Raw genomic sequence first — 71,465 nt, forward strand, 5'->3', positions numbered from 1 at the left:
TTCGTGACTCTGTATTACCTAGTCTTGGGAGGTTGTTGTGATTATTGCCGCGTATGCTTGTTTTATCTTTATTTCGATAATTATATTAAACTCTACTTTTAAAATATCTTTGTTAAACCAGCTTAACTGTTGTTAGTAATCGACTTACTTAGTCTTAGAGACTAGGTGCCATCACGACACCTAAGACATGATTTTGAGTCGCGACAATACTAAGCATGTGGAGCTTAGGCCCTTTGGCCAAATTTTTAATTTATGTTTTAGGGACTAGACCTGAGCAGCTCGAGCCCCTCCAAATGACAAACTCCACATCTCTTGTTGCTACTTTTTGGTAGGTTCTACACTACTTATGAATGGCTTTATTACTAATCTTTTGAGTCATTTGGGTATACCTTGATGGACTATTTCACTCATAGAGATGCCATAGATAGTGATAGTATTTATTTTGGGTTGTAATTCTATGGCTACTCATATGACATGTATGAATGAAACTCTTTACCTTTTTGTTCTTTCATTTAAATGAAAAGGTAATTTTAAAGATTGTATTTATGATTTATTTTATTTATTAAGACGATTGTACTTTGGAAAAGCTTCTTCATGCATCTATTATGCATATAAATGGTATTATTATATGGGTTGGTTCACTCGGGTCGGTAGGGTGCCGGATGCCGATCACATAGATTTAGGACATGACAGTATGTACCCAAGCTCAAAGTATTATATGATGTTATTGTTATCGGGTGCATCTCACATCTCTCTAAGTGAGGTTGGAAGTTCAAATCTTATATTTATCTTGTCGTTTTTCTTTTTATTTTGCTAGAATTGAACCCAGTCACGAGGATGTGCATGTTCAGTGTCACTTTTTGTGTTTTAATTAAGTGATTTAAATATTTTTTCTTTTGTTGTTTGATTTATTCTTCCAAAATTTTCAAGTGCAACACTTAGGGCTTAATGCATCCGTTATTTTTTATACGGAGTATTGATATATACATAAAAGTTATTATTTTAAAAAATTATTAATTTTGAACCTATAATTTTCAAAAGTATGATGGTTACAATAGTAAAAACCTAAAATTAAATATGTCAAATTTATTTCATGAATCCATTTCTTCGTATTAGTGCATCCATTCTCTTAAAATTTTGAAGCTGCCTTTGCCTCCAACCATATTGCAAGTTGGTCTTAGTGGCTGTACTATCTGTGCATATATAGAGAATGCATATTTATGACCCCGTTTTTTTTGTTTGGCTACGATTAGAAAATAATTTTCTTGTTTTATAGAACAATTAGTCATTTTTTGAAGTTCAATCATTATTTCACGTGTTACTCTTTTGGTATATTTAATCTCGTTATTGATTAAGTCCGTTTTATTCTTATGCCTTTTTTGATTGTCGAAGTTTGATACTTTTAACCTTTCGGTAACTAATAATCAGGTAGCACATAAATTATAAAATATATTTTTTTTTCCATTCTAAAGGTTTCTGTTTCTAAGAAGTAGCCAAATATAATCTAATGACACAATCTTATTCCAATATAATATTTGTTTGAAAGAAACTGATTATAACACGAGAGACATTTACTATACTTGAATATTTGTATCAAATAAATTAATGTAAAAATATCTTATATTTATAACTTTTATCACTTAATCATAATTAAATAATTTATATTCTAACTTTAATTTATAACACTATAATAAGCTTATTAATTTAGTATAAATATCAATTGCATAAATTTTTTCTAATACATAGTACTATAGTAGTATCACGAGTTGTAATTCCAACTCATAAAATATCCTCTTTGGTACATTCTCTTCATAGAATCCGAGTCCTATCCATCCAATTCAAAGAAGAAGCCCGAACACCGAACCAATCAAACCGGTCCGAAACCTAAAAAAAAAAACCCTAATCTGTGAGATATCACCTCTCACAGTAACCTCATTACTCATCTTACAGGTACGCAGCTTTTATCTCCCCCCCACCCCAACCCCCCAATCCCGTTCTCGTTTCTGTCTGACCTATACCTAAAATTCTATATACACTTGAATCATATCAACATTTAGGGTTTTTGCTACAAGCCAATAACTCTTTTCTTCGTTAACCCAATTTAGGTACATATTCTTTATGACCCTTATACACTAATTTTGTCTACTTTCTTTTTAATTTGTAGATTATGGTGTTTTTCTCTTTTGGATCTTTTTATTAGCTAGGGTTTTTGTATCTGCTATGTTGCTTTGCTCCTTAATTTCTTTAATTCTTCAAGATTAGTTCCAATTTATTTATTTATTTATTTTGATGGGACCGATTTTTATCTAATTCGATGTGTTTTTTCCCCTATTACAAAGGATTCATATAGGTGACTTGACTAGTTTAGTATTGAGGCATAGTTGATGAGCAATTTATTTTTGTAATTTTTAATATTTGTTATCACGTGCTTAATTACTAAGGGGGAATATGGAAGATGGAAAAAATTGTGAAAATTTAATTTTGCTATTAGGGGTTTTTCACTATTGATCTATTTCCTCTTCAAGATGTGTGGAAGTGGCCTAGTAATCAATGAAGTGAGAAGAGAACCATGAGTTTTCAGGTTCAAATCTAGCGGAGTCAAAACAAAAAATAGGTGATTTCTTCGCACCTGCCTAAACCTTGGTGGTTAGAGTTGCCCGGTATCTATGCTGGTGGGGAGTAGCAGGTACCTGGTGGAATAGTCAGGTCTGAAAATCATATTTTTTGGAATGTGTAATACTTAAATAGTTTGTGTTAGTTTCATTTTTCTGTTTATCAAGACTGTGCATAACTGGTTAATTAGGTTTATTAACTTTTATGGTGGATTTTGGGCTAATTCTGGTAGTAAATTATGGGCGAGACTGGAAAACGATCGCGTAGGGATGACGGGGATAGCAAGAACCAGAAGAGGAGGACAGAGAGAGATGAGAAAGGCGATGATGAACTAGTGGTGTACAGAATTCTATGCCCAGATAATGTGATTGGTAGTGTTATTGGAAAGAGTGGGAAAGTCATAAATTCGATTAGAGCCGAGACCAAGGCGAAGGTCAAGGTGGTGGACCCATTTCCAGGTGCTAAGGATAGAGTTATAACCATTTATTGCTATGTAAAAGAAAAGGAAGATGTTGAGGTTGACGAGGAGTTCAATGAGAAAAAACCTCTTTGCTCTGCTCAGGATGCTCTTCTAAGGGTTTATACGGCAATTGCAAATGCCTTGGCAGCTGTTGGAGATTCTGATAAGAAGCGCAAGGAAAAAGAGGAGTGTCAGCTTCTTGTTCCATCGAGCCAGTCTGCAAATATCATTGGTAAATCTGGTACCACCATAAAGAAGTTGAGAAGCAAGATGAGGGCTAATATTAAAGTTATTGCTAAAGATGCTAGCGATCCAACACATTCCTGTGCTCTCGAGTTTGATAACTTTGTTCTGGTTAGTTGTTTTATTGTTCGTTGATAGTTAACTATTGTTAGTGCATTAGGCAAAGCTTATAGATTTACATTTGCTCCTATCATGAAAATATTCCTTTTTTTTAAAAATTTCGGTGTTTAAGTGTTGTAGTTGATACATGAATTGACAGCTTTTTACTTTAACTCAGATAACTGGTGACTCAGAATCAGTAAAGAGATCGCTCTTTGCTGTTTCTGCAATCATGTACAAGTTCACACCTAAGGAAGATATTCCTCTTAATACTAATGTTCCTGAAGTTCGTCCAAGCATTATTATTCCTTCAGATGTTCCCATATATCCAGCAGCTGGGATTTATCAAAATGTGGATCCTATTATCCCATCTAGATCTGTTCCATCTGTTTTAGGCACCACACACATACCAGAGCTTCCAGGTTATGTAGATGCAGGAAGCACATGGCCGGTTTATTCTTCTGCTCTTCCCATGGTTTCTGGTTACGGTGGTGGTGCCTCTCAAACTGAGGAATTGACTATTAGAGTGTTGTGTCCAACTAACAATATTGGGCGTGTTATTGGAAAAGGAGGAGCTTCTATTAAAAGTGTACGGCAAGCAAGTGGTGCTCGTATTGAGGTTGGTGATGCCAAAGCCGATCGTGATCAGTGCATCATCACAGTCATTTCCACTGAGGTATTGCTTTTTTCTCCAGACTTCTTTGGTGCTTGTGTTGGTGACATTTTGACCTTTTAGTAGTCTGATTTCTTTTTTTAGGTACAATGCATTGCTTACCTCTCCTGCTAATATGGGGTTCTATCTTTGCATGTGCTTTTCTTCTCCTAGATCATTGTGAAACAAACTTTCACAGAGTAACCATTGCTGATAGGTTTTCATTTTTTCTTGTGTTTATCCTTACTAGAAGGAAACAAAATACTAGGCACATTTACTCCCTCCTAAACTTTGAGGTCTTTCATGGTAAGCCTGTAACGGCTCTTCCAATTGGTAAATGTGTAGGCTCTTCCAATTGGTAAATGTGTAGATTGCTGAGGAGGTGGATAGTATCTATTTTTTTTGTTTTTGATATAGTAACTGTATTTAGTAGGTTGTTTATGTAGCTTTTGCAATTAGCTTTATATCAAAGTAGTTTGTTTCATCTCGGGCATCTTGTATTCCATGTATTAACCTTATTCAGCTTTTGGTTTTCTGTAGTCAGTGGATGATCTTAAATCCATGGCAGTTGAAGCTGTCTTGCTGCTGCAAGGGAAAATAAATGATGAAGATGAGGATAGTGTAACTTTTCGTCTACTTGTTCCATCAAAGATCATTGGATGTATCATTGGGAAAGGTGGTTCAATCGTTAATGAAATCCGGAAGAGAACTAGAGCTGATGTACGTATCTCGAAAGGCCAGAAGCCCAAATGTGCAGATTCAAATGATGAACTTGTTGAGGTCTGTCTTTCATATTAGTTGCAATCAATTGAGTTTTATTTTAATTGCTTATCTGTATATTTCCTCGAGTTACTGACATCATTATAAAAATGTAGGTGGCTGGGGAAATTAGTAGTGTGAGGGATGCCCTTATCCAGATTGTACTGAGGCTCAGAGATGATGTTCTGAAAGGCCGAGAAGGTAATTTTAATCCATCTGCCGGTGTTGATTCTTTACGCACTGGTGGTACTGGTCATTCACTGGCTTCAGTTTTGCCCAATGTTCCTCCAACTGCTTCTTTGAGCTATGAACAGAGGGTTGAGTCTGGGAATGGCATTGGAATGCGTTCTTCGGGAAGCCTCTATGGTCATGAGTCATTCTCGGTATATTTCTGCATTACCTGCCTTCCACAAAGTTTAATTTCATGCTATGGTGCATCTGGGCATTTCAAACTCCATTCTTAATCAAGTTGCGGCCTTATAAAGTGCATCTTCAGTTGCTTTTCTCTCTCTTCATTTTTTTTAAATTTTCTGAAATAGCTGCTACAAGGTGATTCAGAAATGAAGCATTTGGAACTGGTGAATGTCTGAATGGTACTTGATGAAATTATGTAGACTAAAGTTATCTTGCTTTGGCAAAGGAGAGAAACCATTTAATATGTTAATATCATTAAAGTTGTGCCGTAAAGAGTCATTTAAATGATAAGCATTGAGGTCGCGATGGTCATTTTAGTAGAAGAATTGGCTTGATAGATAATTGAGAATTCTGTTGCCCCCCACACCACCCCCAAGAAAAAAAAGAAATAGCTTGAGAGTTCTTATGGTTAATATGGAAAGAGTAAGGAAGTTAAGCAGGGTAATTAGGCTTTCAGTTTGAATCTGATTTTTGAGGATACCGCTAGTTTTGTGTGAGCATGTTAGCATCAACAGTTGAGCTGGTCAGCTGGATGGGAAGATCTACAACTGATTTGCTTCATGGCCCATGTTTGAGAATTGACTGTCGGCGAACTCTTGCCGTCAAGGGAAAATGTTTTCCAAAACAAACAAAAAGAAGAATAAACTCCTTCCCAAAGGAAAGTAAGGCGTGAAAGAAATACAAAAAAGTAGAAGGTTCATTTTCATTCATGAGTTCATCATGCAGTGAATGGGGTGTAGTGTACTCATTTTTATTGGAATAGCCCTGATTCTATTGATAATAAATCTTTCTTCTACACTCATATGAATAAATGGAAATGCTAATCTATTACTGACAAGATGTAATGAGAATATGACGAAGTCACATACATGCTCAGATGTGGCATTTACACCCCCAATTTTGCTGCATTTTCCTGTTCAATGTAATATAAGTTCCAATCACTATCTCAATGGTTTTCTTGCATCTTCATGGATTTATTAGTTGTGAGGTTCTTTTGTTTTTGTACTTTTTTTGGCTTTGTGGTTCCATGGATTCTGCTTCTTGCTAAATACTGTTCAGCATCATTTATTCTCTGAACTTTCATTATTCCTGGATGTTTATTTACACTGCCTTTTCTGTTGGAAGAGGGGGGATGATGGCTATGGAGCGTACTCTTCATATTCCTCAAAGATATATGGCGGGTTAGTACTTTATGATGATCAATTAATTTATCTTTCTTTTTTCTGAAGCATTATGTCATTTTATTCTGAGCTATATCATGTCTTTGGGCAGACCGCCTCCGCCCACAGCTCTAGAGATGGTTATCCCTGGACATGCAGTTGGTAAAGTTATTGGTAAAGGTGGCTCAAACATAGATAATATTCGCAAGGTCAGTAATTTTTTGGGCCCTGTTTGAAACTTGATTTTATGACCGTCACTTATTTTCTTTGACTGTCAAGTTTACATGGTTGTTGAAACGGTCTGGCCTTTGAATTGTGAAAACTAACCTCATATACCTCATCCTGCATTTCTACTACTCTTGATATGTCAATTGCATTATTGTTGTCAAGGCTGTTTATTATTGTCACAGACACTTTCCTGTAACAACCTTTTTGGCATGCGCAGCCTCCTCAACCCGAAGAAAAATAACAAAGGAACTTTTTCGTTTTTTTTTTGTGTGTGTTGCATGAATGCCTTCATATCTGGGTTTTATATACTAGTTGTTTTATCTTGAATCCTTAGGTACTACTTACATTCAAAGTTCTGTATCTTACTATTCTGATATGGTTGGCTTGCTTTCTTAAAGTCATGGGTCCTCTTGCAGATATCCGGAGCAGCTGTGGACATAATTGATTCCAAATCCTCTCGAGGTGATCAAATTGCTATAATATCTGGTACACAGGAACAGAAGCGTGCTGCAGAAAACTTGATTCAGGCATTCATAATGGCCACTTGAGCAATAAGGACACATCTCTTTTTGGAGGTGTGACCTTGACTAAATGTCGAGGTTCCTTCTTCAGAAGTTCCTCTCTAGGATATGGTAGGTTCTCGTGCTGGAGAGAGTGTGTCATTGCGTAGGTTTGATACATTTCTTCTCTGTAGGAACGCTTGCAAAGATTGATCATAAAGTTGGACACTTGTTCTGTTTTCTGCCTATTTAGGTTCAGCCATGTTGCCTGACAGGCTCTTTTCAATCTGCTCTGGGTTAGAACTTCATAGGGCATTGTCTTTCCTTTGATGGTCTTTCATCAGTTCTTATCTTTTGGTGAATATGGCTTCCGAATTTCTCCTACTCTCCCATGCTCTTTTAACTTTACACGGTACTTTAGCTATTATCAGTTGTCAAGCTCATATTGCATGGAATTTCAGTATCTTCTTGCTGATTCCTCTTTGCTCTCAGCTTCTTCAGTAAGATCCTGTCTTGCTGATACGATGACATGTGGTTTATATGCTCTTCCTACGAGTTCAGGTGAATCCTCTGCTGTGTGCATGAGCACTATTAGGCATTTCCTAATTACCAGGGAGCATTTCTGAATTTACGATTCTTTCTCAAGACCTTCTAAAGAAAGAAATCTCTTGTGCTTAACTTGGGCTTGAAGTTATTGCTGCTGCTTATAATCATAGATCTACAGTTTCCATTGCCAGTTGCTTCCATGATTTCTAATTGAATATATGTTTTAATCTAATCTGATGCGATCCCCTTCATATCTTCGCTATCTTGTATCTGTTTTCAGAATCTTTCAGGTCATCTATTCTCTTTACAGAATAAAAACTAGGGAAGACATCTATCTTACACTAACAGCCTAGATCTTCAATTAGGAAGGAAGACTAGACCAGACATTAAATTTAGGAGCCAAAGGAATTACAAACAAAAAAGTTGTGATATATATATATATATATACATATATATACATATATACATATGCCACCTATTTTGTTCTTTTATTTAATTGTTAACAAAATTATCTTGGTACTAGCAAAGGAAATTTCTTAGAGATTTTACTTCCTTTTCTTTCTAAAAAAAGTGAACTTCTTAGAGATTAATTCCCAAGTCTTTGGTCTTTTTCCTGTCTAAAGCTTTCATCCAAAGGTCTATTTAGTCTCAATGGGGAAAGCAGAGTCACTTCTGCACACCTTTTTTTCTTTGTGTTCTGTTCATCTCATTTTTTTGGGGATAAGGTTTGTTCATTTTGTCTTTTCTTGGTGAAAGCTCGTTGAGCACTCAGTAACATGTCTCAGTGTAAGACACGAATTTTTTAGCAACTTGCTTGCATCAATATTTTCAATCTATCAATCAATATGCATCAATTTTAAACTAGTAAGCGTCAGCTATACAAATCCTCTGCATCTTGTCCGTTCTATTCGGGCCTATTTCATTCCCTTACTAGTAAAATTGTGTTTCAAAACATTTTAAAGGTTATATGAATCTTCACACTTATCATTCACTGACTAGTCTCTAATGATTCTAAAAAGATTCTTAGCAAACATCGGACCTGCCGTAAGGTGCAACAATAACTAAGAATTAACTCTAGTTAACTGAAATCTCTTGAATAAATTCATTGCGCCATTATGTTTTCTCTTACCTAAGTTCTTATATATTTCGGGAGATTCTTGTTCTTTTGAGATCAATCTTAGGTCTACCTTTCTCCTTTTTAGCACCTTTAATCACCATAATGTTATACTTACTGACCAGTACATTGGAGGTTTCTGTGGGACATGGCTAAACTATCTCATGCGTCTTTTTATTTCGATCTCTTTGTGTGATTCTTGCACACTTTGTATGATGGTGATTATTTCTAATATTGTCCAATCATTTATACACATCAATCTTAACGTCGATTTCTTTGACTCATCTTGTATATAGGCGAGAACATAGATGCCCACCTTCACTCCCATATAACATTACCGGTTTTACAATTTTCATATAGAACTTGTGAGTCACTGTGTAGCATTGCTCTATCTCAGCCATCCTATTTTAGTTTAATGTTTGACATCTTCATCTATCATCTCACTTGCATTGTAAACTGCGCCTAGATATTCGACCTATTTGCATTTGGGCATCAATCATCCAATTCACTTCTCCTTCATTCTTCTTATGAGTGTTGAGCTTACAGTGCATATAGTTTGTCTTGCTTATCCTAAATTCTCTACTCTCTGGATTGTTTTTCTATAGTTTCAGCTTTTGGTTGATTCCATCAAGTCCGGTGAACTAACATAATAACGTTCAAATATCATGTACAATGGAACATTATCTAGTATATTATTGCCAATTAGTTAGCTGTTCCATCACCAGGGCAAACAAAAACCAATTTCAAGGTGATTTTTAATTGAAACCTACTCCTCTCGTGTTTCTCGTAGTTATGACCAACTGACCGTTCCTGGTACATAACTGAATTTATCTTTTCAAGTAGCCAGTACAATATTTCTGTTGATATTCTATTCTATGTTTCTCTTGGTCAGTAAAGATCACCTGGAGATTATTTTTCTGCTCCTTATAAGTTTCTATCAATCTTTTAAGTAGAAAAATATAAACTCTGTTGTAGATCTACCAGACAATTTCAAACCGGTTCCCATCACTCTCTAATGTCCCTAGGTCTACTATATTACTATTTTCCAATGGTTCATAGAGGACTCATAAGTGTAATACCACTAGTTCATACAATTTTTTTTATCTCTTTTGTTATCAAACAATGTACCCTCTCCGCTCGTTTCACATGCTTCTTGCTCCTTGATGCGACATTGAATGGCTGGGTTGGCCAAACTACTTTTACGATTTCCAAGGCTCTGCTGGAATATACTGTCTAGACTGCAGATTTTTCTAACCTCATATTCTTCATATGGCATCCTTTACTTCGACAGATATAATTCTACAAATGTAGCTAAGGTTTCTCACTGTCGTGAAAGTATGAAGATTTGTAATACTTTTCTCTTGATTGTCAAAGCTTAGAACACATTTGTCAGCAAACATCTTTTCATTTCTTTTTATCTTTCATAGCTAACCTCAATATTTCCACTGACATCAATTCTAAAGTTATTTTTTGCTTTGTGTTGCTGTATCTCTGTTCTTTCTGCCAAATCAGTGACCATTGGTGTTGTGTTCTATCATCTTCTAGACTCTTCGGCTTCCTTGTTTTCCTTCTCATTCCGTTCCTGTTCTCTTAAGCTAGTTTGTGTTTGGACATAATTGGTGCTTCTGTTTGTGTTAAGGATTATCCTTGTGTTTGAACTCTTTCTTCTTGATAGATTGTGTACTAGGAATCAATTTCTTTTTTCTGTTATGATGCTTGTCAGGATTCAGTTCAGCTCCTTTTTTGAGTCATCAATCCTTGGACTGAAGGTCTCTAGGTTCACACTACGGATGACACTCTGAGTAGTAGACAAGAGCTCTGGCTTTCAACTCTTTGTTACAGTCTAGGCCATTGCTTTCTCATTTCATTACTAGGAATAAATTTCTGTTTTCACTATGAAGCTTGTTGTGCTCGGTTTAGCTCCAAACTTTTTGTTATCCTGTTTGGACCTTGGGTCTCTAGGTTAGCAATTAGAAGACGTCTGAGTAGTAGAGAAGAGCTCTGGCTTCCATCTCTAGTTTCCGGTCTGGTGATAGAGATGATATCGAGGCTTCTAGTGAGATGATACTGCTAGGGATAGAAATCTGTGTAGGAAGAAATTGGTCCTGACCTCTTGTAGTTTTTATCTCATTCTAGCAGAGGTCTGCCCCAGGTGTCGGGGCAAATTTAGTACTTGAAGTATGTAATTTTCGGTAGCTTTGTGGATTGAGACACCTATTCACAAGCCATTTTGTGATTAGATTAGTGATTGTAATTTACTCATATCTGGTTTGAGACATTACCAAGCTAACACTGGTCTTTGTCTCAAGAATGGACAAGTAGGTTATGACTTGGGTGTGGTCTCTTTTCTTGCATTTACTACTTTTTATGCCCATTTATTTATTTATTTGTTTGTTTGTGATAAGCAAGGCTTGGTATTATGTATTTGTTTAATTCAACTTTTTGATACAAAATGGTATAAGTATGGCATGTCTTCGACTATTTTCCTTAAAATCTGATTTATTCATTTGTGTCGATGCGCTAGGGGTTGGCTGTTACAAATTTGAGTTCTCTGTGTTTTAAATCTAAGAGCTGCTTGATGAAATCATTTATCTTTATGATGATTCTTTTGGCTGTTTGGACTATGTCTTCTGTGTGTTTTGTTCTTCAAATGCAAAGCTCTTTGGACTATGCATCCTGTCGTTTGTTTAGTCATATATTTATTGTACAGTACTCTATTTTTTCTAGTTGAAAAATTAATATATTTGGTTTTGCATGTCTGAATGTTTGACAAGGGAAACTTTGGACAACATCCTCTGTTGTACCTCTAAAAATCAGCTGCCGTCTTACTCTTGTTTTCCTTTTCTTATTTCTACGGCGAAAGTACTGAAAAGCAAAATAGTTGATGTTAGATTTATATGATAGCATATTCATTTGCTGTCAAATTTACATTTGAGCTTAAATGTACCATTTTGATAATGTCGTAAGTAATTAAATGTTTGCCAGTTCGAAAAATCATATGATTGTAAAAGCTAATGTACTGAAGGGTCTTTTGGTAGGATGCATTAGCTTTGTGTATTAACAATACTTTGTTTGGTACACTTTTTGAACCTATGAGTTATGCAAGCATTAGTTATATACCCTATTTGGTAATTTCTTATGCATAACTAATGCATAGGAAATTATGGTATTAACAATGTAATGGGTTTTACTGTATGCATTAGTTTAGTTAATGACAAAATTGTCCTTCAAAATTTATGCTTGACTAAAATATTCTATTATTCGTTTAAAGTTTGATTCTGAAATTGCTCTTTCTTTATTGTAAATTTATAAATATGTACTCTATTACTGTGTTTTGGAATGCATTTATAACCAACTCATTTCTTTTAATTTTTTTTAATTCAAACTTTCAATGCCTAATAATCAAAGTAGATTTTTTTTTAAATAAATATATTCGGTTCTATACAATAATATAGGTAGACAAATCAAATAATATTTTAAAACTTTTTTCATATAAAAACATTCCTCTAACATATGTTTATTTTAATAAGATAAAGCGATTATGAGGGTATTTTTGTAAATAAATATTTATTTTTACCAATTGTGTAATGCTTTGATATATCAAACCAAACAATTGATAAGAAATATGTATGCATTATTTTCTTTGAGGGGTCAAGGTCATAGTGGTATTCCGATGGCATGATATTTTTGCTTATTTTAGTTTGCATTTTATTGCTGTATTTTTTTGTTACAAAATTCAGTTTTACGACTTTGCTGGAATTAGTTCGATGATTATTGTATATGATTCAAACCTTTATCTGTCGAACATGATTTTCCGATGAACTTTGGTTTAAAGGGGAACTCTTCGACTTTAAAAAAAAATCTTCGACACTCGACTTTGATAACAGATTTTCTTCCATTGGGACTAATTAATTACCCAAATAATTAACGAAGACTATTCTTCCATCTTATCATTTGACGCTATCCAGAGATCAATTTTCCCTAACTTCTACTTAGAATTAGAATGCTCATTTGATTATAAACAATTGTGTTAACTTGATTACTTTCCTTACTGTTTCAACTAAATAGCCTAAGTTGTGCACCAAATTATTACTATATCGATCTTATTGTCACATACTATAAGAACAACTGAACTATGATTTTAAATTTCCTATAGCCTAGAACCCAAAAAAAGAAAAGAAAAAAGAAACTTAACAAAGAATTCTATACATCATATGCAAAAAATTGGGATATTTAGGTTTCTCTTTAGGCATAAAAAATGTTTCCTTCCATTTTTATATACGACCGCCTAATAGGTAAACACTTATTAGCCAAACAAAAGGTAACTTATTTTTTGTCCTGTTTGTGCTCTAAAATATACATTTTAAATATGTGTTCAGTGCACAAATTTTAAAAAATAAATAGATGGACCAATATATATTCCCAGCAGGGTCATCAGTTCCAAATTGCAGAAAACTGTACAAGTCATGCCGCATTAGTCTAATTAGGATTATCGCTGTCTAACAAGGTATAAATATAATTTAGTCATACTGATAAATCCTCCCGATTTCTAAGTTGGAGAACTTATGAACTGGTATAGAATGAATATTGACGTGTTCAGCTAATTAAAAGTTTCTAACAGTTTGGCCTTAACTACCACTTCACTTCCACCACGCACCCCCCTTTTAACCCCCACCCCCTCTCTCTTTCTCTTTTGTGAAACTTTTACTTAGACGATCCGTTTCCTCCTGCCGTTACAGCTACTTTTTAAAATCTTCTTGTTCTGTAAAGAAAACTGGTACCGTTTTCTTTTATCATATTGATTCTTGTTTTATAATTTTTTTATAATGATTTTCCATTTTTCATCGCTACTCAGTGCAGTTTGCAGTTTAACCACCGTATGGGGGCGGCCTGAAGTGAAGACATTCAAATCTAATTAGGACTGAAGTGGGGTTTCAAATTTTCACGTTTTTGTTCTCTTTACTAATTAAGGGAAAAAAAGAGTTATGTCAGTTAGTTAGCATTTTTTGAGGTTTTGGATATTTGTGAATATGAGTTTTACTTTAACAAAATGAGTATTTTATTTTCACGTTGTAGAAATAGTACTTTTTTTAATCCAAAAAAGAGTATTTTTTTAGTTATGGAGCACAAATTTTAACGTTGTTTTAGCGTAAAAAAATAAATCAACACATTAGTTCCTTTGGGTTTGTATGAAATTTTAGAAGAATAATTAAATTCTTGAAGAAAATAGAGTCATGAAAATGTTGGGTATTTCGGGGAGGGGAGAGCACATAAAACATAGGGACTTGGGGGTAAGCATAAAAAAATATCTCTAACCAAACACTACATTTTTTTTTCGGAAAAATGTTTTCACTCACTAACTAAACAAGAAAAAATAAGTGATAAAACCAGTCATTTTCCATGAAAAATATTTTTCTTCTTACCAAACACACCCTTAGAACAAATAAGTTTTAAAGAAAATAACTTTGTACTTGCACGGGTGAGAAATTGCAAAAGATTATGTAATACTTTAAGTTTTAGTAGTTAACACAAGTGAAAGAGAAAAACAAGAACAAGAACAACCCCGATTCCAACCAAGTTAATTGGGGGAAAGATTGGTTCGAGGGCAGGGGTGAGGTGCGGGCACTGACGCACCCCAGGTGAGGAGGTTAAACGGGCAAAACACGACACGGAAATGAGTGGATTGAGCTTCTTGACAATGTAGGAAGAGATGGTACAAGGAAAAGGGGTGGCTCAAGATCGAAGGATGGTGCTGTCAAGTGAAGAGGAGCTCGATTATTGTACAAACTCCATTATTAGAGAAGGAGAAGAGAGGCGAAGAGAGAGAAAATATCGGATCTATTGAAATGAAAATGTCTCACTTGTTTTATTCCAGAACCATCTATTTGTTTATATACAAGTGGAAGTGGCTATCAAGTAAATGCAAAATGTAGCTAGCTACTACAAAATATGTCTATTACATATAAGAGTATAACATGTACAAAGGGGCTGCTTCAACTATAATTAGGCCAATGGTTTATTGGGCCTGTGCTGTCCAACACCCCCCTCAAGCTTGAGGGTGAGAGCACACCAAGCTTGCCAAACAAATAATGATGGAGGTGTCCTGGAAGAGATTTGGTTAATATATCAGCCACTTGTTCAGAACTGGAAACAAAATGAAATGAAACCAAGCCAGAATGCAGACTGTCGTGCACATAATGACAATCAATCTCGATGTGTTTTGTACGCTCATGAAAAATAGGATTTCAAGCAATATGAAGTGCTGACTGCTGTCACAATAAACATGGACAGGAGAGGATATCAACAGCCTAAAATCAGCTAGAATCCTAATCAGCCAAGAAATTTCAGCCACAACCATGCGCAAAGCTCGGCATTCTGCCTTAATAGAAGATAAGAAAATGGTGGGATGCTTCTTACTCTTCCAAGATATAGGACAACCACCAAGTGTGATGTAATAACTAGTGACAGACTCCGAGATTGGGCACAAGCACCCCAATCAGAATCAGCATAGGCCATAAGAGAACAATCGGAAGAATTAGAAAGCAAGATCCCAAGATCAGGAGCAGCAAACATCTACCTAAGGACATGTATCATATGAGGAATTTGAGGATCCTGCAAGAACTGGCTAAGGTGTTGCACAGAAAAGGAAATATCAGGCCGGGTATGTTGAAGAAAATTCAACTTCCCAATGATCCTCCTATAAGTACTGGGATTAGATAGTGGCTCTCCCATGTCAGCAATCAATTTGATGGAAGAATCAAGAAGTGTCAACACTCAGGAGAAATTTTGACAATGAAATTTAGCTAGCAAATCAGAAGTAAACTTCTGTTGGCTCATGACAAAACCCTAAGAAGTGTGAGTGACCTCCAAACCCAATCATTTTATATGGATTGGGCTGCACGTCGTAGCGATATAGCACTTGGGCTGAAAGGAGCCCCTCCGGAGTCTGCACACCCCTAGTGAGAGCAGTCGACTATATATATATGGATCGGGTTGCACATCGTAACAGGCCATATGATCATATATGGTTCGGGCTATACGCCGCATCGGGTATTGTACAACGATGAGTGATTGAGTGTGCTGAGCATAGTGAGAGCAAATGCGAGACAGTGAGATTGAGTACTCTGAGAGTGTGAGTACATGAGCTCATCATCGAGATGTATTGCATTTGACATGCGTACTTGAGATACATGCATAGAGGTGCATTTCCTTCTGCTACCCGATTTTGGGGACATTTATGATTTTACCTGTATCTTGACATGTAGGCATAGAGAAGTACTTTCCTCATGCTATTTGAAAATAAAACATCTTACTATTTGTTGAAAGGAGATTTTGAAAAAATCACAATTTTCAAACTTACTTGTACTTTGGCTTTTTCGGTAAAAGATTTGGGTTTTCACTGAGATACTTGAAAAGAAATGTTTATTTTTCTGGAACTGTGAACGAACTGAGCCTTTTATTTCCGAGATACTCTTTTGTTATTGTACTATGCTGTTATGAACTATTGTGGAATATTGGTGTTGTACCCGACCTTTTTGTTAGCTCGTCACTACTTTCAACCTAAGGTTAGGTTTGTTACATATTGAGTACATGTTGTCGGTAGTACTCATACTACACTTTTGCACCTTGCATGCAGATATTGACTGTTGATATTGTTGTGTTCAATGTGAGCTGGATTTGAAGATGTGCCTGTGTCCCGGTTATAGCTGCCTCTTGTTCGTGGTAGCCTTAGATCTATAAAACTCGGTTAATGTACTTTTCAAACAGACGATGTAGTTACTTCATTTCGGCTTTGTAAATTCTATTCTTTGAAGCCATGATTTGTACTACCAGTTCTTGGGGAATGTATCAGATTCAGATTTTTTTTTATTTAATTACTTTATTGATTGTTATTGGAATTGGTTAGTAGTTAACTGGCTTATCTAACGGGTTGAATTAGGTGCCATCACGACTAATTAGATTTTGGGTCGTGACATAAAGTTATATTTTTAGAAAAAAATTAAAATTTTAAACAATGATAATCAACTTGCAACTCTAAGCTCCTTTAAAAAATTGAGTCTTTTTCATTTTAATATGCACAAATAGATTTAGTCTTTATTTTTTGTGTAGAAAGATTTTAGTCTTTCTCTATGATTCAAGTGTGTATATTTCATAATACTTATTTTAAAACTTATAAACTTCATATTCTAGCTCCGTTTTTTATACGAAGGCAGATATCATGCTTGAATCTTCAAACTTTGTTCGTATTAATTTCTATGTATTCTTATGTGAAAGCAAATAGGAGAAAAACTCATTGCCTAATTGATTAAAGAGACAATATAAAATTGAAACCAATCAAGCCCTTAATCTTCAAGAGTTATCTACATACAAAAGAATATAGGATCCAAAATCTAGCATGTTATCTTATACTTCAACAATATTCGATTAGATTATTATTATGACTTTTAGAGTGGAAGTCCTTTAAATCTAACGGCTAATTACTTTAATATTTTCCTTTAAACAATGTATTAAAGTAGAGGTATAAATAAAGAGATTTTATGTCCAATTTGAAAATAAAATAAAAAACTTGATTTCTTGAGTAGAGTATTCCTGCAATTTTAAAAAGATAAAACTAAGAATGCATTGGTCCTTCAAAAAGTTGAATTATGGAGATTGGGAGAAAGAAAAAACTAAGAATGCATTGGTCCTTTAAAAAGTTGAATTATGGAGATTGGGAGAAAGAAAGAAAATATGTAGTCAAGTGTCTCTCACGTCTGTTGCTTTTCGGGCTGTAAAGGTATGCTCAAACTTTGCCAAAATTATCAAAATGCACACAGACAACTTTCCAATAAAGGATGAAAACAGGGACAAAAAACTTCAAAAAGTGGTACAAGAGATGTGAAGATGGTTGATGAGATAAGCAAGGATAGTTTCGTCAAGGAACCGAAGTTTTATGTTATAGTTTTCGGACAATCATGTTGCTCATTTTTCAAGAAATTACTAAAATACCCTCAACTATGTCAAGCAGGCATGTTGACCTCGTGTGTGCTTATTAATAGGTAGATGTTATAAGAAAAATCAAATTATGGTAGATGTCTACTCTTAATCCATGATCTTCTCAAATGCTTAATGACATATTCAATGGCATATTTCTATGCTTAATGACATATTCAATGACATATGTTTCTTCACTTTTCATGCCTATATAAAGATCTTGTAATAGATAGGAAAACACACATAATTGAAGAAGAAAAAAGAATTTCTCCTATCTTTCTCTCTATATCTCTTAACTTATTTTTTCTTGTTCTATATTGTTACTTTGAGCTATATTTTATAACACGTTATCAGCACGAAGTCTCTAACATCAAGGTTGAATTTCACATATGGTAAGGTATGTCTCGATGATCTATTATCAAAATTATTCAGAGAGGTATGTAGTGTTACAGACACGTCTTTCTGCTACAACAACAAGTCCGACCTTTAAACTAGATAAATTTATACCACTATTTAGAATAAGTAATGGTCTGGTTATTAGAAAATTAGTATTTATGTGGCTGCTAAGGATGTCACCTTGCTAAATTTTCATGAACTAAATAATAGGTGGCATGCGGTATACTAAATAATCTACAAAATTAAAATTATACTGTATTATATATGCTTATGGTTTTACCTTATAATACGATTTTAGTATGCCTAGTATAATGATTATATAATAGTTTACTGTCAAATATAATAATAATAATAATAATAATATTTGTAACTATTTTATTTTGATAAGATAAACTATTAGTACAAGAAGCATATACTACACTAAATTTTTCATTGATGATAGTTCTTATCAAATTAACATGTTGAATCATTTCTATATGGAAAGCATATAGTAGTAGATAGTAGACAGAGATTTGTCCACTATTTTTTTGATTCCATGATTGACTTAAAGGTTCTGCTATATCTTTTTATTTTTCTAGAGAGCATAATACTCAGTTTCCACAAAAGTGCATGGTAACTAGTAGTACTGTTATTCTGTTTGATGCATAATTTTTTCTTAATGTTCTAGTCATATCACTTTTATCTTGAAGTAAGCTTATTGCAGCAAAGACCACATGTGAATTTTCAATATTATTTTGTATTTTCATATATCTGTTTGACACTAATTACTTAACTGATTTGAGTAAACGAAAATCTATTGTTGAGAATTATATCCAAATGACATTATGAAGAGTTTAAATCAAGAGGTAAGCATTTCTTTCGTATTTGAAATTATTTTTGTCCTTTGCTATTAATGATATCAACTTCAATGAGTTCAAGTCGCAATACACTATGAGGGTAAGACATCAGGATCAAGTCATGATGCTCCATGATGATAATAGTTGGGTTTGAGTCCCAATTCATTATGGTCTAACATACTTTTATATTGGTAAGACATTGGGTTTGAGTCCCACTATACCATATTGATGATATAATGATAACTAAAGAAAAATAATATATTTTTCATGAAAAGACACGAATATTGTCCCACTTGATTTGCTCCATTCTTGAAGTGAATGTGGTAGTGGCGCATAATAAGTCTAAATGAAGACAAATGGTTGAACAATGAATGCGGGCGTTCTAAAGATCAAAATAATAATAATCATCACTATGATTATAAAAGGAGAACAATAAGGGTTCTCAAAATAGTCCTTCAAAATGTGAAGGCAATGTTTACCATCAAATTGGTATGAAAAATAGTAAAGCACGCCACTGATTATGATCCATTCCTTGAAGAGAATGCGACTTGTGATAAGCATTGATAATGCAGACCCATTCCTAAAGGAGATTGTGGCAATATGTGATAAAAGTAATGAATAAAGACATGCAATGCATGATTAAATGAATACCACACAACTCACCTCTAAGGGAGGTTTGAGTGAAATAAAGACAATAAATATTATTGTGTGGTTACATGAATATGTCATTAGTCGCGTACATGTGATACGTAAATATATATATATATATATATATATATATATATATATATATATATATATATATATATATATATATATATATTATTTGTGCCTTATAAAAGGTTATTAAAGGTAAAATTAAAGCAAGAAATGATTTTGCTTATGATGATTTTGACCATGACAATTTATTATGATATAATTTTCTCCGTGAAGGAGACATTTACCATATTAATGGTGTGGCAAAAGATCTTGTATTACAAAAGTTGTTAAGAGCTACGAAAAAATTAACTTGTTACTATCCGAATGAATAAAATTATTCACGATATTGATATTATAAAGTCTCAAAAGAAACTTTTTGAGTTTTAAATGTATAAGTCAAAGTGGTTGACATATTTAGACTATAAATGAAAGGAATATTGAATATCTTCATATTTCTATAATCATAACAAGTAAATATAAAAGGTTACCCGATTCTCTTTCTATTTGTACTACACAAATATAAGCATGATGATGGAATCATATGTCACAAGTAAACTGGAGGTTTACTGAAATAAATATTAGTTGGCATGACCGATTGACCATTCCGGTTCAATTAAGATGCAAAAAATTAATTGAGAATTACATTGGCATATATTAAAGAAATAGAAGATTCTTGAAGAATTCTCTTGTGTTGCTTATTCTCATGATATACCAATTAAGGTTGGGATTGAATCCCTTGATTTCTAGAACAAATAAAAGGTAATAAATATATGGGCACAGTCACCTGCCATGTGGACCGTTTACTATTATATGATTTTAATAGATGCATCTATTTTATGGTCACATGTGCATTTGTTATCAACTTGCAGTTTGGCTTTTGCAAGATTGATTGTTCAAATTATTAGAGCACAGTTTCAGAATATAAATTACGATGACTTATCTTGATAATACTGGTTTAAATCCAAGTTGGTTTAGCAGAAATTGTATACTTCCAATTATAGCTAAACCATTGGTTATGAGAACAAAACTGCCAAAATAAAATTTGGTATATAATGTATTATTTAATATACAACAACACTTGTACACATCTAGCCAAGTTATGATAAGTTCTCCCTATCATAATCGGTTCAGGGTCATGAACCAAATAATTTCCATCTAGAAATATGAATGTGCTATATGATTTAATTGTTCCACTACAATACACAAAGATGGATCCCCAAATAAGGCTAGGGATATGTGTTGGTGCTATAGTGGCTGGACTGGTAGCGCCCCTGCCATCTGTAGTCCTTGTACTACCTGGTCTGGAGTAAGGGCAACAGGGGTATGAGTACCTCCCCCAGCCCGAGAAGTGGAAGGTGTGGCCTGAGCCGAAACCACCTAAGCAAGACCAGTGCAAGCTGCCAATATCTGGGCCAAAGTCTCCTAAAGGCCTGGAATCTCAATGGGCACAACTGGTGCCTGAGCTGGTTCTGTCGGCTCAGCTATATCTGGAATCTGCTCCTAACCTGGAGCAATTGGTGGTACTACAGGTGCGTGTCCAACTGTGGTACGAGCTACACCTCGACCTCAACCTCGGCCCCGACCTCTACCACGACCCCGACCTCTCGTGGCCCTAACTGGTGGCTGACCATCCGATCCGGTAGTACGTGTTCTCACCATATGTGAGAGAATAGAATAACAGAAATTTAGTTTCCGGAATCAACAATTTCGCACGACAGAATACAAGAAAGTGAAATTTTCCTAAGGATTTTGCAGCCTCTCGAAGATAAGTACAGACGTCTCCGTACCGATCCACAAGACTCTACTAAACCTGCTCATGACTCGTGAGACCTATGTAACCTAGGATCTGATACCAACTTGTCACGGCCCAAAATCTAACCTGTCGTGATGGCGCCTATCTCGAATCTAGGCAAGCCGATAATATCAATAACCCCCAATTTCCTTTAAGTTTGAAAAACATAATAATTTGAGTCTAATAAAAGGCCTCACAATTTCCGATATAAACACTCCTAAAACCTGGTGTCATTGAGTACGTGAGCATCTAATTATGAATATAAGTATGAAAAGTATGGTCCGTAACAGTCTGAGACCAAATACAATAAATAAGGAGATAGGGAAGGAGAGGCAAGGTCTGCGAAACACGGCAGCTACCTCAGAATCTCCGAAAAATCAGTTGTGTGAAAGAATCAACACCCTCTATGTCCGGGAACACCTGGATCTGCACACGAAGTGCAGGGTGTAGTATGAGTACAACCAACTCAGCAAGTAACAATAATACATAAGGAACTGAAGATAGTAATGAGCTACACAGTTATGGTTCATTTCCAGTAATTCCAGCAAAGAATAGACCTGCTATCAAATCTGGCAGTTTAATGTCAAATCAATTTTTATACAGTTCCTGTTCATGTATTCCGTATATAAAAATCTTTCAGATATTTCACAATAATGACAGATAACAATTAAGTGCAACAACAAATGAAAATCAAGTACAACCTCTCAGGACAACAATCACTCACTGGGCTCCCAGCCTTCATCACTCACTCTCAATGGGTACACGCGCTCATTGGGGGTGTACAAACTCCGGAGGGGCTCCTACAGCCCAAGCGCTATAATCTGCATGGCCAACTCACGTGCCATAGTATCCATATCTAGATCCGCACGGCCAACTCACATGCTGCATAGACAACTCACATGCTATAGTATCAATATCTGGATCCGCACGGCCAACTCACGTGCTATAGTATCAATATCTCACAATCAGGCCCTCAGCCTCACTCAGTCAGAAATCTCTCCAGTCTCTCGGGCTCTCAATAATCATGAAATCATCTCAAACAACAATGATATGATGCATCAATAATGGACAATAGAGACTGAGATAAAATAAATAAGTAAACTGTGACTGTGTACCAAACAACAATTTAGCAGATAATTTAACATGTACACGACCTCTGTGGATCCCAGCAGTACCAACATATAGCCTAAATATGGTTTCTAACATTCCTTACAACCAAATTTCCACAACACATAGAGAGCATATAGCTAACAACAAGTTATTCAACTTTACAGTCTCACGGGACGGACCAAGTCACGATCCCCTCGGTGCAGGCCCACACGCCCATCACCTAGCATGTGCGTCACCTCCAAAGTAATCACATGATACAAAAATTCGGGGTTTCATACACTCAGGACCAGATTTAAAACTGTTACTTACCTCAGCTCGTGTAATTCTTTATTTCGCTATGCCCTTGCCACGAGAATTGGTCTCTGAAATTCTCGTATCTCTTTGAAGCCCTAGCAAGATGCTTGTGAAATCTTCAAACCTTGAACAAGAATTGATGGATAAATGACTAAGTCTTCACTTTCTCTCTCTAAAATGCTCTCACCTCTCTCTAAAATATGAGATGAAACCCTTCAAAATGACCCCCAATAGTGTTTTATAAGAATGGGGTCGGGTTTATAAAACCAAAAAAATGAAGCTCCGGAACAGGTTCTACGGTCGCATATGCGACCGCTTAATGGTTATGCGGACCGCATATTGGTCGTATAATCGGTGTCCAATACTGTCAAACATCTGTCTGTGTATGCGATCACTATGCGGCCCGCATACCTGTTCTACGGTTGCATAGTGACCGCAGAACAATTATGCGGTCGCATAGTCGACCACAGATTTCATCCAAGCTGGCCCTCTTCTGCCTCACTTATGCGGCCATTATGCGACCCGCAGAGTGATTATGCAGTCGCATAATGGATCGCATAAACGTATTTTTCCGCCAAAAAAGTTCTTTTACTTCCTGGTGCATTGTTCAACCCAAAAGGTCCTGCAAGAAATTTCTATAACCTTTGTACTAATTGATCTACCTCGACACCACAAAACCTTAATTTCCTTATCAGAAATTCTCCGGGTCACTACACATACATCAATATCTGGCCAACCTTTTCAACTAAATTTCGAAACCTTGAAACTAGGTATTCTAAATCATTCAAAAACCTCACCGAACCCAAAATAATTACCCCCGACAAGTCATATAACAAATGTAAAACATAAATTGAGCAGTAAATGGGGAAACGAGGTTATAATACTCAAAATGACCGGTCGGGTCATTACATACGATAAAGAGATCTCAATAAGTTATGTCTTTATTGAGTAATAGTAGAACCGATATAAAATGATGATCGACGATATTGTTAATATAATGTAGCGCCCAATATTATTAATATTGACGAAGATCTTGAGCTCAAATCTGTCATGAAATTTGGACAGATAAATGATTGGCCAAATGAAAAATATGCAATGAAAATTGATTTCACCTGAAAAATATGAAGTTGGACGGATAGTCTCGACACCTGAAAGTATAAAGTCAGTGGAGGTATAAATGTGTTCTTGTGCGAAAAAAAGGTCAAGTCAATAGACATAAAGACGACTTGTGTCACAAGAAGATTCGTAAATATCTTGGCATTGATTATAGAGAGACATGTTCTCCTGTGGTGGATGTCGTCATTTCAAGTTTTAATCTGGCAATACAAGAAAAACGTGATATGCGTATAATGAAAATCATTGAAGGATTTAAATTATTTCGAAGCATATTAAGGTTTCCAAGAAATTTATTAAATAAAGCTTCAAAAATCCTTATACGGATTAAAACAATCAGGGCGCATGTGGTATAATCGCCTGAGTGAGTAACTGTTGAAAAAATGGTAGAAGAATGATTCAATTTATCCTTGTATCTTTATAAAAAGATTTGGATCTAAATTTGTTATAATCGTCGTGTATGTTGATGATTTAAATATCATTGGAACTCCTAGGGAGCTTCATAAAGCAATAGACTATTTAAAGAAATAATTTGAAATAAAAGATCTCGAAAAGACAAAATTTTATCTTGGTCTACAAATTGAGTGTATGAAAGACGGAATTTTTGTCCATCAATCAACATACACTAAAAAGATTTTAAAGCGATTATATATGGATAAAGCACATCCATTGAGTACCCTGATGGTTGTGAGATCACTCGATATAAATAAAGATCAATTCCGGCTGCATGAAAATAATGAAGAGCTTCTTGGTCCCGAAGTACCATATCTTAGTGCAATTGGTGCACTAACGTATCTTTCTAACATTACAAGGCCTGGCATAACTTTTTTAGTTAATGTCTTGACAAGATATAGCTTTGCTCCTACAAGGAGACATTGGAATATAATCAAACATATATTGCGGTATCTAAAAGGGACTACCGATATGGGATTATTTTATTGCAATGATTGCAGTCCCGATCTTGTTGGTTATGCCGATGGTGAGTATTTATCTGACTCACACAAGGCTCGATCTCAAACAGACTATGTGTTTACATATGGAGGCACTGCTATATCTTGGCGATCGACTAAGCAATCAATCGTGGCTACTTCATCTAATCATGCTGAGATAATTGATATTCATGAAGCAAATCGAGAATGTATATGGTTGAGGTCTATAATACACCTTATTCGAGACAAATGTGGTTTGAAGTGTGACAAACTACCTATAATTTTGTATGAAGACAATGCAGCATGCATAGCCCAATTGAAGGGAGGATTCATAAAAGGGGATAAGACAAAACACATTTCACCAAAGTTATTTTTCACGCATGATCTTCAAAAGAACGATGATATCAATGTGCAACAGATCCGTTCAAGTGATAATATGATTGATCCGTTCAAGTGATAATATGGATGATTTGTTCATCAAATCTCTACCGACGTCAACCTTCAAGAAACTAGTGTACAAGATTGGGATGCGAAGGCTCAAGGATGTGAATTGATGATCTCATCAAGGGGAGTTAATACGTGTTGTACTCTTTAACCCTTACAAAATTTTGTCCACCGGATTTTCCTTGCAAGGTTTTTAACGAGGCAACCAAAAGGCGTATTTCTAAACATGTGTACTCTTTTTCCTTCATTGAGATTTTTTCCCATAGGGTTTTTTCCTAATAAGGTTTTAACGAGCTACATTATTTATGGACATCTAAGGGGAGTGTTATAAGAAAAATCAAATTATAGTGGATGTCTACTCTTCCTCCACGATCTTCTTAAATGTTTAATAATATATTTTTCTTTACTTTTCATGCCTATATAAAGGCCTTGTAATAGATAACAAAACATGTATAATTGAAGAAGAAAAAAGAATATATCCTGTTTTTCTCTCTATATCTCTTAGCTTGTTTTTCCTTGTTCTATATTGTTACTTTAAGTTATATTTAAGTTATATTTTTTATAACAGTAGAATATTAATTGGTAGAAAGTAATAATTTTCCGTGATAAAATTTTAATAATGGATTTGGTCCTTAGTGCGGTTTTCCATTAAAAGGTCAAGACTCAAACATTATCTCGTTTAAACTCAAAAACTGTCTGAAAGTAATTATTTGTTGAAGCAGCTATGGTGGTTTTGGGAGTTGTTTCTCCACAGCATATCCTCCCTTTAGTTCCCATCTGTAAAACCCAAATTCCCCCGAATTCTGCTGTTTCTTCAGAAACCCAATATTTGACGAAGCGTAAAGCTTTGATATTTACTTCTTCTTCTCTGATTTCCTCTTTCATATATACACCTCATCACTACTCTGCCACTGCTTTCCAAATCGATCAATTTCAGCAAGATGAAGATAGAATTGTTCAGCTTTTTGAGGTAAATGTCATTTTCCTCATTGTGTTTGTATGTTACTCCTTTTGTCCGAATTATGTATCATGCTTTCCTTTTTAGTTTGTCCCACAAACAATTTTTTTCTTAGTTATTTATTTAGAACTAATTTAACTTTAAACTTCTCATTTTACCCTTAATGAGATTTTATATCCACACAAATATTTATGGCTTGTTTTAGATTACAAGTTTTAAAAGTTTTTTTTTTTTTTTGTTAAATTCTGTGCCGAATCAAACACCGCCACATAAATTGAGAAGAAGGGAGTAGTAGTAATAGACTTAAGCATGACGGAAAATTCAATGATGAATTGTGTTGCCAATTTGGTGCTTTTTGTGTTTTATTCAGTATTGTTAAAAATTGAACATTGAGTTTAGCTCAACTTCAAAAGCTAGTTTAGAGGAGTGTGGATAACATAACATGGGTGCCCAACATTGAGATAGGTTTGGCACTGATACAATGATCAAAGATGGACTTTGAGGCTAACTCAAATGAAAAAAAAAAACTAGCTCAAGACGTTTGGATTACTCAAGATTGTATAAGGAGACAAACAACTCATTCCTCAATCATACATTACCAATTTCGTACGTCTTACATAAAGATCTCATGTGATATGGATCATATAACTAAAAGAACATTTATCGTTTGAACTAGAATTCAGTTGTGTAATGTGAACAGTGAAGAATACTTTTATATCCCTATATCGAGTAAATACTGCTCCCATTGTCCCAATTTATATAGTACTCTTTTATTTTCGAACTACCCAAAATTGTTTGAACTAGATCTATTTTTATACAGCTTTCAAGAATAATTAGAGGTAAAGTTAACCATTTGTTACGGTATGGAAAGTGAAGATTGAAAATTGGATGTCTTGAAGTAAGAACTCGTTATATACTGGCTGAACTTTGTGAGTCGTGTATATTTATTAGTATAATATAATGTTGGACTTGAGTCTTAGTGGTATTGAACTCTTGACAATTGTGAGTCTTGTGACTTGTATACTTACATTGCAGCCGTTGTTAAACTTGTCAAATTGCTTAACTGAGCTAAGGTTTCTCATCTTTGCTAACCGTACTACAAAGTTGAAAAGCAATAACCTTGTTAACACTTGCTGCATTTCAACACAAATTAATGGTATTGGACATCTAAGTCAACGGAGAGTTTGAAGAGTAAGATCCGCCTAAGCCATTTGCAGTTGGTCTACACAAAGCTAATATGGTTACTATCAGTAAGAAGGCCACAAATCAGATCTAAGAGAAATTTAAATGTTTCTTGATCAGGTCATGAATAAATCGTTCAAAATCTTCGTAACAACAACAAGACGAAAGCATCAAAACATCGTCTTTGTATTATCATGTTTATTAATTCCTCAGATTATCAGTTTGAAATGTAGTAACAGAACTAATTATGCAAATGCAGGAAACATCCCCTTCTGTTGTTTTCATTAAGAACCTTGAGTTGGCTAAAGGCTCCAATGATTCTACTAAGGTGCTAGCCAACGACGAGAATGCAAAAGTTGAAGGGACAGGTTCGGGCTTCATTTGGGATAAGTTTGGTCACATTGTATGATGTTTCAACTTTAAACATTACAAATATGGAACGAATATCTAGAACTTTCCATGTTAGTCGGATGAATTCTCTTGCTGCTTATCTCAAGAAATTTAAATGCCTCATCTCAAGAAAGTCAAATGCTTGATGTCAGACTTGTATTTAAGATTCCAATGGTTTTTACTTTCTTACGTCCACCAAAAATTTCACACACTTGAAATTCAGTTTCTCTCGTCTAAATTTCTGACCCTGCTTCGAATCTTGCTTTGGAGTTTGCTGTAAATTTGTTTCAGTACTAACCAAAATATAATGTACCTATAATTCTGAAATCAGACAGTTCTCTGAGCATGGGGCATGATTATTTTGAGTTTATTGCAGGTTACCAATTACCATGTCGTTGGTAAATTAGCTACTGATCAAAGTGGACTGCAGCGTTGTAAGGTTTCTGCATTCCTGGTGTTTTATCCCTTTGTTTTCTGTTCCTATCTGGATATTGAACCGCACTGCTCCATTTCAAGTCATTCTAATTTTAAAGGTTTCTATTCAGGTTTCTTTAGTGAATGCTAAAGGAGAAAGCATAGCTAAGGAAGCGAAGATCGTAGGTGTTGATCCAGCATTTGATCTAGCTGTTCTCAAGGTGTTAAATCAATCTATTACTTATTGTTGTTGCCAATTGTCATTTTGTTACTAATTTATTCTCTGTACTGGTCAACTTTATACTGACGATTCTAATTTTCCGAATTTCTCCATCAAAAAGATTTTATATATTGGTTAGTTGAAGTAAACTATGACAAATATGATATTAACTAATCCTTCCATTCTATATTATATGACACTTTTTGAGTGGGAATGGAAGTTAAGATATTAATTTGGTTTATATATTGTATTAGTGATTTTGGAAGAAAATATTAAAGTAATGATCAAAAAGTTTGATGGAAAAAATATAAAGCATGTCGCTAAATAAGTAAGGCAGTCCAATTCCCCTCTGGCTCAGAAAAATATATTCAAGGTCTTACAATTCCAACACCCCTCCCTCTCTAACTTCTCAATACTTATCTGTCTCCTTTAGCAAAAAAGCAATTTTACAGGGACAAGTGAGAACACTTCTCTTAGATTAGATCTAGTGAAAATGAAATGGTAAAAAGAGAATGGTTACTACTTACTAAACATGAACAATTTAGTGCCAATTAAAGTTGTCAAACAACTCTCGATATCTATACAAGCTGATTGGTTGAAGAGTTCCCTCGGTTTAATTAGTTTTTCTGTTATTCAACTGCAGGTTGATGTTGAAGGTGATGAAGTAAAACCAATCTCTGTTGGTACCTCCCGTGGCTTACGTGTAGGTCAAAGTTGCTTTGCCATTGGAAATCCCTATGGATTTGAAAACACACTGACAACTGGGGTAATACTTATCTACAGTTTATTCATAGTTCAGAAATATTTCCATAAAGAAACTCATTTTTATGGTTTTATTCCCAGAGGAAAACCCTTCTAGCATTTACTTTTCATGCATTTCTGCTAAACCTACTCAGCATAGAACTTATAATCTTGATTTCCTCTGAGGATGCAAAATGTTTCCATTTCCATAAAAGGTCAGCTCTTTGCTTTTGCTTTATGCTACGTCATCTGATATAAAGAAGGGAAATATTTTGTTCAATTCATAATATTATGTACTATCAACTCTCAAGAATGTCAGTTTACGGCTAGCCAAAAGGGAAGCAAAATCTTGAAACTGATTTGCTCCTGTTTCTCCGTGCAAAGGGAAAGGGAAAAAAGAAGAAGAAACTTAATCATGGGGGAAACGGATATTATTGTAGTTTGTCTGATTGTTTCAAATATTACAGGTAGTTAGTGGATTAGGCAGGGAAATACCTGCACCAAATGGAGCCGCCATTAAAGGAGCTATTCAAACAGATGCTGCTATTAATGCTGGTAACCATTTTTCCTATATAAGACATTTACTGGTTGCGAGAAAAGTTTGGCGAATAGCACTATAGTCACCTCTGCACACTGCACTGTTTGAATAGGGCGTAAGACATTGTTTAGAGGGCAAAAAGAGCAGAGCCATTTAAATGGCTGTTAATCTGGTTTACTTGAGCATGAGGCCGGGGCAGAATGCTGGTTTGATTTAGCGGATGAAGTTCAATTTCTAACCGCTGAAGATGTCAAAATAGATTACTTTTCTTTGTCTAAAACTCATCATTCATCTGGTTATGCATCTATGGGAAGCTTTAGTTTTGACCTATAGTTACTAACTTATGCAGGGAATTCAGGTGGCCCATTGATTGATTCATCTGGTCATGTAATTGGTGTAAATACTGCAACCTTCACTCGCAGAGGTAAGAAATTCATTACTTTCATTATTTTTAATAACATTAGTTAATGAAAAACCTGAATAAAACCTCCCAAGTCCCTTTTCATATTGAGTGAGACTATTGACATTGAAGCTCAATAACTTAGCTAAATGTGGAATCCTACTTAGTACATATTTCTAGAATATCATTAATATATTTGCTATTGAATCTTGATTACCCTAGAGGTTACATCATCTTGTGATTTTACTAAAGAACCTTTTGTCATATACAGAATACTGCAAAATCGCGTTATCTGAAAGAATTTATAGTTCAAACTTTCTTGATACTTAGAGTTGGACAGGTGAATCTGTAAAACTATAACATATATTTGATCATCTTATAGTCATTTCAGTTAAGGGGAGCTTTGGTGTAACTGGTAAAGTTGCTGCCATGTGACCACCATGTGACCAGGAGGTCACGGGTTCAAGCCGTGGAAACAGCCTCTTGCAAAAAATGCAAGGTAAGGCTGCGTACAATAGACCCTTGTGGTCCGGCCCTTCCCTGGACCCCACGCATAGCGGGAGCTTAGTGCACCGGGCTGCCCTTTTATAGTCATTTCAGTTACTTGGTGTTAAACTGAACTGCTACTTTTCTTGCTACCTCGTTGGGGTTTAACACCCTCTGATCCTCATGAATATCTTATATATGCAGAAACTTAGTGATCAGAAAAAGATGAAATCTGAGTGAATGTCTTAACTGCTTTTCGTTTTCAATCATGATGCAGGCTCGGGTATGTCATCAGGGGTTAATTTTGCCATACCAATTGACACAGTTGTACGAACAATACCTTACCTGATCGTTTATGGAACAGCATACAAAGACAGATATTGAACATTATGTAGTAAGAAAGTTACTTATGCATGATCTGGGTAGCCTTTGTTGTCTTCACTGGACGGTATTGAACTTGACAGAAAAGGCTTTTGTTTGAAGCTGGAAGAATAATCATGTTCTTAACTGCAGCTCCTTGTGGTGCTTAGTCAATACGTGTTATTTTATTTTCGAAAGGACCAGATTTGTCCCTCTATTTTAAAAAAATGTATACATTCTGTTATACTATTAGACCGAAAATGCCCAAGGCATTAGCAAAGTTGTTTAAGAAACCCCTAACCCTAAAGGAGGTCTATGACCCAGCTTTGCACTTTTTTGCCTCTTCCAGCAAAACCATTTCCTTAATCTTCAATGGCATGAATAACTTACTCTTTCCTAATACTATCCAATGGCTTCTGTAGTTGTATTCAGAGGCGGAGCCATAATTTAAAACTTATGGGTTCAGAATTTTAAAATTTTTAAGCTAGTGGGTTCTAAATTAACAATTTATACATGTTCAATAAATTTCTCAAGAAAAACACAGTTGAACGGAAAAAGAAAAGCAATTGTAAAGAAGTGTTGTAACCAAAACCCGAGGGGATTTCCTCAAGCCGCTTACATTTTTGCAGCAACAGACACTCGGCCTTGGGAAGGCATTCCATTTGTGCAATATACAGAAAGTCTAGTTTCAACAACTTAAGTCTCTTGAACTCCACATCCTACTGATCCCCTCAAACGCTCTGAATACTATCTTTAGAACCTCACGATTTTGCAATGCACTAATTGCAGAAATTTCACTCCAGGGGGGGCGAATTTTGGATAGTGTCAAGCTAAATGATAGAGGCAAATGCTTGCAGCTCAGTTATAGTATGTCCATCAAGTTGTGCTCTCCATCACAAACCAACTTAGAACTTAAACCGTATGACATTTCCTTCTCTTTAACTGAGGCTTGTCTCTGGGAGGGGATGGTGAGAGCAATTGGTTTTGTACTATGCCAATTCACGTTGAACCAATTGAGAGTCGAACGTTGTTTCTACAATATTTATTTTCCGCCTCTTTTGGTTGAATTTTAAAAAGGATGCTTTGCTTTTTCCTGGGGTGCCGTGGTGCATACTATTTGTAGATGATATTGTATTGATTGACGAGACGTGATGCGGTGTGAACACGCAGTTAGAGGTATGGAGGCAGACCCTGGAGCCTAAAGGTTTCAAGTTGAGGAGGACCAAGATAGAATACTTGGAGTGTAAGTTTAGTGGCGAGACTCAAGGAGGGGAAACGGAGGTGAGGCTGGACTCGCAGGTCATCCCTAGGAGAGGAAGTTTTAAGTATCTTGGGTCTATTATTCATGGGATGGGGAGATTGATGAAGATGTCACACATCGTATTGGGGTAGCATGGATAAAATGAAGACTCGCTTCCGGTGTTTTGTGTGACAAGAAGGTGCCATCGAAACTTAAAGGTAAGTTCTACAGAGTGGTGGTCAGACCGACGATGTTGTATGGGGTTGAGTGTTGGCCAGTCAAGATCGCTCATGTCCAGAAGATGAAGGTAGTAGAGATGAGGACGTTGAGATGGATGTGCGGGCGCACCAGATTAGATATAATTAGAAATGAGGTTATTCGTGACAAGGTGGGTGTGACCCCTATTGAGGACAAGATGTGGAAAGCGCGACTTAGGTGGTTTGGTCATATGAGGAGGAGGAGCACAAACGCCCCGGTGAGGAGGTGTGAGAGGTTGACATTGGAGGGTCTACGCAGAGGTAGAGGTAGGCCAAAGAAAAGGTGGGGAGAGGTGATTAGGCAAGACATGTCGCAGTTTCAGCTGACCGAGGACATGACCCTTGATAGGAATGTATGAAGGTCGATGATTAGGGTAGTAGAGTAGGTAGTCTAGAGTCTTCATAACAGTAGTATTGGCACGCAGTCTCACTTTCTGTTGGTAGTATGTTTTTATGACTAACCGTTGTTTTCTTTCATTGTTGATCACCTTACTATCTTGTTGTTTTTATTCTGCTTTTATATGGCTTTTTGGTGTTTTATCTTCTTGTCTATATTTTTATTAATGTTGTGCTTATACTTTCTTGAGCCGAAGATCTATCGAAAACAATATCTCTATCCTCACAAGGTAGGGGTAAGGTCTACGTATACACTATTCTTCTTATACCCGACAATATGAATAATACTGAGTATATTGTTGTTGTTGTTGCTGCTGCTTTTTTCCGGGGATAGTTTTTAATTGGCTGGTGAAACGGTCTTGTGGATTGTTCAGTGTGACCGTTTATCATTGAGATTCCTTGATCGAGTTATGTCACATGCATTTGTTGTCATGCTACTTTTACACCTTTTTTTTTTCGCAACTTGCAGGTGGTGCCAGATGGCAGTTGTTTGTGTCTTGATTTAAAATCGAACCAAATAGACTATAAAAATTGATGCTTTTTCGGTTTGGTTTGATTTTGGTTTTGAATTTTAAAGCCGATCAAATTTGGTTTGGTTTTGATTTTAAAAAAAAACATAATCGAAAAAATCAAACCAAACCGAATATAGAAGTAGTTATTTAAAATTTATTATTACACCTATATATATGTATATTTTTATACAAATTTTCTAAAATTTTATATTACATTTTAATAGTTTGCACTTTTCTAGTTCTTTGCTATTGTAATAATCTAGTTCTTTACCTTTACATTCTAGTTTGATTGGTAGTTTTCTTTTGCCAAATACGAGAATTTATTTCATATTAAAAATAATCTATTTTTAATTGAGTCCTAAAATTATTCACCGCTATTTGATTCAATCATCATCAATATATCTTGGTAAATGATAGATTTCTCAAAGAGCAACTGGATTGATAGTGTTATGTTGAAAATATAGTCGACAAAATATGTGTTTGGTAGTGTATGTCTCATATTTAAGAAAAAAATCGAAACACCGACAAAAATCGACATACACCGAATCGATAAAAATCCGACTTTATTGATTTGGTTTCACTACTAGAAATTACACCTATGGGAACCCCTCCAAAACCGTAACAATAGATACACTAACCGTCCATGTAGGGCTAATGGGACGAATTGGGACGCATTCCAGGATTCAACATTACAATATGTCAATTGGAACGGTTATTTGTAACGGTTTCAAAACCGTCTCCACAGAGGGATAATGTAACGGTTATGGAACCGCTGTCATTGCTCCATCTATGAGAACGGTTTTATGTTCTGTTGGCACGGTTATAAATTGTTGCAGTATAATTATACCAGCGACCTTTTAAGCCTATTGCAACGGTTTTCATGATATATTGCATCGTTTTGTGTGATATATTGAAACAATTATCAATACCCTATTGCAACGGATATTACAACATATTGCAACGGTTATTAGGGGTTTGTTATTATTTATTACGTCTACTGGAACAATTATATTCTCTATTGCAACAATTCACAATTGTAATTTATGATATTTATGGAAACAAAATGAGGAATATTTTCCTATGCAATGAAATTTTATATACCATAACTTATATAAACCACGAAATAAAATTAAAATATCCAACTATCATTATCCATATACAAAAATAAAATATGAATATATTGTTTGATCAACAATTCAAAAGTCAAAATAGATGAGTTTGCATCCAAAAAGTTCTAAACCAAAATATCCTTGAACGTGATAATAGAAAGTCTAACCTAACCATGAACAACCCAATATTTGAAAACCCGACTTAATTACTTGGTTTGGCTTCTTTTTAGGGAAACCAATCCTAACCATGAACACCCCTATTTGCTCCTATTTCCTAAGTGCACGAATACCCGATTTTGGGTCATGTTTAAGCTACTTCATCCGTTTACTTTTACTTGGCACGTTTTGACTTTTCACGGCTCTTAAAAATAATAAATGAAATGCATAATTATTTACTATAATACTCATATTAATTAATGCATATTTTATTGGATTTGAGAAAATGATTTGAAATGAGTAATAAATACTGTGGGTATAACAGGAAAAAAAAATTATCGTTCTCTTGATATGCGTAAAGTAACAGGTAAAAATGAAAATCTATTTAATATACATGTCATGTAAAAGTGAACGGATGTACTATATGTTAAGTTCAAAATTCGTGTTCTATGAACTTCGGACATTTTGTAGGAATTTCAAACATTTTTGGTATGAACTTCGTCTGAAAGTTGCACTGCCTTGTCTGAAGTTTTGGAATGAAGCAGTAATGCCACCTCAAATTGATGCTATCAGCTGTATTTGCAATCAACTTTTCTAAATAGTTTTGAAGTATCATTGCTAAAAATTTCCAAAACGTGGGATTATCGTCTCTGATTTGGGATTGCTAATGCCATAGAGTCTTCCTAAAAATAATCTTTTGCTCTCAATTGCTTTACTTAGCAGAATCACAAATAGACGTAGAGATTTGAGAAAACAAAAATCAGAATGGTAGTTGCGTTTTGGATGGTGTTGGCGGGTGTTTTGTGTTACTTACCTATGGAGGAACTGAATTTTGGATGGTTTTCTACGGTGATTTATGGGCTTGTTGGTCGAAGATGGAGCTATGGTGGTGTTGGATTTTGACTAAATAGGTGGTAGCGTGGTTGGTGGGTTTTACTAGGCCACAAGAAGAAGAAAGAAGAGAAGAAAAGGAGGTGGCAGCGGCAAAGTACATATACTAGTTTGTTTGTCAAGTTGGAAAAATAAAAGTAATTTTTTCAAAAATATTTTTCGAAAAAATAATTTTGAAAAAAAGCAATTTACGCTTATAAAAAAATCTAAAAAAATATTTTTGACCAATAATTTGTATTCGACTAAGTTTTTCAAAAAATGTTTTTAAGTATCAAATTTCGAATAAGAACGTGAATAGATTTACTTAAGAAAAACTTTCTCAGTTTCAATTTAGATGATGCAATTTAACTTGGCACAAGCTTTGTGGGGCCGTAACGTTTTTGTGGCTATAAAAACTTATTATTGAGGGTAAAGTGAGTAAAATAAAATGTTTAAAGCTAAATTATTTTCAAATATAAAAATGTGCATTCTTTTAGAAACAGACTAATAAGAAAAGTGTATCATTTAAATTGAAACATATGGAGTAATATTTTAAGTAAATAAATAATCTCAAGAATTTTTTATTAAAGATTATAATTAAATTATTTTATTTTATTTAAGTACAACATGAAAATAAAATTAAAATATATTAAAAAATCATTCAACAAATACAAAAATATTCACCCCTAAAGTCACTGTATATTAGAAAGTTATCCTAAAATAAGAAGAAATACTTAATACATTAAGTATTATGTTTAAAATAAGTAAGGTTATTTTGGTATATACTATATTTTGTTAAGGGTATCTTTGGTAAGAAGAAAAATCAAAATTGTTTCTCAAGCAATTTTTCATTACTTTTCAGGCGTCTGTTTCTTCCCAAAAGCGCTCCCCTCCCCACCCCCACCCCCACCCGCTTATTTGCATAGAGATTGGATTGGTGCCATCTGTATCCTCAAGTATGTTCAGATAAAATTTTTGGCCTGGTAAATTTATTGATGGGCTTGGAAGCCCAAAGGTTTCGGTGGTCAAATGATCTAGTAATATCTCGATACGCCTGGGATGGATAAAGTTGTGGGATTTGCAACCGTACCCTATATTTTTGGCACCTTTTAACATGTATCATATTTTTTAAAATTTATTGATTTGGTAACCAGTTGACAAAAAATTCGTAATAATATGACAATTACACCCCTAATAGTATTAATGCATGCTACTTGGGAGATGACCTCATTCGCATTAGCATACTGTAAAACAAGCCCTGATAAACGTAGCAACATGCTAACGTTTGGAGATGACGTTGTTTTACAACATCAGGGCTTATTCATTAGCATGCTAGATGGTGTAAAACTTCAGCCAATTATAGTAGCAGCTGAAGTTGTTCTACATTGAAGCTAAAATTTCATGCTAATGCATGCTGAAGTTATTTATCCTGCAGTTAACAGTTTTGTCATGAGTTTTATCCAAAACTTCAGTCTAAATATGCTGAAATTATTTAGTTCATTTGCTAAAACTTCAGACTAAACATGCTGAAGTTATTTAGTTCATTTGCGAAAATTTCAGACTAAATATGCTTAAGTTTTTGTCTTGCAATATGTAATTTTCTAACGAGTTGCTAATGCATGCTGAAACTATTTAGTTCATTTGCTAAAATTTCAGACTAAACATGCTTAAGTTATTTAGTTCATTTGCTAAAATTTCATGCCAAACACATGCTGAAATGTTGTCCTGCAGTCTACAGTTTTGTCAATAGTCCTGAAAGGCAAAATCGTCTTTTTAAAATACTTTTAACAAAAAAATGGGTACGGATGCAAACGGAAAAATAAAACGGGTATAAGTTAAAAGGGGGCGATCAAATAGGGCGCCCCATGCAATTTTTACGATAAAGTTGAGACTTTTTTTTTTCCTATACAATATTTCAAATTTATTTATCAAAATTATCTTAGATTTATAAGTTACCCGTTATAACTATGGTTTATTTACAATTCATATATAATTCCTTTAAGGAGTCTCTTTCCAGCTGTGTTTCCTTCTCTGAAGCGTGATTCACGCAACAGTTACAAAAAAAATGTTAAGGAAAAAAAAAAATTGATTGAAACACAGCAAATCTTGTCTTCCCAAAGTTTCAACAAGGTCTTGACGATCTTATCGGTCTGTTCCACCGTCCTCCATCCCGGAAAGTGAAAACTGCTTGACTTCAGGCTCCAGCAAATTGTGAAGCTTTACGTTTTGTAGGCTCAAGGAAAATTGTCATTGGATGAGTTTCTCCCTATTTGTCTATAGTTCAAAATGTGTCGTAGTTAGAAAGTTTTCAACATTCCATAGGAGAAATTACGCATTTTTTGCTTTAATAGTAAATTACGTATTTATGAATTGTTTGCTGAGTTACGAATGCAATTCTCATGCTTCCTGCGACAATACTCTGCTCACGCAACTAGAGGTAATTGGTTGCTAAATAGTCTGTCCTATGTTGTGTAAAAATTAAATTTTTTTAAAGCTATTTTGTATGGTGTACTTAATCCATGTAAAATGAAGACCATAGCTACTCTGACTATGGAGATCCTTCATGTTCCCTTTCTTTATCAAGTTTTTTCCTCGGCTAGAGAGCTCGACAAAGAAATGAAAGGAAAGCATTGAATAGAATAATTGGGAAAATATTGAAGATGATTCCCTAAAATTCCATGATTAACCCCTTCAAAAGCATCCAATCGTTGCAATTGAATACAAAATTTTCAAAATTGGGTTATTGTTTAAGGATGCTATATGGTGGCAAAGCAATCTGCAAAATTGAGTCATTGATTTTTATGTTCAAACAAACATAAATTAGTACACATGAACCGATTTGAAATTCATTCTCTGCTTTTTTTTTAAAAATCGATTAAGAAAAGAATAACGTGTGGTACAACAACATACAAATTAAAAATAAATTTCATACAACTAATTATATAGTATATAAATTATTTATAACTTATCTACAACTTTCATACATTAACTACAACATCATACAACTTAAATACAATTTACATGCAAATTTTATACAATATATTTTTTGTATATATTTTGTATATGGTGTTTAATTTTTCCTCTTTCAAATTTTAATTAAAACTTCCTCTCTTAATATAATTCTGATAAATATCAACAACTTATATTTAAAAAGATAGTATTTATAACTTAAATAATATAAATTTCATATAATGATTTATACATTATACAACTATTTTTCAACTTTCATACAACACTTAAATAAAAAATATATAACTACATCATAATACAACTTAAATACAATTGACATATAACTATAATATAATGTTAATACAATTTTGTATACACACTGTATCTCATGTGTTCTTCGAGTTTCAATTTGAAATCCAGCAAAAATCAACTCTAATCTTCACCAAACACCCTTAAAATTGAGATATAAACTCCAAAGAATATTCTCAATCGTTTGCAACAATACCCAATCCAAAGAAATAATATTTTTAAAAATTCAAATTCGAATTCAAAGTTTCAAACTTTTTAATGGCTGTCAATGGCGAAGAGTCAAACATCTTCAAAATTTATTGGCAACCAATATTGCGTATTACATAGCAAATGCGCAAAAGAAGTCTCATGGTCGAGAGCTTTTCTCCCTTTTGTCTATAAATTGAGCCTTGAAAGAGGTCTGTTTTAAGCAATAAAATAACAATGACTAAAATGATTCTCTTTATCAGAGCTAATTTCTTTTTTATTTACTTCCTCGTTTTCATAAGACCCGAAGCAAGAACTTTGCTAGGCACTAATCTTTTCTCTTTTTTTCACTTAACATTAGTATCATTTCTTCAGCTACTCCACAAGAAGATATTAATATAAGAATATTGATAGAGAATACGTGTGTGTGTGTGTGAAAAGGAGAGAGAGAGACGAAGAGAGAGTCAAGAGAGAATTCCCTATTCAATTCCTAGTAGAAAGAAATACTCATTAATACTAATTTGTATATAATTGGTAAATTGTATATCAACATCTAATTAAGTTAAAACCTAAATAGTAAAGGGTAAATAACTTTCTAATGTAGTACATATAGGTAAAAATCTCATAAAGTTGCTACCATATAGGAAAGTGATTATGGAGAAAACAGGCCCACAAAAGTGGTAGAAATGGCATGGGATAGCCACTTTTTAACATGGTATTTAGTTTTTATCTAGTATTTTTAATGCTGAGCAAAAATAACTACTACTCAATTAAAGTTAATACAAAAAGATGATTTTACCCTTTCTTCATGAGTACTGTGTAAATATTAAGGACATGGTGTCCTTAACATTTACACTGCACACATGAAGTTAAGGGCATGATGTCCTAAAGTTTAACAACGGAAGGTGCAAATACATGACACTTTGTCCTTAATATTTACACAACATTCATGAAGTTAAGGACACCATGTCCTTAATATTTACACAATACTCATAAAGTTAAGCACATTATGTCCTCAACATTTACACTACACACATGAAGTTAAGGACACCATATCCTTAACATTTACACTGCACATATGAAGTTAAGGACATGAGGTCCTAAAGTTTAACAACAAAAGGTACAAATACAAGTTAAGGACATTATGTCCTTAACATTTACACTGCACATATGAAGTTAAGGACATGATGTCCTAAAGTTTAACTATGGAAGGTGCAAATACAGAACACTTTGTCCTTAATATTTACAGAGCATTCATGAAGTTAAGGACAACATGTCCTTAATATTTTACACAGCACACATGTCTAGCACAAGGGTATTTTTATCTGGGCGGGTAAAAATTTATCAAGCACTGGCTAAAGAGTAAATACATTTTAAACAGTGACTAAAAAGTAAAAACATCTCTAATTAGTGGCTAACTGTGCACTACCCCCACGGAAGTGAGTGTACTAAACTTGGGCCGTTGGCTTTCGTAGCATGCTTCGGCCTGGCTTGGGTTATTCGTCCATTCTTTAGTCCAGATTCTCAATGCGCGGTGGGTTTCACAAGCTGCAGCAAAGTTGCTTGCTGGTTGCGACAAAATGGGATCCCTCTTTGTTTGTTTATTTGACTTACTTGTAATTTTAAAGCAAATTGCAAAGAGGTGTAGTGAATAATAACATCCAAGTTGCACAGAATGTGAATAATATGCAAAAAGATTGAGCAAGAAAAGCTGATCAAAGTCAAATTTACTGCATGAGAAAGAACATAATCAACCATTTTATGCTTGTGACATCAGAGATGATTAAGAATTAGAAGAAAAAGACCAACGGAAATGACTATCTTTGTTGATTGCTGTTCTATGTTTTATGTCAATGAATGACATAAAACAAATCCATCAACGGGTTAAAAGCTAAGACAACTTGCATATTATAAGTAAAAACAACAACAAACCCAATGTAAACTCGCAGATTAAATGTATGAAAAGAAAAACAGTTAAGATGTTCTTGAAACAGTTAATAGTATGCTGCATCATTTAAGCATTTTGTAATACTAACTGATGTGATTCACAATATCATATCATGTAATCTAAAGATTGTCTTTTGCTATGGCACAAAATAATGTCAATACTAATGCTAAGCCACGATTATGCAATCCAGATTATAACATAACGTGAACACAAACACAACACAACACGAACAATTGTTATAAGCATCATCACACTGCTAGCCGACTGGTCCAGCTATTTCAATAACACTAGTCATCAAAACAGAAACTTTATGGAACTGGGGGCAGGGCATAGTGAAAGGAGGAAAAAATAACTCAAAAAGGAACCAATGATAATAGTCAATTTAAATCAAAAGGGGAAGATATCCAACCAAGTGGATCAACTTTTATAAAGTTTTTTGCCACTAATATTTATGAGTTTTGCACTCCAAGAGACATTAGGGACATCTGTTCGTCAATAGAACAATCAACATGACACGTTTTCCGACATGAGGAAGGGATTAAAATGAGACCAAGAACTCGCTGTTCCATCGGGGAAGGAGCAGATCTTCTGGTGCTACGGTACTCGACAGCATCTTGAAGAATTATGTTTCCCTGCTTATCAATACAATAAAATGTACCTAGAAAGAACCTCCCATCGCTTATACCAACCAACATTCGCCGATGAAGTAGCTTCTTGACATGAGAAACATAACCTGAATTGTTTGTCTCTAACTGATTTGAGCTTCCAACTTCTGGTACGTAAGTGTCTGGTTCCTTGGTGCTCATTTTAGTCCAATTAAGGTGAATGAAGGAAACTCGAAGTACTATGTGCACAATTGTGTAACTGCAGCTACAGCATACGCTAAGACAGAATTAAAGCATCAATTCCTCTTCCCTGCAGAAAATTAAGAGAGGAAGTTAATCAACTGGGGGGGGGGGGGGTCCATATTTTCACCTTTGACTCTTGAAAATACATGAAGATGCATTAACAGGGGAGATGTCAAGGTACATTCTAAAACAGTAGATCTTTTATTATTTTTCTCCCCTCCTCTCGCCACAATCAAATTAAACTTGTGGTTGCAATCAAGAAATGAAGCCAATACATCCTAAAAATCAAGAAATTGTGATATCAAGACATTTAGATTAGATTCACTTTTCGTTTCGTTAGGCAGTGGGGAAAGTGGAAACAAACTGAAATTGCTTTCATTTGTCACAATCACTTGAAGAAAACCAACCATGGTACTTAAGTAAAAGGAAAAATGATCGCAGAATACTTAAGGAACGGCGGAGGGAAACACGTTGGGATAGGGGCGGATATACCTTGCCCCAAGCGCAGTCACTTCCTCGAATTTTTTACTAGATATGTATATATTGATAATAAACAAAATGAAAATATTGGGTATAAATATAAAAATGACACCGCTTGTCATTAAAGTGATTTATTCATTTGTTCACTTGTTTAAATGTTGGCACCGCTTACGAAAAGTCAATTGTGTATCATTGCACAAGCCAACTCAGGCTTTGACCCCAAAAAATACATTTTGGATTGAGAACATCCCTTTGTGGTTTCACAAACTGAACTTAGACGGAGGCAATGAATTGCCAGTAAGAGGTTATCAATTTATTACTCTTAGCTTCAGACTGAGCAAAGTATAATTACCAAAAGAGAAACATACATGCTAAAATGGAAGCATTGTCTCCAATTGGGATTTGATAATATATATGGATTATCTGAGTCTAATTGCTTGTTAGTTCTTCACATTATCGAAGTTGAACCCATCAATCGCAAATGTAAAACAAAAACTGCGATACGAGTCCCTAGTCCATGTTTATCCAGCTAGAGGGTGTCAAAAAATACAAGTAATTTGCCCCAATAAAGATTTAGATACGAGTCCCCGGTCCATGTTTATCCAGCTAGAGGGTGTCATACAATACAAGAAATTTGTCCTTAAAAAAAAAAGACTCTGACTCAAATGCAGCTGAATAAAATTATACAACTAATATTCCAAACGACATCAAAAACGATGCACCAAAGATTTATGGGTCTAGCTTTTCCCTTTAAAGTTGAACTTATTCCTGCAGGCTACTAATCTATACAATTAAAGATGACTGACTAATACAATTAAAATTAGATATGAAACAATATAATCTACTTAAAATACAATTAAAGTTAGAAAGAAATTCGCTTAATCTACTAAGCGAATTCTTTCCTTTGATAAGCACATTAATCTAGTGAATTAGAGGATGTGGGGGGCATATTCAAACATGTGTAGGCACAAAATCAAAACTTTGTTGTCCGCATTCAAACGATTAAAAAGGGATTTAGGGTTTTGAAGGAATACAGAGAGATAGAAAGGAAGGAACTTACAGCTGATTTCGCGGGAACTTGTGGGCAGGTAGAACGTTTCGGGTACTGGGGTGGACTATATTAGGTGCTCATTTGGGCCAATTCCTTCAATAGTTAGGACATTTTGGGGTCGTTTGGTTTGCAACTAGTTTTCCTTTTGACAATTAATTTTTCTTTTATTGGTTTGCCATTACTTATACTCTAATTATAATTTCCTTGAGAATAAGTACACACTGCGTTACAATGTATGTGAATCTATTTGATTATGCACGAAATTTAAGAAATAAATGAAAACTTTTAAACTTGTGATCCTAAAGACCTAAATAAGTCATAATATTTGTCTGGCTATAGTTCTTTTGAAACTTGTGGTGTTAAACATGCCAGAGTATTTGTGTGACTATAAAAGTTTCTCAGCGCTTGTAGAATTGGAAATTTAAGTTAAATTAGTCCCAAATTTACAAAGCATCATTTTGGAATGGACAAAAATGAAAATAGGTTCGAACATTTTGGGGCCGTTTGGTTTGCAACTAGTTTTCTTTTTAGTTTTTGTGTGTGTATATTTTGGGGTCGTTTGGTTTGCAACTAGTTTTCCTTTTGACAATTAATTTTTCTTTTATTGGTTTGCCATTACTTATACTCTAATTATAATTTCCTTGAGAATAAGTACACACTGCGTTACAATGTATGTGAATCTATTTGGGTGGGGGGTTAAAGGCTGGGGATGGGGTTAGGGTTACTTATCGGGCGGATTGGACGAGTATTTACGCTTAATGGTTCGACTTATTGGTTATCGGCTTGTAAATATACTAATTTGTTAGCCATCCAATAAGATATCGGGCAGATTAGTGATTATCGGGTTCGTTTATCGGCTAAATCAAATTGACAATAAAAATTATATAAGTAAGGTAGTAAACAATAGAGAGACGATCCAATCACAACCACACTCTAGTAGGCTAATGAAGCTTTTATTGTTAATGAGAGTTTCTACTTCTTTAATTCTTGTAAAATAGGCAAGCTAAAATACAGTGAAGATCCTTGACCAGTAATGAAGTACATGCAGATCAGGAATGGAATAGACACAAAGGTTGAGAAGCCAAGGAATCAGATGAAGGAGCGGAAGAATAGAGCCAAGAAAGTACGCGGTGTCAAGAAGACAAAGGCAGGAGATGCTAAGAATAAATGATATGCAAGGAACGGTGCCCTTAAACCAAATGCATAAAATGTTTGCCGTATTTTTTATGTTTCTCTGGACATTTATATTGAATCCTTTCAATTTTGGTTTAGTCACGCACATTAAATTTGCATGTTTATGTGCTAGTTCTTCTAAACCTAGAGAATTTGGGATTATAGCGTTTTTCTTAACATTTCTGTTTCATAATTACCGTATCAAATGTTTCGACAAGAAAAAAAACAGTAATGGAAATCCAGTTAACATAAATTATGAACATAGTTTTTCTTTGGTTACTAAGTTAAATGATTCATTTGAACAGAAATATATCGAGAACTATCTAGATCTGTCTAGTCCCACCCCAAAAATAAATTATGATGACCAATCGGATTAACGGATAAAAATATAATAATTCTAAATGGATTAACGGTTTAACCAATAATGAAATTGAGTAATAGTCTCCCAACCGATAAATCGTTAATTATAAAATTTCAATCCATTCACCAATCGTTACTCCCGATAACCCGATGCCAATAAGCCAATAAACTACTTTTACGGTTCGATTAACGGTTACAGTTCGATTTTAAACAACTCTAGATAGGGTCGAGGTAGGAGGTGAGAGTAGAGGGATATAGGTGGGCTGGAGCGCCGAGGAATCAAGGTGAAATCTTCGACTAAAATACTGTGCATGAATGGTATGAACTGGTGCCTAAGTTAGACAATACGGGCAAGGGGGCCAAGGGCGGGCGAGAGTCGAGGCTAAGGGGTCGGGGCAGGACAGGGGTGGGCGCCGGTGATCGAGAGTCGAGGGTTCGAGGTTGAGGGTTGAGGGTCAGGGTAAGGAGTGGCGGTCGAGGTCGATGGTGTCGGGGCGAGGGTGTGGGGGGTTGGGGCGGGCAAAGAGGGGAGGGGGTCATAAAGGTTTGTGGCCTGGGAATATTGGTGGGTTTGATTATGGGAGCGTTGGGTGGGTGGGAGGTGGAGGTGGAGGTGGGGTTGCAGATGGTTGAAAATATTAGTCGGAGAATTTCGAAAATTCTTTTCCCTCGTCTTGCTAGGAAAGCTATTTTTCTGAAATTAGGGAAAAATAAGTTTTTAAAGAAAATATTTTTAAAAATATTTAAGCCAACTAAATATAAAAAATTTGAAAAAACTCAAAAAACATTCCTCCACCAAAAATACCCATAATATATAATATGTTTGGATTTATATTAAATAAACTAATATATATAAGTTTTTATTTTCAATTTTAACATAGCTTTCACAAAGGATTAGCTAGATCTTGAGACCGTTACCCCATTGTTTGTGGTATAAAAAAGGTCACAATTTGTTGTAAATAATCTTGCTATTACTAATACCAAAATCAAATACTTCAACCAATATATCATGACATAAATCACCACTTTGTTTAGTTAAAAGTATTTTTGGAAGGTTTAAATAAATTGAGTCAAAAGAAACTTCTTGATCAAATGAAAAGACAATTTTTCTCAATTGTTTAAAAAAAATATATTAATACCACATGGAAATTGAAAGCTTTTCCATTCTTACAGGCAAATAAACCATCCTCCGAAAGTGTAATAGGTTACTTGTTTAGTCCTTTGCACCAAATCAATGTATTAGTGCCCAAATGATCCATCAAAGCGACAACCATGTCAACTGGACATTCGTATCGGCGTGCTGCGAAGAATGGTGTTTGAAGAAGGATGGAAAACATGGATGTATTTTACCATTCTCAGCGTGTTTGGATGACTGTTAATGTATCATATTGTATTGTATTATATTGTTTGATGAATATAATATTTGGATAGATTATATATATTGTTTGCCGTAGTTTCATCATGTTACACATAAAAAATATGACAAATAAACTTGCAATATTACTAAGAAAAAATAGGATATGAAGTAGAGTTATTATATAAAAAGTAGGGTAAAAGATAAAATATGATTATTTAATAATAAAGAAGGACAAAATGAGAGGAAAAAATAAGGTAACGACGCCACCACAACAAATCCGTTGTTACATAAAGTGACATTTTTCGTCGCTACGTAGCTATGAATTTAACGATACGATACAATAAAATTTAAATAATAATCAAAACAAATATTGTTAAAAAGTAACAATACGATACAATACAATGATTAATAACCATACAAACAAGCTGTAAATGTCACTCATTGCAAAAATATTTTGGTAGCTTGAGAGACCGTTAAGACATGAAAATCCGTTGTTCCCATTTTTTTTGCTTATACTTATTTGAGACACTCAGTAGACTCATGAATAAGCAGCGGTGTGAGGCTTTGTCGCTGGTTTTGGAGTAGGTGATAAAGAGGAGGATGAATGCTTATTTCCCGCATATAAAAGAACTAACGACTAGGTTAATAATTGAGTGACTGATTAATTTCCATTTGTGTTCAATGTATTTGGCACGAAGGAAATATTTTTCAGAAAAACTAGTCTCCCCAACTCAATGAATATATTTTTAAAAAGAATTACATAAATATTATTTAAAAAAAATATTTCAGTTATAAAATAAAGGTTAAGATCTGGAAATTAAAAAATATTCATCCTATATTGCGAACTCAGTAAAAAAAGAATTTATGTATCATAGAGTCCTCAATCATCATTTAAATATCGAAAAATGGTCAAAATTGTCCTCGAACTATCGAAAATAGCTCAAATATACCCTCCGTTTGTTTTTGGTACCAAATTTGTCCTCGCCGTCTAAAAATTGGACCATTATTACCCTAAAACTAACGGCTGCCACATCAGCTTTTGGACATACTTAAATATTACGGGAAAAGGGTTAAAAATGCCCTCAAACTATCGAAAATAGCTCAATTATATCCTCCGTTTTGTGTTTGGTACCAAATATGTCCTTGACGTCTAAAAATTGGACCATTACTGCCCTAAAAACTCACGGTCGTCACACAAGCTCATGTGAACAACAAAAGTCTATCTCCAACAGACGGTCCTCCATCTTGACAAAAGCCCCCACGAATAAAATTTCTTTCTCCATTTTCATTTGTTGACTCATCGAAGTGTTGCTCCTTCCAAATAATTAAAGCTACACCAATCTTATTATTAGAAATTTAGTTGGGCTATTATTAAGATTCACAAATCTATAAAAAAAAAAAAAAATACTATACAAGAAATAAAATACCAACTTTTATCACTTAAAATCATAAATCTTATCGCAAAAATGGAGGTGAACAACAAAAGATGTATATTGCAGTACTCCTATGGCTAGCTATCCAAGCTCATATCTCAAAAAGGTCACAAATCAGTTGTAGAGGTATATCCTTTTAAAAACAACTCTCATAAAAAACTCGAAACTATTAGAATGAAACCATCATCTAAAATACTATACCCTTTCACTTCCAGCCTTCATCAACAGAAAAGAAAAGAAGACCGACCGCAAATAAGACCTAGATCCAAAACCTCATACAAAGATACATTTTTTAGATACCACCTAATCCTTCCCCTTCTCACTGGCCTAGCTAGCAGGCAACATGAAGTGCTTCACTGCGCCTTCACGAGAAATACAGCAACCCCTCGCAGAAAATGGAGAAAGAAATTTTATTCGTGGGGGCTTTTGTCAAGATATAGGACCGTCTGTTGGAGATAGACTTTTGTTGTTCACATGAACTTATGTGACGACCATTAATTTTTAGGGCAGTAATGGTCCAATTTTTAGACGTCAAGGACATATTTGGTATCAAACACAAAACGAATGATATAATTGAACTATTTTTGATAGTTTGAGGGCAATTTTGACCCCTTTTCCATAATATTTAAGTATGTCCAAAAGCTGATGTGGCAGCCGTTAGTTTTTAGGGCAATAATGGTTCAATTTTTAGACGGCGAGGACAAATTTGGTACCAAAAACAAACGGAGGGTATATTTGAGCTATTTTCGATAGTTCGAGGACAATTTTGACCCTTTTCCGTTCAAATATATTCATACTTCAATTTTGTTCCAGTTTTATAATTTTATCAGCTTAATTTCACAAGTTATTGTACTTCCTTGTAAGTTTCAGGAAGAACGCATCACTCTTGAAGATGTAGAGCCTTTTTGAAAATATTTTTATCAAATTTTTTCGCGAAGACAAAAATAGAATTAGCTATACTTTTATTATGATTCTAAAAACAAATTGTGAAATAACACAAACTGAAGAATTGAATCTTATGTCTTCTCAATCTATTTTCCTCAAAGGTTGCAATACTAGCCTTGTAATGAGGTTTTAGTTACTAAAGTAAAAAAATAATGATTAATGATGACTCAGTTTGAATAAATTTTATTTTCGGTTATTTCATTATCATTTGTTCAAGTTTGCATACCCAAGTTAACTCGTAATATTATACTACAATTGATTTTGCTCTATTTTCTAATTTCTTTCATCGCCAGTGATCTTTTCGAGAAAACAAATTTATGGTCCCTAAGATTTGAGAAAACTTGAAAAATAATTTTATGTTTATAATTTTGGAAAAGAATAGTACTGGATTCTTTTGCTAATTAAATAATTAAAATATCTAAGTATTTATTCTCAATATTAAAAGAAATAATTTATTTTTGTTGATACAAATTCTTAATATTAGCTCATACTGAATTTTAAATATTTAATTGCAATTAAATATTTTTAATAATATTATTTTATTTTAAAATCGCAAAAGAATCGTATTTTGGCACTTTCTTAGCGTTATTGACTTTTGCCAATAATTTCCCTCTCTCTCTCTCTCTCTCTCTCTCTCTCTTTCTTTTTATATTAATAAAGATATTTCATAGTTATTTATTCTAATTGTTAAGGGTATTTTTAAATACATAGGGTGTTTTATATATATATATATATATACACATATACATATACATAATATTGTTATAAACTATAATTATACCCAAGGAAAAGAACATGTAAAAGATAGTTATTATTTGATTAATATAATTATTTCTCATATTTCTTAATTATGGAATCGTTTGGGTCAATCCTATATTTTAGTAGAATGTAAATTGGAGATGAAAAGGAAACTTTATTAAACGTAAAATCTTAATGAGTTTTAAATCCTAGATGTTAGGAATTTAACTTAATTCAAATAAGAAAAAGTTTAATAGCTAAAATTTTAATTTATTTCAAAATCCTAAAATTGCAATTTTATTTAATGTGAAATATGTTTTCAAAGGGTAAAAAAGCAAAAGATATTTTGATAGGGGCATCGTGTTTTTAATATAGTATAGATACGTGATTTTTAAAAATAATTTTCTATTTTCTGATTAGTAAGCAAAAAGTTGTCCCAAGAGTATTTACATATAATTTAGGACAAACTATAGAGAGCGGGGCGGGGAGATGGGTGGGTGGGCCAGGGGATGGGGGTTGGTGTTGGGATCGAGGCTAGGAGATGGGGTGTCAAGATCAGTGGTAGGGGGACATGGCCATAGTCGCGGTCAGGTTGGGAGTGGGGAAGGCAAGGTCAAGCGATAGGGGTTTGCGGTATGCAATGTGGTGGTGGTTTGGGGTAGGGGTGTGTTCGGGTCAGTGCATGAGGTGGGGGAGGTCAGGGTCGGGGTTAAGGGTAGGGCGCCTAGTAAGAGGGTGTGAGTCAGGGTCAGGGTCCGGGGGGAGGGGGGTCGAGGTTAGGGCTTAAGTCTGGTTTTGAGGAATATGAGTCCACATGAAAAATATTTTTTCAAACATTTAAGTTGACATTCTCCTTTTAAGCTCTTTTGAATATTCTTTATCTACGAGCAAAATTAACAATAGGCGATCTTCTTTATTAGTAGTACCTTCCATCTTTGTTGGTGCTAGAACAAAAAAGAATTTAAAATTGGGATAAGGGCCAAATATACTTTTCGGATATTATATATATTTAATCTCAGTTATACTATTCGGATAAATTATCCATGCCGTTATACTATTCAGCCAAAATTTACCCCTATTATCAGCAAACTTTTAAAAATTACCCCTCCGTCCGTTAGGTGGCCCAGAATCTCCCAAATTATTTTAATTAAGTCGCATATTCTTCTTCTTGATCCACTATTTTTGAAGTAATTGGCATTTACCTATTTTTTTAATTGAAAACAATAAGAGAAAGAAATATTAAAATAGTACAACGGTTAGTAAATAAAGTATAATAAATTAAAGAATCTAAATTAGGTAGCTTGTCTAAATTCCAAAAGTATTTACATTACCCCACTTTAATGAATTCGTTGCACCAAAGGTATGTAGACTTTGCAAGCATTAGTGATAGAAGTTGAAGTTCCTTGGAGACTTTACATTGTCGAATTCAACTTTGTTTTAATCATATGCTTACACATTGTGCACTCCTAAGCTAGTCAATCGAACTCTAAATAAACCAGACAATAACAAAATATGTTCGAATATTCATCTACATACATGATGATCAACTGCATATAATACACAATAAATAGACCCACTGAATTCTACCGTGTGTATATGGTTGAAAATTAAATAAAAATTTGAACCAATTTCAAACCCATTATCACAGAAAGAGAAGTGGATGCATTGGTAATTAAAAATATCCATGAATAATTTGTACAATGTAGTACCTTTAGTATTTACATCAATTGTTTTTCTGAAAATAATGGAGCAAGAAGAATAAAAAGTAATTTAAATAAAAGAAAATTGGGAGATTTTGGATTACTTAACAGATCAAGGAGTAATTTTTAAAAACTTATTGATCGTAAGAGTAAATTTGACTGGATAGTATAACGGTAGCGATAAATTTAGCCGAATAGTATAACGAATATTAAGTGCAGACAATATTGGAAAGTGGACGATTTCCCTTTAAAAATTTGTAACAAAAACTATACTAGTGGAAACTAAAGGACTTCCCTTTTAGTATGTTTTAAGCATATATAATAGTTTTGACGAAAAAGGACCTTTTTAATTTAATACTAGAAAATAAGATTTTATCATGACATAAAGTTTTGATTGACTTTTATCTAAACAAAATATTTGTGTTTTCGAGAAGAAAAAAGGGAAATTTCTATGTAAAGAGTCACATCAATAGACCACACGACTTACCAATGTGTCATATTTCGGACTTGAGTTGGGTAAGTGTGTATATATATTTCATATCTGATAAAAAAATAGCTTCTCTTTAGTTTGTCGAGTCTTCTTCTTCAAAAAAATCCAGAGACTCATTCAGTCATCAAGAAAGCCATATTCAGTCATCAAGAAAGCCATATTCAGTCATCAAGAAAGTGATTCATTCATCAAGAAAGCCATATTCATTCATCAAGAAAGTGATTCATTCATCAAGAAATTAAGCCTAAAAGAAAAATTGAAGGATGGATAATCAAGAAAGCGAAAAGATGTTGCATTGGAAGAAACACTATGTTGTTGGTACCGGTTTCTATGGAAGCTCGGTATATTTTGCTTCACCAATGGGGGATCCCTCTTACTTCTCTTCTCCCCCATTTGCTGCAGTTAAATCGTCTGAATTTCAATACTCTTCTCCTCTGAGAAAGGAAGGGAAGATTTTGCAAGAGCTTAGGGGCTGTCCCTACATTCTTCATTGCTTTGGTGAGGACGAAAGCCTTGAAAATGGCAAAAGTACCTATAATCTGCTGCTTGAATTTGCACAAGGGGGGACACTTAGAGATTTATTGAATTCAAAGGTGGGAAAGAAAATTTCTGAAGAAGAGGCAGCCTATTACACTTACCAAATTTTAATGGCCATTTTTCACATTCATAGCAAAGGTTATATTCATTGTGATATAAACCCCCAAAACATTCTTGTCTTTCCTAATGCTGTAATTCATGCTAATGGAGTAAATAATAGATTGAAGTTGGCGGATTTCGGTTCAGCACAAAGGAAAGGAGAAAAAACTTGCCTAAAAAGCAGTATGTATCTTGGAGAGAGTCTCTGTTATGTCTCCCCTGAGTTTATAGAGAAGGGAAATTTTCAACCAGTCAGCGATATTTGGTCCTTGGGCTGCATTCTTTGTGAGATGATCAGTGGAACCATGGTTTGGTCTGAAGCCGAAGCCAAAGGAAAAGAGGATGGATTAGAATTGCATATTGTTTGCAAGCATCCGAAAATCCCAAAAGATGTTTCTGCTATTGCGATGGATTTCATAAAGAAATGCCTTGAAAAAAAGCATGAAAGAAGATGTACAGCAGAAGATTTGATTAAGCACCCCTTCGTACAAAATTTTCTTGATGCTTCGACTGACTGGATTTCAAAGAGGGACATGTTCACCGCACACAGTCGTGACACTCTTGGTAGCCATTTCATACCATTCAAGCTTTTCCCCTAAAGTTGAATTACAGATGTGTATTAGTTCGTTATTAGCGGTAGAGTTCGTTAAAAGTAGAGGAATACGTATAATTCATATTAGCTTTGATAGTTGTGGCCTGATCTATGGCCTTCTTACTGATACTAAACCACAGTATTAGCTTTGATAGTTGTGGCCTGATGTATGGCCTTCTTACTGATAATAAACCATATTAGCTTTGTGTGGACCAACTGTAAATGGCTCAGGAGGATCAAGCTAGTTGCAAATTGTCTTGAAATGCAGCAACTATATGTTAGATTGGTTATTGTTTTGTCTACTTTGTAGTATATGTTACATGATTGCAGGAACTTCACATGTGTTTCATTTACTGCTTACATGAATCACTCAGTGATCTAAGGTGGGAGCATGGTCGTAATTATCTGGTCTTAAGAAAGTTATTTTCTTTCTACACCCTCTCAATTGTGCATTTACCACTTCTGAATTGTGACACATGAGCAGCTTGTGACTGCAAATTTTTCTTCCAAAGAGCATTGCTATAAAAAAAAATTTCCAAAGGAAAGAAGTCAAGAACCAAATAAAATACATATATGGACTAAACACCACAAGGATTGCAGTTAACAACATGGTCTTTCTCCAGCTCCAAGAAAAGCCTTTTTTTTTACTAGTGCAGAAGTAGCTTTTTGATGTCAGATGTTCATTATCTGTCTATGTATGTTGTTCCATAAACGATCATGGTCCGTACAACTGTGTCAATTGGTATGGAAAAGTTAACCCCTGAGGACATACCGGAGCCTGCAGCATGTTTGAAATCTAAAAGCAATTAGAAAGAAATTCACTCAGATTTCATCTTTTCCTAATAGTAAGTTTCTCCGTATATAAGATATTCATGAGGACCAGAGGTATTAAACTCCTGGAGGCAGCAAGAAAAGTAATACATAGTTCATTTAAGATCAAGTAACTGAAATGACTAGAAGATGGTCAAATATCTGGTACAGGTTAACGGATTCAATATCCAACTCTACAGCATCAAACAAGTTTGAACTCTAATTTCTTTCAGATCATGCAATTTCGCAGTAGGTGACAGAAGGTTCTTTGGATGAATCATAAAATGATGGCAATCTACATAATAACCAAGAGCCACCAGGGAGAAAGGAGTGAACTACAGCTTTTGTAATATAAATAGGGTCTAACTTTGTGATTAGGCTTTATCAGGGAAATTTGATATTTTGATTAGATTTAATCTTATCCTGTTTTGTCACCTAGTTTGGAACTGATCTATAATTTAATCCCTTTAGCATTTAATCTTTGTTTGAAAAGTTGGATTTTTATCAAGATTTTACTATATTATTGATTTCTATTAACTTCTCTTGAATTCCCATGGAAATATGTTAAATATGGCTAATTGCTAGGGGAGGGATCAGGGAATCAGATCCTATGGGCCCCAAAATTCTAACAGCTAGTATATTGGCTTAGGATACTGTTAATACGTTTGATGATTCCACTTCGAGGAAAAATTAAGCAGTTATCACTTTAAAATTTGGAATCAACATATAGCAGAAGAATTAACAAGTTCTGTGTAAAGAAGCAACAGGCTATTAATATAGTCAGCATGCAACGAACCAGATGAATCAAACAACAGGCTATTGATATAGTCAGCACTCCGTCATTTCATTAAGTTGTGGGCTTCAATATCCACATCAATTAATTTCTAGAAACAACAAAAGCAATGAACTTTTTACCGCTGCGGGTGAGGTTGCCTTACTTAAACCAATTACACGACCAGATGAACCACCTGAATTCCCTGCATAAGGTAGTAAGTATAGGTCAAAACTAAGTTTCCCATAGATGCATAACCTGATGAATAATGAGTTTTAGACAAGGAAAAGTAATCTATTTTGACCATCTTCAGCGATTAGAAATTGAATCAAACCAGCATTCTGCCCTGACCTCATGCTCAAGTAAACCACATTATTTAACTGGCTCTGCTCTTTTTGCCTTCTAAACAATGTCTTACGTCCTATCCAAACAGTGCATTGTGCAGAGGTGACCATAGTGCTATTCACTAAACTTTTCTCGCAACCAGTAAATCTCTTATATGGGAAAAATGGTTACCAACATTAATGGCAGCCTCTGATTGAATAGGTCCTTTAATGGCGGCTCCATTTGGTGCCGTATTTCCCTGCCTAATCCACTAACTACCTGTAATATTTGAAATAATCAGATAAACTACAATAATATCCATTTCCCCCCATGATTATGCTTCTTCTATCTTTTTTTTCCTTTCCCATTGCACGGAGAAACACGAGCAAATCAGTTTAACAACTTAATCAGTTTTAAGATTTTGCTTCCCTTTTGGCTAGGCCTAAGCTGACTTTCTTGGGAGTTGATAGTATATAGCATTATGAGTTGAACAAAATATTTCCCTTATTTATATCAGATGACATTACATACAGCAAAAGCAATGAGTTGACCTTTTATAGAAAAGGAAACATTTTACATCCTAAGAGGAAATGAAGATTACAAGTTCTCTACTGAGTAGGTTTAGCAGAAATGCATGAAAAATAAATGCTAGAAAGGCTTTTCCCTGGGAATGAAACCATAGAATGAGTCTCCACATGGAAATCTTTCTGAAATATAAATAAATTGTAGATAAGTATTATCCCAGTTGTCAGACTGTTTTCAAATCCATAGGGATTTCCAATGGCAAAGCAATTTTGACCTACCTACATGTAAGCCATGGGAGGTACCAGCAGAGACTTGGTTTTATTTCATCACCTTCAACGTCAATCTGCAGTTGAATATTAGACAACTAAAACCAGGGGACTCTTCAATCCAATCAGCATGTTTAGATATCGAAAGTTGTTAGACAACTTTATTCTGCACATCATTTTTTCATGTTTAGTATCCTATAACGTTTTTAGCTACTTGCTTAAGATTTGTATCTAAATGATCCAAACAAACGTTTTTAGCTACTTTTTGTCGACTATCACTATGAACAAAATTACTATCACTTGAATTTTGCAGCTAGTCAAATAGTGTCATATAAAATAGAACGGAAGGAGTTAGGTAATGTCATCTGTGTAATAGTTTTCTTCGACCATGAAATTTGGGTAAATAGAATTGTCTTTATAAAGATGATCAAAATAGCTATTAAATAAGAATAGCAATTGGAAACCATATTATGGAACAGTTATGATTTAACACCTTGAGAAAAGCCAGATCATAGCTGGATCAACACCTACGATCTTCGCTCCCTTAGCTATGCTTTCTCCTTTAGCATTTACTAAAGAAACCTGAATAGAAACCTTTAAAATTAGAATGACTTGAAACGGAGCAGTGCGGTTCAATATCCAGATAGGAACAGAAAACAAAGGGATAAAACACCAGGAATGCAGAAAACCTTACAATGCTGCAGTCCACTTTGATCAGTAGCTAATTTAGCAATGACATGGTAATCGGTAACCTGCGATAAATTCAAAATAATCATGCCCCATTCTCAGAGAACTGTTTGATTTCAGAATTATAGGTACATTATATTTGATCAATACTGAGACAAATTTATAGCAAACTCTGAAGCAAGATTTGAGGCAGGGTTAGAAATTTAGACGAGAGAACTGAATTTCAAGTGTGAAAATTTTGGCGGCCGTAAGAAAGTAAAAACCATTGGAATCTTAAATACAAGTCTAACACATTTGACTTTCTTGAGAAGAGGCATTTAAATTTCTTGATATAAGCAGCAGGAGAATTAATCCAATTAAGATGGAAAATTGAAGATATTCATTGCATATTTGTAATCCTTAAAGTTGAAAAATCATCCAATGTGACCAAACTTATCCCAAATGAAGCCCGAACCTGTCCCTTCAACTGTTGCATTCTCGTCGTTGGCTAGCACCGTAGTAGAGCCATTGAAGCCTTTAGCCAACTCAAGGTCCTTAATGAAAACAACAGAAGGGGGAGTTTCCTGCATTTGCATCATTAGTTCTGTTACAGCATTTCGAACTGATAAACTTACGAGTCAACAAACATGATAAGACAAAGATGATGCGTTGATGCTTTCATCTTACTGTTGCTGTGAAGATTTCTTATGATTTATTCATGACCTGATTAAGAAACATTTAAATTTTCTTTTAGGTCTGATTTATGTCCTTCTTAGTGATGTTATACCATATTAGCGTTGTGTGGAGCAACATACCAATTCAAATGGCTTAGAAGGAACTTATTGTTCAAGACAGCTGTCTACTTAGATGTCCAATACTGTTAAATTGTCTTGAAATACTTGATAGTTACCATTGTTAACAGATAATTAGTTAATGCTTATCAAGAAATTTGACTGTAATTACTTAATAAGTGACATGATCGTGTGCATAGAACTTAATCTCAAAAGTACTTCACTCTTCACATTACAAAATAGTTCTTAGCACTAATCAAACTGTTCCTGATTTCTATTCTAATAAAGCGTAATGGTTATTTGTCACTTGTTTAATATCATTTCAACAGGAAATTGTTTTTGAGAAATACAAAAGGAGCACCAAATTGGCAACAACAATTCATTGTTGAATTTATCTTCATTTCCGTCATACTTAAGTCAATTACTACTAATACACAACACCCAATAAGAAAAACAAATTATTAGTGTTTTCTTAATTCTTTCTTTTTCATTTATTTACTGGAGTGCGAAATTTACCTCAAAGAGCTGAACTACTATCAATTCTTCTTCTTCTTCTTCTTCTTCTTCTACTTCTTCTTGGCAGAGTGATTAGATGTCTTAAAGCAGCGGCAGAGTGATTAGATGTCTTAACACTGTTCAAATTAACACTTTGATATGATTTTTTCTCCATCAAACTTTTTGACCATTACTTTAATATTTTCTTCCAAAATCACTAATACAATGTATAAACCAAATTAATATCTTAACTTCCATTCCCACTCAAAAAGTGTCTATAATATAATATAGAATGGAAGGATTAGTTAATATCATATTTGTCATAGTTTACTTCCACTGACCAATATATAAAATCTTTTTGATGGAGAAATTAGAATTGTCAGTATAAAGCTGACCAGTATAGAGAATAAATTAGTAACAAAATGACAATTGGCAACAACAATAAGTAATAGGTTGATTTAACAGCTTAAGAACAGCCAGATCATATGCTGGATCAACACCTACGATCTTCGCTTCCTTAGCTACGCTTTCTACCAAATGGTTCTGCTATTAAATTAATTAGAACTAATAAGCTTACCAATTATATTACTATAGATGATAAGACAAAAAATGATGCTTTGAAGTCTTTGTCTTGCTGAAGTTCAAAGAGCTGAACAACTCTTATCTTCATCTTGCTTAAGTTCATAAACTCTGAAATTAAAGCACAGTAGCAGAGTTAGACGAATAAACAAAAGAGGAAACAAAGAGAAGACGTAACAATTAAAGCTTTACATATTGGGTTTGCGAATTTGTTGAAGAAACAGAAGAAGGGGGAATTTGAGGTTGATGGGATTGCAAATGAGGGGAGGATACCTCCAAAGACGACGGATAGTGATGTATTAAAACCAGACCAGATAATGTTAGACTACGTGTCACAACTGATACTTTTAGCGCCATCATTCTTTCTTTCAATTAATGACGGCCTATTCTAAAAGTTTTATTTATTTATTTTGGGGTGTATTGAAAAAATTAATATGTATGAACGTGTGTTGCATGTTAATAATGACACATGATGATTTAAATATTTATTTTATTAAAAAATAATAATATTTAATTAATGAGAGAAATTTTATGTATAATAATACAACAATCATCTAAATGCCGAAAAATATTACTCCCTCCATTTCAATTTATGTGAACACATTTGACTGGGCACAAAATTTAAGAAAAGAGAGAAGACTTTTGAATTTGTAGTGTAAAATGAGACATATATTTTTGGTGGCTATAAATTATTGCATAAAGGTAAATTGTTTCCAAATAAGGAAAGAAGTTATTCTTTTTAGTACGGACTAAAAAGAAAATATATTCACATAAATTGAAACAGAGGGAGTATTACATTAGCATAATACATGAATTTAAAATAAAATGACACCATCAAAACTTACACAAATGAAATTTTTTATCATGTTAGTTAGATAATTATTGTAACGACCCGCCGGTCATTTTGAGAATTAGCGTCCCGTTCAACGGCTTAAGGTCTCGAGCAATTTCGTATGGTGATTTTGGACTTAGGCGTACATCCAGATTTGGAAGCCCGTAGGATAATTCGGCGCATTTTGGCGAAAATTGGAAAGTTGAAGTTTTGGAAGGTTGAGAGGTTTGACCGAGGGTTAAACCTTGTTGATAACGGGTTCCGATTTTGATTCCGTAATTGGAGCATGTTCATTATGTCATTTATGACATGTGTGCAAATTTTGAAGCCATCCGGATTGATTTGATACGTTTTGGAACGCATTTTGTAAGTTGGAAGATTTGAAAATTTATAAGTTCGATTCGAGGTGCAATTCATAATTTCGACGTTGTTGCATGTGATTTGAAGCCTCGAGTAGGTTCGTGTTTTGTTACGGGACATATTGGTATATTCGGACGGGATCCCGAGTGGTTCAGATGAGTTTCAGACGGGTTTCAGATTGTTTTGGAGATTTTGTTAAGGCTGGTTTGGCAGTCACTGATGCTGTAATGACTCAACTAGTCGTTTTACTTTCTAGATCCCCGTTCCCCTAATAAGACTCCCAGCATGTGCTTTTACTGTTTTATGACTTGCGAGGATAGTTAATTCGGGTTTGGAAGGGTTCGGGTTAAAATCAGAACACATGGTTCCTTATTATTGTCTTAAGAGGGTTAAGTTTGACTTGGATCAACATTTTCAGTAAATGACCTCAGAACAGGGATTTGACAGTCCCTATAGGTTCGCATGATAATTTTGGACTTGGGCGTATGTTCAGATCAGGTTTCAGATGACCTGGGAGCGTTTCAGCGCATAAAGTTGAAAGTTGGCGCATTGAAGGTTTTAGAGTTCTTTAAATTTGGGTTGAAGTTGGTTTTAGTGTTAGCGAGGTCCGTTTTGGATTCAGAGCCTTGGTTTGAGACTTGCACGTAAAATTTGGTGTCGTTCCGAGTAGTCTAAGTATGATTCGGCGCGTTCGAAGCAAGTTGAAAACTTGAAGTTCATAATTTGATTCAATTTGGTTTTGGGGTATGATTCTTGGTTTCATTGTTGTTTTATGCAGTTCGAGAGTTCGAGCAGGTCCGTATCTTGTTTATGGGCTTGTTGGTGCATTTGGATGGGGTCCCGAGTGGCTCGGGTGTGTTTTGGACCGCCCGAAGTTAAGTTGAAAACACTTGAATTTTTTGTTCTGGTTTCCTTCTTCGTGAACGCGGAGAAGCAATCGCGTTCGCGATGAAGGAATGGGTATGGGTGGAATATTGCACTATGAGTTCGAGAGATGGAGACCGCGTTCGCGGAGCTTTGGGCCACTGGCCTTCGCGTTCGCGAAGTGGGAGGCCAGTTGGGAAGGGGGTTTGTCGTTGGTCTTTGTGTTCGCTAGGCAGCAATCGCGTTCGCGATGGGCAGTCCAGCTAAGCCTTCGCGTTCGCATGGGCTTTCCCCCCGTTTGCAAAGGGTATATTCGGATGCCCAATCGAGATCGCGTATAAGGGCCACTGGGTAGAAACATTTTTAAAATGAGACTTAGACCCATTTTTCTCATCTTCTCACTTGTGTGGTTCAAATTTGGAGCTTCTGTACACCCAATGTAAGTTTAATACATAGATTGTGGGTAGATTTTAACATGTAAAATTGTGAAAATTATGGGTTTAGTTGAAAAACCTAAGTTTTGATAAAAAATGGGATTTAACCACGAAAATGATTATAGAATTGGGAGAAAATTATATATGTGAGTTATTGAGGTTATGGGCAACAATTATCTTCAAATATTTTCGGAATCTGGGTACGTGGGCCCGAGGGTGAATTTTAAGAATCTTTCAATTTGGGTTGGGTAAGTACTTTAATAACTAAACTATTAACTTTTGAGTGTATATTGATTATTTTATATAACATTTGTCTAGCTTCAGATTTGTTCGACACCAAATTGGGTCCTTAGAGTAAATTTGTGGCCGAAAAGTAAGCTTTGAGACGAGGTAAGTCTCTTGCCTAACCTTGTAAGAGGGAATTTACCCCATAGGTGATTTAAATTGCTATTTGATTCTAACTGTGGGGGCTACGTATGCACGAGGTGGCGAGAGTCCGTGCGTAACTACTAATTACGCTTAAGTCCCGCCAGTTTAGGACCCAAATCATGAAATACTTCTGATGTTTGCACCCTACTTGTTAATTAAAGTGCTTAAATTATATTGAAACTTGTTAAAGGATTTGTAAAGACCAAATTTTACTTACTTGAGTTTTGGAGGGTCACTTGACTGTTATTAGAGATCGAGCTACTTTGTGTATTAGCCTTATAATAACTTTTAAATCGGATGTTCATAAAGTAATCTATCTTCTTGTGGAGCGGGCCGAACGCCTCGGCAATATAATAGACGCATCTATGGTTTGTTCCGCTCAACCCTTGGCAGTGTAAATATTATTCTGGATTGGGCCGTACGATCGACATAAATCGTGCGTGTTAATGCTTGAAGCCCGAACACATGTGATATTATTTTTCATGAATTGAGAGATTATAATTTATTTATTTGTTCGAAATTTATTTGGAATTAGTATGTGCTAATGGAACACTATTGGAATTTACTATTAGTTAAAGAATTATTTAATCACTGTTGTCATTGTGTTAATATTATTATTCACATACTCTATGTCTATTTAGCATTTCTGTATTTTATTGTTAGCCCATAGTAAGTGTCGATGTCGACCCCTCATCACTACTTCTTCGAGGTTAGACTGGATACTTACTGGGTACATGTTGTTTATGTACTCACGCTACACTTCTGCACTAATCGTACAGGATCTGAGGTAGTTGCATCTGGCCGTCATTCCAGCGCACACTCCTGTTACTTAGAGGCCTTGTGGTGAGCTGCTCTTCTGAGTCCATTCCACAGCACCTGGAGTCTCTCTCTTTTGTATTTATTTTCTGTCTACTCTATTTTAGACAGTAGTATAAAGTTTTGTTGTAACGACCCGACCGATCGTTTTGAGTATTACAACCCCGTTCTCTCATTTACTGCTCAATTTATGCTTTACAATTGTTATGTGACTTGCTGGGGTGATTGGTTCAGGTCCGGTAGGGTTTTGGAATGAATTGGAACACTAAGTTCCAAGGTTTAAATCTTAAGTTAAAATAGTGACCGGATGTCGACTTATGTGTAAACGACCCCGAAATAAAGTTTTGATGATTACAATAGTTCTGTATGGTGATTCTGGACTTAGGAGCGTGTCCAGAAAAATTATTTGGAAGCCTGTAGCTAAATTAGGCTTGAAATGGCTAAAGTAGAAATTTAAGTTTGGAAGTTTGACCGGAGAGTTGACTTTTGATATTAGAGTTGGAATCTAGTTCTGAAAATTTTCATAGCTTCGTTATGTCATTTATGACTTGTGTGCAAAATTTGAGGTCAATCGAAATTGAATTGATAGGTTTCGGCATCGAATGTAGAAGTTGGAATTTGTTAGTTTTCGTTAACCTTAAATCGGGGTGTGATTTGTGATTTTAGCATTATTTGATATGATTTGAGGCTTCGACTAAGCTCGTATGATGTTTTAGGACTTGTTGGTGTATTTGGTTGAGGTCTCGGGGGCCTCGGGTGAGTTTCGGATGGTTAACGGATCGAAATTTGGACTTAAACAACTGCTAGAATTTTCTGATGCCTGTATCTAGTTTCCTTCATCGCGTTTGCAAGGGGAGTCTCACGTTCGCAAATAAGAAATTTGGACTGGCCCATTTTGTGCTTTGCGTTTGCGACCGAGGTGCACGCATTTGCGAAGGGTCGAGGGGCAAAGTTACTCGTCCGCGACCGAGGGCACGCGTTCGCAAAGGGTCGAGGGGCAAAGCTACGCGTTCGCGATCGAGGCCTCGCGTTCGCGGAAGGGAAAGCCGTCCTAGAGGAAATTTTGTCATTGCGTTCGCGAGATTGGGCTCGCGTTCGCGAAGGAGGAAATTCGGGCAGCACAATTTTGTGCTTCTCGAACGCGAGGAAGCTTCCGCGTTCGCGTAGAAGAAACATCTGGACAGAAAGTTTAAGTTCTTATTTTCCATATTTGACGAATTGGAGCTCAGGAAGAGGTGATTTTCGGGAGATTTTCAAGGAAAACAACGGGGTAAGTGTTCTTAACTCAATATTTGTAACACCCCAAAAATTTTTGAAGTACTTAAGTGCTATTAAAAAAGTTGATGTGCGCTAATTATATTATTTTGTGTGCATACGAGGACTATTAATATGATGGATATCAATTGGATATGATAATAAGTGTATGAGGCATTGTAACGATCCGGCCGGTTGTTTCAGGAGTTATAGTCCCATTTCCCCTATTTCTGTTTCCTTAATGTTTAAGCTATATTATGATATACCGGGTTCGTTGGTTCGGATCCGGAGTGGTTTCGGAGTGGAATGAGATACTTAGTCTCTTATTTAGAACCTTAAGTTGGAAAAGTCAACTGGATGTTGACCTATGTCTAAACGATCTCGGATTTGAATTCTGATGGTTCCGTTAACTCCGTTAGATATTTTGGACTTAGGAGTGCGTCCGGAATGTGATTTGGAGGTTCGTGGTAGAATTAGGCTTGAATTGGCGAAATTGGAAATTTGGCAATTTTTGGTCGGTAGTGGAAAATTTGATATCGGGGTCGGAATGGACTTCTGGAAGTTGGAGTAGGTTCGTAGTGTCATTTGTGATGTGTGTGCAAAATTTGAGGTCATTCGGACGTGGTTTGATTGGTTTCGGCATCGGATGCCGAATTTGGAACTTTAGAAGTTCTTAGGCTTGAATTTGAGGGTAATTTGGTGTTTCGATGTTGTTTTGAGTGATTCGAAGGTTCGATTTAGTTTGTATGTTGGTATATGGCTTGTAGGTATTTTTGGTTGAGGTTCCGGAGGCCTCGGGTGTGTTTCGGGTGGGTTTTGAGCGAGTCTGGGCATTATCGGAACTGAGGCATGGTTCTGGTGCTTAAAAATTCCGCTGAGAGCGGCAAACTTCCGCTGAGGGCAGAGGAGGGGGCGCGGACCGCGTAAATTTGGTCGTAGAGGTGCTCCAGGGCATATCTGCAGATTCGCTGGTCCGACTTCGAAAGCCTGTATCTTTTGATCTACAAGGAATTTTGAGATGATTTAAAAACAAAGGTTGTAGCCATTCGTGTCTGGTTTCCAGAAAGCTAAAGAAATTATCCGTTGGATATATGTAGAGAAAGGTATGGTAAAAATACTAGAGCCTGTCACTACAACCACCAGAAGTGCGGACAACGTTGGATTTTCCCGGCCGCGCCTGGATTTTCGTGGTCAGCGTAGTGGAGATCAGAGAGTGCACTATATAAACGGGATTTAGGGCATTATTTCACATTTTGGATCTAGGGAGCTCGGTTTGTTGCGATGTTTCGAGGGTTTTTCAAGAAATTCATCGGGGTAAGTGATTCTAATTCGGATTTGGTTAATGTACATGAATATATCACCGATTTCATCATTTGATTAGTACTTTGGGGTAGAAAATTAGGGAAAATAGTAAAAACTTCATAAAATGGATTTTGAGAGTTGAATGTCGATTCGAAGTCGGATTTTGACAAATTTGGTATGGTTGGACTCGTGATTGAATGGGTTTCCTAGTTTTGTAAATTTTATCGGATTTTGAGATGTGGGCCCCAAGGCCAGGTTTGAGCCAATTACGGGTTTTGGGCTAATTTGATAGTTTTTCTTGTGGAATTCATTCTATTAACGTATATTGATGGTATTGTGCTGATTGTGAATAGATTCGGAACATTTGGAGGCCGCATCGAGAGGCAAGAGTATTTCGGGGTAGAGATTTGACCGGTTTGAGGTAAGTAACGATTGTAAATCTAGTTCTGAGGGTATGAAACTCCAGAATTTTGTATCATTCTACTATTTTGAGGTGACACACATGCTAGGTGACGGGCGTGTGGGCGTGCACTGTTGGGGTGTGTGACTTGGTCTGTCCCGTAGCACTGTAAAGTTGCATATTTTGTGGAAATTATATGATACTTATATGTTTTAGAAAGATTTTCTGTAAGTTGGGTTGAATGCCATGTTTGGGCCTCGTGCCAGTGCTGTTTGGATCCTTAGGGGAGTTTTCTTACTATCCTCTCACTGTTTTCGATTGAAAATCTATACTCAGTCATGGTTATACTTGTTTATTGCATAACTCAGTTTTATGACTCTATTTTGATGCATATAAATGTTATTTTGGGCCGAATGCCCTGTTTTTACTGAAATGCCCGAATGACTTGAGAGGTTTATGAATGAGTGAGGCCGAGGGCATGATTTGTGAGGATATTTATGGGATCGGGTTGTATGCCGCATCATATTTGATATAGGCCGAGGGCCTGAATGATTTATGCCATGATTTGGCTTGATATAGCGCTTGGGCTGAATGAGCCCCTCCGAAGGCTGTACACACCCCCAGTGAGCGCATGTACCTACTGAGTGGGAGTGCTGAGTACTGAGTAACTGTGAGGCATGAGTGATTGTGAGGTATGCCCGAGTGGCAAGAGTGATTGTGAGGTATACACGAGTGGCACGGGTGATTGTGAGGTTTGCCCGAGGGGGTGTTTATGATTTCATCATTTTTGCTCACCTTTGCATTGAGCCTTGTTTGAAAAACTTTTGAAAAATATCTTTAAATGATTTTTACTGGAACCGGGTTTAAACGAGATGATTTAATTCAAACACTGATTCTTAAAGCATGCTGTACTTTACTGGATTTTTTGTGATATGAACTTGATATGATTTATTGCTCGTCACTACTACTTAGTCTTTATTTATTGTTGTTACTTACTGAGTTGGCGTACTCATGTTACTCCCTGCACCTTGTGTGCAGATCCAGGTGTAGCTGGACACTGTAGCGGTGTTGATTATTCTGGTTGTAGATTTTCTCGGGGATAGCAAGGTAGCTGCTTGGCGACCGCAGCCCCTGCTCTTCTCCCTCTTATCTTCCTTTAGTCGTATTTATCTATTTTCTAGACTATGTTAGTCTTGATATTGTCAGACAAATGGTAGTAAATGCTCATGACTAGTGACACCCCGATGTCAGGTTTATCTTTTCCGCACTTTTGTTTTGATTTGAACTTCTTTACAAAGGGTTTTATGTTAAATAGCATTGGAATTATCTTTGAAATGAAAATATCGGTTTGTTTTAGAAATGAGTTAGCTTGCCTAGTTCCACGATAGACGCCATCAGGACAGGGTTTAGTTTGGGTTATGACAGATTGGTATTAGAGCTTAGGTTACATAGGTCTCATAAGTCATGAGCGGGTTTAGTAGAGTCTTGCGGATCAGTATAGAGACATCTGTACTTATCTTTGAGAGGCTGCAGAACTTTTAGGAAACTCCACATTCTTGAATTTTGGTCGTGCAAATCTGTTGATTCTAGTAACTAAACATCTGTTGTTTCATTCTCTCATAGACGGTGAGGACTCGTGCTACCGGTTAGGAGGGCCAGCCTCCAGCACCACCAGCCAGGTCTGCGAGAGGCCGAGGCTGTGGTAGAGGCCGTGGTAGGGGCAGAGGTGCAACTCGTACCGCAGTTGGGGCAGTACCTGCAGATCCACTAGTTGTCCCAGATCAGGACTAGGTTCCAATTGTTGACGCACCAGCTCAGGCACCACCTGTGCCTATTGTGATTCCATGCCTTCAGGAGGCCCTAGCTTAGATTCTGACAGCGTGTATCGGCCTTGCTCAGGCGGTCTCTATCTCGACGACCGCAACCACTTCTCAGGCCAGGGGAGGCACTCAGACTCCCGTTGCTCGCACACCCAAGCAGGTTGTTCAGGGACTTCAGTCACTGGAGGCACCACCAGCCCAGCCGGTTGCAGCTGCACAGGATTATGTGGTTCCTGCTATGCCTGAGGATGATCAACATAGGTTGGAGAGGTTTGGGAGACTCCAGCCACCACCTTTCAGTGGCATAGAGAGAGAGAGGATGCTCAAGGTTTCTTGGACAGATGTTAGAGGATACCCCGTACCGCTGGTATTTTGGAGACTTGTGGGGTCTCATTCACTATTTTTAAATTCTCCGGGGTTGTACTTAGATGGTGGGAGACTTACGAGAGGCGTATGCCTATTGGCGCAACACCCCTTACTTGGCAGAAGTTCTCCGTGGTCTTTTTGGAGAAGTTCGTTCCTCGATCCTGTAGAGAGGAGCAACGCAAACAGTTTGAGCGGCTTCGCCAGGGTGATATGTCTATGACACAGTATAAGAAGCGGTTCTTTGAGTTGGCCCGTCATGCTATCTAGTTGGTTCCCACAGACAGGGAGAGGATCATGAGGTTTATTGATGGTCTCACTTATCAGCTACAGTTGTTCATGACCAGAGAGAGGGTTTCAGGTGCTATTTTGATGAGGTTGTCGACATTGCTCGCCAGATTGAGATGGTTCGCGGTCAGTAGAGGGTTAAGAGGGAGGCCAAGAGGCCTTGTGGTCAGGGTGGATTCAGCGGTGCTCTTTTTGGGGGTTAGTTCCAGCACGGTAGAGGTCGTCCTTTCAGACAGGCTCAGTCAGCTCGGCCATTTCACCGTGGTGCATCATCCGGCCATGGTTCTCACAGTTCTCATCAGGGCTACTCATCACTTAGTGCCCTTCCAGCTCAGAGTTTGTCCCATGCTTCACCTGCTCAGGGATCTTCCATGCCAGGTTCTTCTACCAGCTATCCCGGTGCTAGGGGTTCCATTCAGTTCCCGCCACCAGCACCAGGGAGTTGTTTTGAGTGTGGGGAGTTCGGGCATATGTGGAGGCATTGTCCTCATCTTCATGGAGGTCTATCTCAACAGAGGAGTCAGCCTCCGACTTCAGAACTAGTTACTTCACCACCCGCCTAGTTAGCTCGGGGTGGAGGTCAGTCAGCTAGGGGTCGCCCTAGAGGGGAAGGCAGATCAGGGGGTGTCCAGGCCCGTTTCTATGCCCTCCTTGCCAGACCAGACGCTATTGCTTCAGATGCTGTGATTACAGGTATTGTCTCAGTTTGTCATCGAGATGCCTCAATATCATTTAACCCTGGTTCCACGTATTCATATGTTTACTCGTATTTCGCCCATTTTCTGGATATGCCCCGTGAGCCTCAGTATCATTTGATCCTAAAAGACATTTGTTAGTTTACGAAGAAATCAATAGACTAATATCGAACTTAAAATACTATTAAAAAGAATTATTATAAACAACATACATTTAGGTTAAAAAATGTGTTAGTCCACAATATGGATTTATTTAAAGCAAATAGTCCATAGAAATGTATAGGTATATATTATCAAGAAAGCTTATATAAGTTTTGTCTAACTAAGAATGGTTCCGAGTAATTTAGTGCTAGAGAATTTGCCATTCCATTTTCAAAGACAACCGAGTACAAATTATATCGTATGCTTTAATTTCCGATTCTATCATCCGTAAATGATGATTGTGTTAGGATATACTATAAACCATGCGTATTGTTATAGTATTCTTTATGTAACAATTGTTTATTTACTTATTCAATTCATTAAAGTTTTATTTTAAATAGATTATGTATTGGTTTGTGTGTCCGTTGCTTATATAATGGATAATTTAGTGTATAGAATTTACCTTATACACGGAAGATTAAATCATCGGTTCTTATAAGTCATAAAGTTTATGTTCACAATATAATGATGGAATTGACAAACCATCGGAATGGTTGTAGCACAAGTTTGAAAGTAATTTATCTTGATTATGTGAATGGTCTAATTCCAACTTCTTGTGCTAGTACATTATGTATGTATTGAACGGATCAAGTAGAGATAAGTATTTTATACTGACTTAATAAAATAATATCTCTAGTCCATTCAATGCACTTATACTCTTAATCTTGATATAATTATTATTAGTTGTGTATGTCATTTATTGTTTTAATTTATTAAAAGGCGAGATTCTTTTGTGAGTCAATAAGCCTAATAAATTGGACAATAATGATATACATTGGCAAAGTAATAATTAGTTGATGGAATCCATGTCTCGGTTTTATTGAGATTGATAATACTCCTTTATGAAAGCTTATAAGTTTTCATGTGTAAACTCGGCCGGTAGATTTTGTATCCGACACATGAAATAAGTTAAGCAGAATTTTAAAGAAAGTAGTCAATAAATTAAATTGTCATTAATTTAATTTGATTGGTTAGTATATGAATCTTAACATGGGGAGTTAAATAAGGTTTTATGGAAGAATTTCGAAATTTAACTAAGGAGTGCAATAACGAATTTTTAGTGGAATAATTCATAATTTATTATGGTAGAAATTAATTTCAAAATTAATTCCATAATAGGAAGCCTTGTTATTTAAATTTTGTGGTCCCTGCTGTGCCTGAATAATAGAAAATAAAGGAAACCTTTCCTTAGTGGAAGAAGAAAACCTAACAGGTTTTGGAAAAGGGTTTTAACCTACAAAACGTAGCTATATATACACGGGATATAGCTGGCCGTTTTTAGACTGAAAAGATACACGTTTTTCTTCCTTGAATTTTGCCCATCCGAAATTTTCTCTTTCCGGATATTATTTGGGTAACACGGTAGAAGTTTGTGGAAGTTTGCTGAGGTCTTGCAACTCTGAAACTGGAGACGGATATTGATTTGCTTTGTTCACGCTTCAAGAGGTAACTCAAATAATTTTCGTATATGCTAATTATTTAATTCACATGTGAATATGATACTGTAATTGCTTCTGTTGCGATATATAATCCAACAATTGGTATCAGAGCCTACTCGCGTCTAATTAAATGATTAGGATGAACAATAAAAATTAGTATCATGTTAATATGCAAGTTTTGAATTATATGCAAAGTTTGTTTTTCTGTAAAACTGCATTATTTTTTAGCATGATTATGTTTTATGGGTATTATGATTATTCTGAAAATCATGTAATATCTGCTTATTGTTGATGATATTTGATTAGAATAATCTAAAAATTATATTAATTCATGAAAAACACAAAAGTCACTATTTGGCCGAATAGGCTAGAAAATCGGAGGTCAGTATGTTGATGGACTCCGATTGACCTAACACTTGACATGTCCATGCGAAACGTCCAAGTGAGCAATACTCATGAGCTTTGCTCATGATGTAAGCCATTTTGGGCTTTTGGGGTCGTTTAGATGGTGTTTTGGACGTTTTTTTTTTAATTTTCTAGAAATTTTTCAAATTTATTTGAGTTGTTTTTAATCCAGTGGTGGTAGGGATCGTTTCCTATGGATAATAACCAGGTTATACTAGTTGTTTATTACTTGTATTTACTCTCCATCTGAGTATGCATGTTGGTTCAATGGGACTAATATATGTTAAATGTTGATATTCACTTGACTTAAATTATCAGTTTACTCTCCATCTGAGTATGACCTGTTTAAATTCATGGAGTGAATAATATATTATTATATACGTATATTGCAAGAATAACTCTTTTCCCATCGAAATTTGTTGTTCAAGGTGCATAGATTATATATATGTAGTGTGTTTTGAATTTAATATTCAAATAATACATGACTGATTTTGATCTATTTAATTAATTGTCTCCTAGATTAACAATGACTGCTTTCAATCCCCTTACTTATATTCTTACTCAAAACAAACTTGAGGGTCCAAAATATGTTGATTGGAAACGAAACTTGGACATTGTCTTAATTGCTAAAGAGTACAAACTTGTGCTCGATGAGGTGTGTCCAGAAAAATCTGGAGATGATGCCACGGATGATGAACAAAAGGCTTACCAGAAATGGGTCAAGGCTGATGAGATGGCACGGTGTTACATTCTGGCATCCATGTCAAATGTTCTGCAACATCAACATCAGTCGATGGAGTCTGCTTATGACATTCTGGAAAATCTCAAAGAAATGTTTGGAGATCAGAATCGTGCGGCTAAGCAGACTACCATGAAAGCTCTTCTGAATACCAAAATAGTTGAAGGTTCATCAGTTAGGGACTATGTTATGAAGATAATGAGTCTTCTGAATGAACTGGAGGTCCTTGGAGCTAACATTGATAAGGATACGTAGGTTGAAATGATCCTGCAGACTCTGCCTGACAGTTTTCAGCAGTTTCGCCTGAATTATAATATGAACAAAATGGATTTGTCACTTGCAAAATTGCTGAATGAGCTGCAGTCGGCAGAGACTATTATCAAGCAACAAGCTCCTCCTATAGCATTAAATTTTGAGGCAGGTGCTTCTTCTAAGCCGAGAGGCGGGAAAAAGAAGAAAAAGGCTAAAAAACCATCTGTTGGTGGCACAACTGCTGGTGTGAAAAAGGCTAAGGGCAAGTGTTATCACTGCAAGCAGCCTGGGTATCATAAGAAGCAGTGTCCAACTTATCTGGCCAATCTGAAAAATAAACCAGGTGATTAACATCTACTTGTCATTGAAACTCTTTTAGCGGCTGTTTCTACCATGTCATGGTGTGTAGATTCGGGAGCCACTAATCATGTCTGCACTTATTTGCAGGAGTTTCAGGTAACACGGCAGCTAAGTAGAGGATAAATCAATATTTATCAAGCAGATGGTTCGACAACCCCAACTTTAGCATTAGGAAATATTAGTATT

The 71,465-nt window shown here is 35.4% G+C and overlaps 5 protein-coding genes across 12 annotated transcripts; 3 read left to right on the plus strand and 2 right to left on the minus strand.

The window, feature by feature from the left end:
• The first annotated feature begins 1,797 nt into the window (after nucleotides 1-1,797).
• On the plus strand, nucleotides 1,798-11,119 carry LOC104099396 (KH domain-containing protein At4g18375-like). 3 transcript variants are annotated; one of them, XM_009606371.4, is made up of 8 exons: nucleotides 1,798-1,950; nucleotides 2,846-3,427; nucleotides 3,594-4,091; nucleotides 4,608-4,847; nucleotides 4,943-5,209; nucleotides 6,366-6,421; nucleotides 6,513-6,609; nucleotides 7,045-11,119. In XM_009606371.4, the coding sequence occupies exons 2-8, from the start codon at nucleotides 2,852-2,854 to the stop codon at nucleotides 7,174-7,176; spliced, it is 1,866 nt and encodes a 621-aa protein (XP_009604666.1). In that variant the 5' UTR covers nucleotides 1,798-1,950; nucleotides 2,846-2,851; the 3' UTR covers nucleotides 7,177-11,119. The 3 variants fall into 3 exon arrangements, with proteins under 3 accessions (XP_009604666.1, XP_009604665.1, XP_009604668.1); XM_009606370.3 differs by having other exon boundaries at nucleotides 1,942-2,105; XM_009606373.3 differs by lacking the exon at nucleotides 1,798-1,950 and adding an exon at nucleotides 2,526-2,706.
• Nucleotides 11,120-26,039: 14,920 nt separating this feature from the next.
• On the plus strand, nucleotides 26,040-31,356 carry LOC104099397 (protease Do-like 5, chloroplastic). 2 transcript variants are annotated; one of them, XM_070191904.1, is made up of 8 exons: nucleotides 26,040-26,344; nucleotides 27,774-27,882; nucleotides 28,281-28,343; nucleotides 28,450-28,539; nucleotides 29,182-29,304; nucleotides 29,747-29,834; nucleotides 30,167-30,241; nucleotides 30,981-31,356. In XM_070191904.1, the coding sequence occupies exons 2-8, from the start codon at nucleotides 27,862-27,864 to the stop codon at nucleotides 31,085-31,087; spliced, it is 567 nt and encodes a 188-aa protein (XP_070048005.1). In that variant the 5' UTR covers nucleotides 26,040-26,344; nucleotides 27,774-27,861; the 3' UTR covers nucleotides 31,088-31,356. The 2 variants fall into 2 exon arrangements, with proteins under 2 accessions (XP_070048005.1, XP_070048004.1); XM_070191903.1 differs by having other exon boundaries at nucleotides 26,041-26,344; nucleotides 27,774-27,917.
• Nucleotides 31,357-41,376: 10,020 nt separating this feature from the next.
• LOC104120270 (uncharacterized) lies at nucleotides 41,377-43,518 on the minus strand. Of its 2 annotated transcripts, none has more exons than XM_070192017.1 (2): nucleotides 43,384-43,518; nucleotides 41,377-41,910 (listed from the first exon to the last, which is right to left on the minus strand). In XM_070192017.1, the coding sequence occupies exon 2, from the start codon at nucleotides 41,799-41,801 to the stop codon at nucleotides 41,445-41,447; it is 357 nt and encodes a 118-aa protein (XP_070048118.1). In that variant the 5' UTR covers nucleotides 41,802-41,910; nucleotides 43,384-43,518; the 3' UTR covers nucleotides 41,377-41,444. The 2 variants fall into 2 exon arrangements, with proteins under 2 accessions (XP_070048118.1, XP_070048119.1); XM_070192018.1 differs by lacking the exon at nucleotides 43,384-43,518 and adding an exon at nucleotides 41,971-43,303.
• Nucleotides 43,519-51,713: 8,195 nt separating this feature from the next.
• On the plus strand, nucleotides 51,714-53,147 carry LOC104103185 (mitogen-activated protein kinase kinase kinase 20-like). The gene has a single exon (XM_070191647.1). It carries the CDS (start codon nucleotides 51,834-51,836, stop codon nucleotides 52,803-52,805), a length of 972 nt encoding a protein of 323 aa, XP_070047748.1. The 5' UTR covers nucleotides 51,714-51,833; the 3' UTR covers nucleotides 52,806-53,147.
• A 200-nt stretch (nucleotides 53,148-53,347) lies between these two features.
• Nucleotides 53,348-58,325, minus strand: LOC104111172 (protease Do-like 5, chloroplastic). Of its 4 annotated transcripts, none has more exons than XM_070191651.1 (9): nucleotides 58,219-58,325; nucleotides 58,025-58,137; nucleotides 57,469-57,584; nucleotides 56,637-56,745; nucleotides 56,185-56,247; nucleotides 55,989-56,077; nucleotides 55,508-55,661; nucleotides 54,524-54,585; nucleotides 53,348-53,576 (listed from the first exon to the last, which is right to left on the minus strand). In XM_070191651.1, exons 4-7 carry the CDS (start codon nucleotides 56,655-56,657, stop codon nucleotides 55,586-55,588), a joined length of 249 nt encoding a protein of 82 aa, XP_070047752.1. In that variant the 5' UTR covers nucleotides 56,658-56,745; nucleotides 57,469-57,584; nucleotides 58,025-58,137; nucleotides 58,219-58,325; the 3' UTR covers nucleotides 53,348-53,576; nucleotides 54,524-54,585; nucleotides 55,508-55,585. The 4 variants fall into 4 exon arrangements, with proteins under 4 accessions (XP_070047752.1, XP_070047749.1, XP_070047750.1 ...); XM_070191648.1 differs by having other exon boundaries at nucleotides 54,524-55,411; XM_070191649.1 differs by having other exon boundaries at nucleotides 54,524-54,979; nucleotides 55,504-55,661.
• Between the last annotated feature and the right edge of the window lie 13,140 nt (nucleotides 58,326-71,465).

Source organism: Nicotiana tomentosiformis, chromosome 12, assembly GCF_000390325.3.
Source record: "Nicotiana tomentosiformis chromosome 12, ASM39032v3, whole genome shotgun sequence".
Taxonomy (NCBI): domain Eukaryota; kingdom Viridiplantae; phylum Streptophyta; class Magnoliopsida; order Solanales; family Solanaceae; genus Nicotiana; species Nicotiana tomentosiformis.

What these genes read in the sequence shown, in the direction of transcription:
- LOC104099396 (XM_009606371.4), top strand. Translation starts at nt 2,852, where the DNA reads ATGGGCGAGACTGGAAAACGATCGCGTAGGGATGACGGGGATAGCAAG. An exon ending in ATGGTCATGAGTCATTCTCG is followed by an intron (nt 5,210 to 6,365) that starts GTATATTTCTGC and finishes TTCTGTTGGAAG; the next exon opens with AGGGGGGATGATGGCTATGG. An exon ending in TCCTCAAAGATATATGGCGG is followed by an intron (nt 6,422 to 6,512) that starts GTTAGTACTTTA and finishes GTCTTTGGGCAG; the next exon opens with ACCGCCTCCGCCCACAGCTC.
- LOC104099397 (XM_070191903.1), top strand. Translation starts at nt 26,099, where the DNA reads ATGGTGGTTTTGGGAGTTGTTTCTCCACAGCATATCCTCCCTTTAGTT. An exon ending in GTGGACTGCAGCGTTGTAAG is followed by an intron (nt 28,344 to 28,449) that starts GTTTCTGCATTC and finishes GTTTCTATTCAG; the next exon opens with GTTTCTTTAGTGAATGCTAA. An exon ending in TTGATCTAGCTGTTCTCAAG is followed by an intron (nt 28,540 to 29,181) that starts GTGTTAAATCAA and finishes ATTCAACTGCAG; the next exon opens with GTTGATGTTGAAGGTGATGA.
- LOC104120270 (XM_070192017.1), bottom strand. Translation starts at nt 41,801, where the DNA reads ATGAGCACCAAGGAACCAGACACTTACGTACCAGAAGTTGGAAGCTCA.
- LOC104103185 (XM_070191647.1), top strand. Translation starts at nt 51,834, where the DNA reads ATGGATAATCAAGAAAGCGAAAAGATGTTGCATTGGAAGAAACACTAT.
- LOC104111172 (XM_070191650.1), bottom strand. Translation starts at nt 56,657, where the DNA reads ATGCAACAGTTGAAGGGACAG. An exon ending in GTGGACTGCAGCATTGTAAG is followed by an intron (nt 56,078 to 56,184) that starts GTTTTCTGCATT and finishes GTTTCTATTCAG; the next exon opens with GTTTCTTTAGTAAATGCTAA. An exon ending in ATGATCTGGCTTTTCTCAAG is followed by an intron (nt 55,662 to 55,988) that starts GTGTTAAATCAT and finishes AATGATGTGCAG; the next exon opens with AATAAAGTTGTCTAACAACT.